General features: G+C 38.4%; 8 protein-coding genes and 1 long non-coding RNA gene across 11 annotated transcripts in view; 5 read left to right on the top strand and 4 right to left on the bottom strand.

The window, feature by feature from the left end:
- Positions 1-1,462, top strand: part of LOC126602129 (plant cysteine oxidase 1-like) — a 1,737-nt gene extending 275 nt beyond the window's left edge. The window contains exons 2-5 of one of the 2 annotated variants that reach the window (XM_050268958.1): positions 52-200; positions 311-458; positions 580-783; positions 1,020-1,462. In XM_050268958.1, the coding sequence (XP_050124915.1) occupies positions 52-200; positions 311-458; positions 580-783; positions 1,020-1,120 (602 nt within the window). In that variant the 3' untranslated portion in view covers positions 1,121-1,462. Of the gene's footprint in view, positions 1-51; positions 201-310; positions 459-579; positions 784-1,016 lie in introns of both variants that reach the window. The other variant, XM_050268956.1, reaches the window with a different exon arrangement.
- Positions 1,463-4,517: 3,055 nt separating this feature from the next.
- Positions 4,518-8,260, top strand: LOC126602126 (serine/threonine-protein kinase SAPK1-like). Of its 2 annotated transcripts, none has more exons than XM_050268953.1 (9): positions 4,518-4,947; positions 5,061-5,141; positions 6,466-6,567; positions 6,815-6,868; positions 6,994-7,086; positions 7,176-7,265; positions 7,354-7,458; positions 7,582-7,680; positions 7,793-8,260. In XM_050268953.1, exons 1-9 carry the CDS (start codon positions 4,828-4,830, stop codon positions 8,024-8,026), a joined length of 978 nt encoding a protein of 325 aa, XP_050124910.1. In that variant the 5' UTR covers positions 4,518-4,827; the 3' UTR covers positions 8,027-8,260. The 2 variants fall into 2 exon arrangements, with proteins under 2 accessions (XP_050124910.1, XP_050124911.1); XM_050268954.1 differs by having other exon boundaries at positions 4,521-4,947; positions 5,067-5,141.
- Positions 8,261-10,122: 1,862 nt separating this feature from the next.
- On the top strand, positions 10,123-13,074 carry LOC126602124 (serine/threonine-protein kinase SAPK2-like). The gene is made up of 9 exons (XM_050268951.1): positions 10,123-10,477; positions 10,592-10,666; positions 11,322-11,423; positions 11,633-11,686; positions 11,792-11,884; positions 11,970-12,059; positions 12,139-12,243; positions 12,352-12,450; positions 12,672-13,074. Exons 1-9 carry the CDS (start codon positions 10,358-10,360, stop codon positions 12,951-12,953), a joined length of 1,020 nt encoding a protein of 339 aa, XP_050124908.1. The 5' UTR covers positions 10,123-10,357; the 3' UTR covers positions 12,954-13,074.
- LOC126602130 (uncharacterized) lies at positions 13,053-13,937 on the bottom strand. Its single transcript, XR_007615989.1, has 2 exons — positions 13,574-13,937; positions 13,053-13,229 (listed from the first exon to the last, which is right to left on the bottom strand). It is a non-coding gene; the product is annotated as an uncharacterized LOC126602130 (long non-coding RNA).
- A 20,631-nt stretch (positions 13,938-34,568) lies between these two features.
- On the top strand, positions 34,569-36,031 carry LOC126604588 (annexin D5-like). Its single transcript, XM_050271879.1, has one exon. The coding sequence runs from the start codon at positions 34,787-34,789 to the stop codon at positions 35,738-35,740; it is 954 nt and encodes a 317-aa protein (XP_050127836.1). The 5' UTR covers positions 34,569-34,786; the 3' UTR covers positions 35,741-36,031.
- Positions 36,032-38,582: 2,551 nt separating this feature from the next.
- LOC126601667 (40S ribosomal protein S6-like) lies at positions 38,583-40,755 on the top strand. Its single transcript, XM_050268410.1, has 6 exons — positions 38,583-38,745; positions 38,836-38,900; positions 39,330-39,387; positions 39,475-39,583; positions 39,688-39,960; positions 40,332-40,755. The coding sequence occupies exons 1-6, from the start codon at positions 38,740-38,742 to the stop codon at positions 40,568-40,570; spliced, it is 750 nt and encodes a 249-aa protein (XP_050124367.1). The 5' UTR covers positions 38,583-38,739; the 3' UTR covers positions 40,571-40,755.
- Positions 40,756-41,335: 580 nt separating this feature from the next.
- Positions 41,336-41,789, bottom strand: LOC126601668 (uncharacterized). Its single transcript, XM_050268411.1, has 2 exons — positions 41,573-41,789; positions 41,336-41,469 (listed from the first exon to the last, which is right to left on the bottom strand). The coding sequence occupies exons 1-2, from the start codon at positions 41,787-41,789 to the stop codon at positions 41,354-41,356; spliced, it is 333 nt and encodes a 110-aa protein (XP_050124368.1). The 3' UTR covers positions 41,336-41,353.
- Positions 41,790-43,433: 1,644 nt separating this feature from the next.
- LOC126601665 (lysine-specific demethylase JMJ21-like) lies at positions 43,434-56,594 on the bottom strand. The gene is made up of 16 exons (XM_050268408.1): positions 56,111-56,594; positions 55,799-55,909; positions 55,652-55,707; positions 55,384-55,526; positions 54,043-54,240; positions 53,759-53,958; positions 53,136-53,235; positions 52,501-53,040; positions 52,017-52,139; positions 47,052-47,132; positions 46,641-46,978; positions 46,279-46,533; positions 45,031-45,115; positions 44,676-44,901; positions 44,150-44,318; positions 43,434-43,717 (listed from the first exon to the last, which is right to left on the bottom strand). The coding sequence occupies exons 1-16, from the start codon at positions 56,257-56,259 to the stop codon at positions 43,564-43,566; spliced, it is 2,928 nt and encodes a 975-aa protein (XP_050124365.1). The 5' UTR covers positions 56,260-56,594; the 3' UTR covers positions 43,434-43,563.
- Positions 56,595-60,473: 3,879 nt separating this feature from the next.
- On the bottom strand, positions 60,474-64,525 carry LOC126601666 (phospho-2-dehydro-3-deoxyheptonate aldolase 1, chloroplastic-like). The gene is made up of 5 exons (XM_050268409.1): positions 63,845-64,525; positions 63,366-63,643; positions 62,530-62,806; positions 61,916-62,161; positions 60,474-60,935 (listed from the first exon to the last, which is right to left on the bottom strand). Exons 1-5 carry the CDS (start codon positions 64,394-64,396, stop codon positions 60,669-60,671), a joined length of 1,620 nt encoding a protein of 539 aa, XP_050124366.1. The 5' UTR covers positions 64,397-64,525; the 3' UTR covers positions 60,474-60,668.
- Between the last annotated feature and the right edge of the window lie 4,903 nt (positions 64,526-69,428).

Genomic DNA, 69,428 nt, shown 5'->3' with positions numbered 1-69,428 from the left:
TCACTTTGTTTTTATATGAAAAACTAGAGCTTAAAATTGTATCAAATGCAGGCACATTTGAAGCCATAGATTTCGGAATCGATGAATTTGGTTCGGGTAGATCTCCATCTTCGAGTCCAAGGAGCGGCCAGGGATTGGTTTCTGGGCAAGGCATCTCCCAAATCACTTACATTCATGTTCATGAATGTGACCATTTCTCTGTAAGCGAATAATTTACATACTCTTGTCCGACTATTTGATATATTATGTATTTTGACAGTCTTATAACATAACATATAATTTTGACAAGTAAGAAGAACGTTATGTGCAGATTGGCGTGTTTTGCTTCCCGGCTGGGGCTACGCTTCCCCTTCATGATCACCCTGGAATGACAGTCTTTACCAAACTCCTCTACGGTTCTGTTTATTTTAAATCTTACGATTGGATCAAAGTGGAAACTTCTTCTAGCTTCAGAACATGTAAGAGCCAATAATATTCATAAATTCAATATTTTTCATTTCATTATTTTGTGTTGGGATTTTGTTGAAAAAACAAAGTGGAAATTGTGGTTAAAATTCATTAATCTGTGGATGCATGCAGTTGGATTGGCAGGCAAGGTTTTTGATGGAGTTATAAGCTCACCATGTGAGACTCGTGTATTATTTCCAAGAAGTGGCGGGAACATTCATTCTTTTACTGCAGTAACTCCCTGTGCTATCTTGGATGTATTGACCCCACCTTACTCCGACGACCACGGCAGGCCTTCTACTTACTTCTTCGACTTCCCTATTCCATCTCTTCCTGGTAATTTGTAATTACCATTTACCACCACTGATTCATTCAGTTCTAAATTTCATACAGGGATTTTTTTACACTGATCTAAAGTATCGGGTATTTTGAATATTGTAATTATTAGGTCTTTGATTAAAATCTAACGATTAAAAACCAAAGTATTATATATTCCAGAGTATCACAGAATTTTTATTTCATATAAATAGTCATGGCTAATCTGTTACTCTGTCTAATTTATGGAGCAGCAGGCTATGCGGTGCTTGAGGAAAGGGACATGCCCGAAGATCTGTTTGTTGCTGGAGCGCCATATCTTGGCCCTCCTATTCAAGCGTGTGATGACCGTTGTTGACTTCCTGACTTTTGACTTTGTATTTGGGAGTGCATCTAGTTTTTGAAATATGTATACTTGCATATACGTGAGTGAACAGTTGATCAAAGTAGTGTGTTCACTTTATAAGACTTAAATTGCTAATCTGCTTTTCTATATGTTAGTGCATCTAGTTTTTTAAATATCTATGGTTGCATACGTGACTCGTGAGTGAACAATTGAATGTAGTTTGTTCACTATATGGGACTTAAATTGCTAATCTTCTTTTCTATATGTTAGTGCATCTAGTTTTTGAAATATGTATAGTTGCATACGTGAGAGAACAGTTGATCAATGTAGTTTGTTCACTTTATGGGACTTAAATTGCTATCTTCTTTTCTATATGTTTGTGCATCTAGTTTTTGAAATATGTATAGCTGCATACGTGAGTGAATCAAAGTACTGTGTTCGCTTTACAGAACTCAAATTGCAAAATCTTCTTTTCTATATGTTAAAATAGTTTAAAATTTCGTTGTGTCCGAATAGAAGTACATGTATAAGCTAAATACTAATGAAGAATTTTCTTAATTTGCATGAACATGAACAATTAGTGAGCATCCGCATTGTCATTAACAACTAAAAATAGTCTTGAATTAAGATTGAAGTATGTGCATTAGAGGAGAAAACAGAAAAATTTAAACCCACCCTTTTTAGGCCAAGTATAAGAATTTAGAGCATCTTCGATGCACTGGAAAGTTTGGACTTACAATTTTATATCAAATATATGTGTATGTTGATGCACAAAATTGAGTGGACCTTAAGTCAACGTAAAGTGTGGTGAAGTGACTTACGCGATGGTGCTTATGTCATTATGTAGAGATAATATGTAAAGAGATAAGGGTAAATTAGACACAAATGTATGTGGTTCGCCTTAAGTGGGGTACGTCCACATGGTTAGAGGAGTTTTCATTAATAATGTAGTGTGTACATAATACAATGGTATGTATAAGCATGCATGAAGGACTAAGCTTGAATTATGGGTCCATTGATCCAAGTGAGCTTAATTGTGGGAGAGGATTCTCCATTTATAGGTGAGGAGAGTCTCTCATTTTTGTTTGTGATCGATGTGAGACTCTAGGAACGTTGTTGTATTGTTGCCACGCGTCCTTGAGCAAGTGAGCTCCAAGTTGGAGGAATGGAGAGCTCATTTGTTTGAGGTGGCTCGTGTGCTTCGGCATGGTGCCTCAACAGGGACCCTTCGAAGGGGTCACGAGGCTTCTTAGTTGATCGGTACTCAGTGATTTCAGGATCGATATTATATGGTACAAACAACATCCAAACTGCTGAGAGGTGGAGCTAATGCCAACAAAGAAAAATATTATTTATCCAAGAAAGATATTTGAGTTGTGAGTCTAATAATCTGAAATGCACATATTAAAACTGTCAAAACTCGAAAGTGTCTTTTATCTCTAATGTTTTCTCCCCATGCAAGACTCAATTTTTAAAATTAAATATAAAAATATATGTATAAGATATTGTTAACAAAAACTCAAATCCACTACATTTTTTAGACTTAAAAAACAAATGCTCGTTTAAAGATGCTTCTTAGAAAGCAATTATTCTAAGAACGCATCTATTACAAGCACTACGAAACATGATCATAAGAAATTTTTGTAATCAGAAAACACTAAATTTAAGTATAGTTCCAAATAAGCCCTTTTAGTATAGCTTTAAATTTGAGTATTTGCATATATGTAGGGCCGGTTCTGAGATTTTGAAGGTTCTGTGTGAGACTTAAACGGAATCTCTTATATGGTCTAAACTTTGGTTGTTATATTTTCTTTTATAATTTTTTCTTATGTATAAACCGATATAAATGCAAAAGAAAATAAATAAAAATGAAGCATGTGTGGTGGCTATGTACCTATCATATCACCTTACAAATATCATAATCAGAACCATTTATGCTCTTTATTATCAACTAGTTAAACAAATCATTGGTTATGACATTTGTACCATCTTATAATGAACTGTTAGTTTTCATTGCATTTTTTTTCATGCCCTAAAGTGAGGATGATTCTAACCCCCACCCGGTTGATTACCATGAGATCAGTTAAAAATTCGAAATTCGAGTCTTAAATCAATTAAACCAAATAAATCTAGCAGTAATCAATGGGGGTGAGCATCACTTGCAGACCTCCACTTGAGAGGTGTGAGAAAATTTGTACTATAATTTTCTTTTTGATGATATAAGGATGACTAAATGGTCTTCAAATGAAATGAAAATTAGATGACCATTAAACGGTGACCAAAATAATAAATGAATGATATGTATTCGATTAAATGATCATATAAGGAAAGGGTTTTTTTTTTTTTTTTTTTAAGATTATATCTTCATATTTTTAAGAATTTTAATTTATTATGATATTCCTAATTATAGATTTATTAGCAAAAGTTATCTTTTATAATGAAAGAAATTAATATATATATATATATATATATATTAAAAAAGAAAAATATAATGTAGCTCGAATAGACCCAGAATGGCTACACCTCACATGCCCAATCGGGAGTCAAACCCGTACATAATTAAATTGAAGTACCAGTACTTAACAACTTCGCTAAGACAACATTATGAATTATGTTCACAATTTTTTCTGTATGTAGTATCTTATAAAGGTTACAAAAATATAGGGCCCTTAAAAATTAGGGACCATGTGCGGTCGCACGCCCCTTACTCCTTAGGGCTGACCCACAAAAATAGATGAATAATAAACACAGACCTCGTTTAATTTCATCTGATATTTTATGTTTAATTTATTTAATTTAACAATCATAAATACAAATGAGGATGTGAAAAGTTAAGAAGTGTGAAAATAAATACACTAAAAAAATGAGTTTTGCATGGGAAATGGCACATGTCGGCATGCTGGATATCTAAAAGAGGGGCAACCAGGACATTTCGGGGCGTTTGTTGCGCTAGCCTATCTCGGATTGGACTAGCTTCAAGGACTAAGTTGGACTGGCTTAGACTAGACTAAGCTGGACTAACTTAGTGAAGCGTTTGGTGCAGTGTTGGACTAAGAAGCTGGATAATAACAAATTCTAATATTATATTATTTAATATATAAATTATTAATATTTTATTATGATTTAGGTGACCGGAGATGACGAGGAGTCTATCGAGAGTGGTTGTTGAGCATGACGAGGACGAGAGAGGATAGTCTTAGCTAGTCCCATGGTTATTGGGGGGTCTCGCTAAGACCACTTAGTGAAGGGTTTTGTCCATGCTAGTCCCCTTTAGTCTCATTAATGTTAGTCCCAGCATGGAACAAACACAGTATTGGACTAACAGCTAGTCCAGTCCAGTCTAGTCCTACTTAATGAGGGCAAACAAACGCCCTCCAAGTTAGCCACGGTTGATTAAACCAGTCCAAAATATGCAGGGAGGAAGGGCTTTGGGTTTGGGACATGTAACTGGAAGAGTTACCAGCACCTTCTCACGCATGGGGCAGAGAGAGAGAGCAGGAGACAATTGATCGAAAAGTCCAAAACATCTTTACTTAATTCCCACTCGACTGCCGCGGCATAAACTGTGTGGCCACTAATCCCTTGTCTTCTCCCTTAAAATACTTTTTTAATGATTATACTCACTCTCCCACCAACCATCTTTCCAACTTGTTTTCTCTCCCAAACCCTCTTAAAATAATTAAACAAAAAATTAATTGGCAATTTCCGTTTTGTATGACATGGAGAGGTATGAGATTTTGAAGGATATTGGGTCTGGAAATTTTGGGGTGGCCAGGCTGGTCAGAGATAGGATCACCGGAGAACTCTATGCTGTTAAGTTCATTGAGAGAGGCAACAAGGTCTATCCTTTTTCTTTTAAATCATTATTTTTTTTTCCTTCTGATTTATCGAATTTTTTTGAATTTTTCTGGGTACTGGGTTTTGAGTTTTAATCCATTTCATTGGCTTGGAGATGAAGATAGGTGAACATGTTCAGAGGGAAATTATGAACCACAGAGCACTGAAGCATCCCAATATTGTTCTCTTCAAAGAGGTCTGTCATCATAAGTTTTTGTAAATATACATAAATATCCAATTTTCTTTGTTTAATAAATAGAATAAAGTGTTTTGGTGGATGCATGGTTTTTACTCTGATTTTGTTTTGTTTTCATTTGAGAATGAATTTGCTGTGTAAACATATAGCATGTCTTTCTACTTAAATATACTAAAATCCCGCCTTTAGGGTTTGTTTATAGACGAGAGACTTCCAAATTCCAATGCATTTAGGCAAAATGAAGAAGAAATGGATCACAAAAAGTTAGTTCGAAGGAATTGGAAAATGCTCCACATGGGCATTACAGAAGCATGTGATAGGGATTTGTAAATGACTTCTTCCAAGTACTCATTTGCAAATCCTTCTGTCTTACCTTTTGTAATGCTCATGTGGTGCATTTCTAACCCCTCATATCAAACTTTATGTGACTCATCTATTCATCACTATGCCTAAATCATTTTGATTTTGGAAAGTTCCTCACCCAAACATACCCTTAGTGTTCTTCGATTGATAGGATTTGAAGGTTGTTGAAAGTTGAAGGTAAAGCCAAAACTAACCAGACAATGGTAAGTTTAACCACTGGATTGAAAGTCTCATCAAAGTCCAAACCTTCTTCTGTAAGTACCTTTTGCAACGGAGCGTGCCTTGTGCCTTGTGATGAACTCTGCCCGAAAAGCCTTGGGGTTACTCATCCCATTGCTCAGGACCGACTGTTTCACGTTCCTCCACAGAGGCAGAGTACAAAGCTTTAGCTTGGATTCGAAAGTTACGATGTGACTGGCATGATAGACCACCAATCCTTTGGTGTGATAATATGTCCGCTATTGCCTTAGCCCATAACCCTGTGTTTCAATGTGACAATAAATCCGTGGAAGAGGTTGTTCATTTCAATGGAGAGCAGAGAGAGATCTTGCAGTTTATCATTTTCTAGCTCTGATCAACTTGCACAGAACAGGGCAAAGGGCTTGCATTCTCCTCAATTTCTTTATCTTAGAAACAATATCATGCTCCAGATACCGAGCGTAAGCTTGAGGGAGGATAATGGATAGTAAGGTGCCACACCAGCTTTTGATTCGTGCGTGAGGGCTTCCGTAACATGAGAGTCCTTTAACAATCAGTTTTAGTTATTTAGTTAATGACAGCTCATTAACGGAGGTGTATATTTTGTGTCTGAAACATATTGGACGATCACAACTCATTCTGTTTTCTCAATAAGAAAGTACATTCACTTGCAATTCTCTCAATTCTTGAAGCTTCAGTAATGGTGGTGATCTTTTGAATCAGCAATGGCCTACCTAAGAGTTTTAGGGTCTTTTTCTTGCAGGTCCTGCTGACGCCATCTCATTTAGCCATAGTAATGGAGTATGCTGCCGGGGGAGAACTTTATTCGAGAATATGCAAGGCTGGAAAATTTAGTGAGGACGAGGTAAAGTAATTAACTAATTACCGAGTGGGTGACAATTTCATGCAAAATATTTGTAGTTTGGAACTTGGGATCTTCAGAATGTCCCCTGAAAATGCAAAACATCTAGATTTTCTTTTACTTAAAAGTGGGAAAACGAGGTCCGTTATCTTTTTTTTTTAAATTTCCTGAAGCATTTACTTAAACGATCAGTTATAATCGAAATAAAATTTACATCTTATTCAATTTTTTTGTTGTTGTTTTGCATCAGGCGAGGTATTTCTACCAACAATTGATATCAGGAGTTAGTTACTGTCATTCAATGGTATCTAAATCGGAATTCTTCTGTTAATATGTTATACTGCTGTTTCTTTCTCGTACGATATTTGCTAGTGTTCGTGTTCTTTGGTAGTGTTTGATTGTAGTAAGGAAATAATTCATTTCTGGCAGCAAATCTGTCATAGAGACCTTAAGCTTGAAAATACACTCTTAGATGGCAGCACAGCACCCCGAGTAAAAATATGTGATTTTGGACACTCAAAGGTATTCCACAAACCCTAGAGTACGGATCCACAAGAGGGATTCGGTTTAGTGAGACTTAGAGTAATTTATTCTTTCACCATGTTTTATAGTCAGCATTGCATTCTCGGCCAAAATCTGCTGTAGGAACCCCAGCTTATATCGCACCTGAGGTCCTTTCGACAAAACAATATGATGGAAAGGTAAGTCCATTTCAAGTGCCATTTCATTGACACTGGAGCTTGTAATTACGTTAAGTAAGTTTTTTATCTAACCTTATAGAAATTATAGATTGCAGATGTTTGGTCTTCTGGAGTTGCCTTATATGTGATGTTAGTTGGAGCATACCCCTTCGAAGATCCTAAAGACCCTATAAACATCAAAAAAATTATTGGGGTTAGTTGCACTACGACCTTTTTCACCATTGAAATGTAACTGAAATTAAACATTGCATATATCACAACTGGCTAATTCTTTTCTGAGTTGTAGTTAATATACTACATGTATGTCTTATGGCAGCGAATCCTTACTGTACGCTACTCAATTCCAGATACTGTCCGAGTTTCCAAGGAATGTAAAGATCTCTTATCTAAAATATTCGTGGCAAACCCCGAAAAGGTAATGTAGCTCTTACTTCGGTGCTGAAACTACTAGATAACGATTTGGTTATAGTTGAAATTTTAAGTTCACTTTAGCATTCTCATCGTGGTCACTACTTATCATTTTGCAGCGAATAACAGTTCCGGAAATTAAAAGCCACCCGTGGTTCTTAAAGAACTTAGCTGTGGAAATGATGGAAGAAGGAAGCTGGCAGTGCTACGATGTAAATACTCCAGCCCAGAGCATAGACGAAGTTCTAACAATAATACAAGAGGCAAAAAAATCGTTAGAGGTCCCGAATACTGCTGATAGGCCTCGTCCTCGAAGCAGTGGCAGCAGCAGGAGCAGGAGCATGAATCTTTGACGATTTGCTTGCTGGTGTTGAAGATATTGAAACTTGGAAGTGGTGTTTTTGCATTCATAAATCTTACTTGTGAATTTGGGCCCTTAATGTATGTCGCATTTTGGGTTACTGCTAGTTTGTGCCCAGAAAATGATACTTCCAACCCAAGGTTTGGGGTAGACATATTTCTGACGGATTAGATTGGAACCAGACCAACACAAATTCCAATTTATGTCTAAATTATCTTCCACTTTATTCCTAAGTTAACATAAATTCCTTTTTTTCGAAAAAGTTGGAAATTTTCCGATTGGAATCAGCTGGAGTTGGAATTTTCCATCCAACTCATGCCCATAGTTTACGTTTAGCATGACTACTTATATAGAACAGATTTTTCATCTTGTGACGTTCTGCTTTAATAACACAATTAAAGTTTTTTGTTTTAATAACACAACTAAAGTCTTTCTCCGTGTTCGCCAAAAAAAAAAAAAAAAAAAAAAGTCTTTCTCCGCATAATATTATATTTTATTAGGTTAGGACGTCACACATTCATTCTACGCAAATCGTTTTCGTCACTAGTGAGTCCTGACTGTAATTTTATCTTTTGCTTCTTCTTAAAATCCTTAACCAAGAAGCAAATAAAAAGAGTCGTATTTTCAAACTGGGCCCATAATTCAATATCCAATAAGGGAAATCATCATCTCTTTCTTTTTCTCTTAATGCACTTTATTTTTTGGGAATTGTTATTAGTATTTCAAAATTTTCATTGTACACTCTTCATAAATGTATTTTTCTTTCGAATTATAGAAAGTTTAGAGTGTCAAATGAGATTTTTGAAGTGTTAATAACAATTCCTTATTTATTTTATTTTTTTATCGTTTGATTCTTTGTTGAATTATTTAATTTAACTTTTTGGCGAACTGGATTAAATAACAACCGGGCAAAGATGCCAAAGAAACAAAGAAGCCTACCCCGAGGCAAAAGCAAGCAGCAACAACTAAGGAAAAGCAGTACAAAGAGGTAAAGACGACATCGCACCAAATGCTAAAAATGTCACTCCTCATATTGCCAGGAAGAAATTAATGGAGATAAGGGAGACCATCATTACACAGAACACGAACAAGGGAGGATGGGGGTCTGTTGACCCAAATATTATCACATACCTCCCTACTGCTGCGGATCTTCTAGCGTATTTAATTTAAATTTTAACAAAACGAAAAAAGCAAAGGTAAGGAAAATGGGACCAGGAAACTAATCCTACACTTGAAAAACCATCATTTTATATACTTTTTATCCTTCAATAAAGAAATATCCAAAATCACTTTTTTTTAGTACATTGATATTTTTATACTAAGGAGATGGAGAGTTCGACTAAGCCATACAATGAGCAACCTAATTTAGTATTGAATTCGCCGTTCACGAAATTCGGACCTAAAACCTCTCACTTCCAAGTGAAAGAGGAATATCACCATACTATAATATTGAATGATCCTCACTTTAATATTTCATAAAGATAATTGGAATTTGAGTGTAACATGTGGATACATTGCCCTTGCCTAACTCATATGCAAACTCATTTATTTTGACGTGATTGTTGTCTTGTGGATGATTGAATTAATACATAAATATTAATTAACGTAATTATCTAAATTACATATTAGTAAAACTTCTGTTATCAGCACAAAAAAAAACAATGAAATTATAATTATAACCTTTAATACATAATTAAAAAAATGTTGGAAAAGAAAAAAAATATGGTCATTAAAGTAATTCCGTACAAACAAATTATTGTTTATTTTTTCTTTTCTAAACCTCACAACCATGTCATCTTATTATTACCCTTTATACTCACTCTCTCTCATTCTCTCCTTAACTACCAACCCCTTTTTTTTTCCGGATGCTTGCCAATCCCGTTAAAAACAAATAACTCCTCCCTTAAAAATATTAACAACAATATTTAAGAAACATAAAAATAAAAATTATGTTCCTCACACATAGAACGTGTGGCCTTTACTAATTTTTTTTTTTTATATGTATAACGCATCTCTTGATTTATAAATACGATCTAAAATATTATCTAGCATTACTCTTTGCAAAGCATACAGTCAAACAGTGTGTGGTGGCCTCTCAATCCCATGGCTTGTCAAGACATATGAATGATAAGTGTCACACCAACCCATTTTTCCAGTTGTCCCCCAAAACCCTCTAAAATCTTTGTCAGTGCCCGACCCCCCCTCCAACCTCTTTTCAATTTAGTCCAAGTTGATGTCTCATGATCTGGTTTGTCAAGTCTGTCAAATTACAACAAGAAGAAGAGTGCAAATTTAGGGTTTAGGAATTCATTGGTGTAATAGTATGGAGAGGTATGAGATTGTTAAAGATATTGGGTCTGGGAATTTTGGGGTGGCAAGGCTGGTCAGAGACAAGCTCACCAGAGAACTCTATGCTGTCAAGTTCATTGAGAGAGGACACAAGGTTCTCTTCTTCAACTCCTATATTTTCCCTTTTTCTGCCTTCTCTTTTTTTTCTTCTCATCCTTTTAATTTTATATTGCCTTTATTAAACTATTTAATTTCTTTGGTGATGCAGATAGATGAACACGTTCAAAGGGAAATCTTGAACCACAGATCACTCAAGCATCCGAATATCGTTCGATTCAAAGAGGTCAGTGGTCAAAAACTACATTCATTTTTAATTTTAAGAGAGTGAATTTGGCAAGTTCTGTTTCAATTTTGTATAAGTATCTGCTGGGGTTGGGTGGCTGAACACTGGACATGCTAAATTTGGTCTTTAATGTGCTTAACCTTGTATGGATGATCAGATGTGATGTTTTTATTTATTAAAACGTGGTATTTATACTCTCAAATGCACCAAGGGGATGGGGGATTGTTAGAACTTCGAACCAGGGATGCAGTGGGACTAAGAGAAATGCCTACCCACCGGGACAATCCACCACTTGCAGAATTAAAATACCTCTGCTAAAAATGAGCATTACTTTCTGCATTTTATTTTTACTGGGAAGTGGAAATAGGGCTCGTTTGGATGTGTTTTTAAAAGGACTAAAAGCGTTTTTTGTGAAAATATTTTTGGAAACAATCCTTAGTAAAAATGTTAGGGAAAAGCGCTTAAAGTGCTTTATGGAAGAAGCACATAACTGGTGCTTTTTGTAGAAAGCACTTAAAGTGCTTTTGGAGCCTAAAAACATTTTCTCTAAAAGCGTTTCCGGTCATTTTAAAAGCACATCCAAACGAGCCCATAGTCTTTACAATGGCTTACTTGAGATAATTGACTTGGGAGTAGTGCGGTCTCTTTCTTGCAGGTCCTTCTGACACCAACTCATCTAGCCATAGTTATGGAGTACGCGGCTGGGGGAGAACTCTTCGGGAGAATATGCAATGCTGGCAGATTTAGTGAGGATGAGGTAAAGTAGTATTGAAGGCTGAGAATATTTCACTGGAAATGTATTTAACGTAGATTCTGAAATATGGGATCTCTGAGTGTCCCCTGAAATGGATGGATTTTTGTTGAGTTTCAGATAGGGAAAGTTAGGTCTGGAACATTTTTACATAAACAGTTCATAATATAACTAAACTTACAAAAAATTTCGATTTACTTATTGATTTGTATCAGGCAAGGTTTTTCTTCCAGCAGTTGATATCAGGAGTTAGTTACTGTCATTCAATGGTATGTAATGCGGCACTTGTCTGTTAACGTTCGTATACTGTTATTTCTTTCTCTTTTGATATTGGAAGTGTTGGTTGTAGTAAGGAAATAATTCGTTTGTCGCAGCAAATCTGTCATAGAGACCTTAAGCTTGAAAACACACTCTTAGACGGCAGTACAGCACCCCGTGTAAAAATATGTGATTTCGGATACTCAAAGGTAATCCACAAACCTTAGTATACAGATCTACATTAGGGATTTAAGTTAATTAGACTTTGATTAATTTGTTCACTTTGTTTTGTAGTCATTATTGCATTCTCAGCCTAAATCTACTGTAGGAACACCGGCTTATATAGCACCTGAAGTCCTATCTAAAAAACAATATGATGGAAAGGTAAGTCCACTTCTTGCGCCCTTGTGATCGACATTATAACTTGTTATAGCATCTTTCGATCTAATCTTAGAGATTACAGATTGCAGATGTTTGGTCTTGTGGAGTCACCTTATATGTGATGATAGTTGGAGCATATCCCTTTGAAGATCCCAAAGACCCTAGAAACTTTACAAAAACAATTGGGGTAAGTGTTTTTCGCCGATAAAATGGAACAGAAGTTAAACATCGTATATATCAAAACTTGCTAATTCGTTCTTGAGTTGTCATTAACACAATATGTGTCGTTTGGCAGCGGATTCTTAGTGTGCAGTACTCAGTTCCAGATAATGTCCTTGTTTCAATTGAATGTAGACATCTCTTATCTCATATCTTTGTAGCAAACCCTGAAGAGGTAACGTAGTTTTTATTTTGGTGCTGAAAGTACTACATGACTGTATTGATACTCTTGTAATCTATTTTGGTATACTGTTAGCGAGCATGAAGAGTTTCCTTGAATTTTGTTTTTCCTTCATATTATTGCAAATATCTGGTTCTTGTTGCACATTTCTGTTTGAAATTGATCTGTTCGGCTCAGCCTTCTCACTGAGGTCTCTGCTTAATATCTCTCTGCAGAGAATAACTATCCCAGAAATCAAAAGCCACCCTTGGTTTCTAAAGAACTTACCTATGGAAATGATGGAAGGAGGAAGTTGGCAGTGCAACGATGTAAATACTCCGTGGCAAAGCGTTGAAGAAGTTCTGTCCATAATACAAGAGGCAAGGAAGCCATTAAACGTCCCGAATGCCAGTAGGCATCTCATCGGAAGCAGCAGCATGGATGTTGATGATTTTGAAGCCTATGTTGAAGATTTTGAAACAAGTGGTGATTTTGTGTTGCCAAATATGAGTAATTAGAGTGTACATGCATTATCATACTTGTGAATTTGTGAGTATTGGGATCTTGTTAGACTTTTTGGGACCTTCTTGTGATATGGTCTGATACATGGCCCTTGATTTATGTATCATTTTGGGTTTACTGTTGTTGGCAGGTTCTCTCTCTCTTTTTTTTTTCTTTTTCTTTTAAAAAGCATCGTAACTTTTCATGCATGACATGTTCACTTATATGTAGCCATAATTGGGAAGGAGTCAAAATCCGAATTTTTATTGCAGTTGTTTACTAACTATCTAGAACTGGAGTAAGGGCTGGTTTGGTATTACTTTGCTTTGAAAAAAAATTGTTTCTTCTGTGCTGTGAGAATAAGTGGTTATGAAATAAAGCTATAGAGTGTTTGGTAAACTTTTTTGTAAAAATGTTTTTGAAAAAAAAAAGCAGTTTTATAATGTTTGTTAAATTTTATGTAAAACAGATGTGAAAAAAACCGGTTTTTCAAAGCTGGGTTTTGCAGCTTCTTGTTTTTGGTTTTTTTTTCACCTAAAACTATAAAAAAAAGCTGAAGCTGAATGTTTACCAAATACAAAAACGCTCCCAGCTTTTTTTCATACCAGCTTTTTTTTTAATCACCTCAATCCCAAACTGCACCTAAGAATGGTATTGATTCCAAATAAGTTGTTTACTAGTTTAATTATTTTATATGCTAATTGGTTAATGTTTGTTGAATTATAGCTAATGGACAAACTTGAAATTTCAGATATGATGTGAGGACACAACAGTTGAAAGTAATACAAGTTTGCAATTTTTCTTTCAAAGTATTTTTCTTTCAAAGTACAAACCACGAGTAATTGTGAAAATTAGCAGTTAGGTCTTGCATATAGGGATCAAATGGATCTTTCCACAGTTATATGTTCCATAAAACTTGTATTACTAAGTGAGATGTAATCATTGTAGCCGAACTCGAAACTTTGATGAGTTTTTATTCTCCCAAAATCAGAATACTACTAGAACTAGTTTTATGTGAGGATTTTTTTGTAGGAGTTTTCTCATAGTGTATAATCCTTGAAGATTAAAAGAAACTAATATCTCCTAGTTCTAATTACAATAAAGTATGCTACTTAGTAGTACGGTATAATGATATTCCTCTTCATTTGTAAGTGAGAAGTCTTATGTTCGATTATCACAAAAGGAGAATTTGAATTATATTATTGCTAGTTCATTGTGAGACTTAGTCCATGCCTCTATTCCAACAAAAAAGAGTAGATAATATCATTTGTTCAAAAAAAAAAAGAATAAAAAAAAAACAAGTACAATAAAGTCTAAATGGGAATGTATCTTATGAAGAGGAAAGCTTGGCTCCTTAAAATTGAAGAGGAGTTCCTCCTCAAAATACTTTGTGACCAATTCACAAACTTCGTGCTCATGATCGTAACCATTCATATTATAAATTACTCTGCAAAGATCATCTCTACAAAAAATCAATTTAAAAGCAAGGTCATTTAGTCAAGCAATTATAGAAAATAGATAGATGATTCATAACTATTTTTATTGTATTTGACCATCTGTTTTTATACTATTTGATAATTAAACGATATTTTATTTTATTATTTTTTGTAGAAATAAATTTTACAAAGTGATTTATAATAAGAACAATTTCGATTATAAGTACGAAATTTTGTAAATTGGGAATAAATCATCTTGAAGACAAGGAACTCCACCTCATCATTGAGAGGTGCCAAGTTAATTCAAGAAAAAGGAACGTATCTTACTAATTACAATAATTTACAATTAATCCTTGCTCCAAAATCGAAAGATGAAGTTCCTCATTTAGTCCAAACAAACACATAAATTAGGAGTGAGCACGGGCCAGGCCAGGCTAGGTAATGAAATTTTTTATTATGGAACCGAGCCTAATCCGGCCCGTTTGAAACGGGCCGGGTCCACTTACTTTTTTTTTTCTTTAAGAACTGATTGCTGGGTCTATTTTCATTTTTTTATTAGAACAAAGTACATAATATACTGCATCATACTTTTTTTTTTTCCATCTTCGAAATTCCTAGATCTAAAATTCCAAATAACACAAAAAATCCAAATTTCCAAGATCCAAAATTAGAATCGAGTACAGAGCCTACTGATTCTAAGATCCAAAATTTCGAAAGTTCAAGGTCCGAACATCAAAATAACATATAAGCTCCATAATAACATCCAAAACAACAAAAAATAGCATCTGAGACATCCAAAGATCAAACTAACATCCAAAATAACATAAAATGAAATCCATAATAACATCCAAATTAACATCCAAAATGACTTCCAATATTCTAGTGATTTATGGTAGAAGGACGACACCCTTCCTTGTGACCTCTCTCTAACTACAATGGAGGAAGAAACATATGAGATCATTAGAAATGAGAGATTAGAAGCATATTACATAATCAGTAATTGCATGAAATATATTACATGATAAGTATAACAAATTTCATAAACATAAAGAAAGCCAACAAACTTTTCATTATTGGCTTTGATCAATAATCTAGTCAATTCAAATTCGGGGTTGAAAATCGAAACCAATAATGGATATCAAATAATCTTCACTATTGCTTTGACTTACAAGCATCAAGATTGCAGCTTCAATTACCAATTTTAGTCAAAAATCAATATCTTCAAAAAATTGTAACAAATTTAAATACCTAACAACTTAAAATCTACAATCTATAAGCAGATCCATAAAATTCAAAACCAATCGAAAAGTTTCAGCAAGTTATCAAATCACAGCAGACCATATAATGAATCAAAAAGCTTATGCAATCACAACCCCAAAAAACCTAAATTCCCAAATAAGAAACCCACATAATTCATAAATAAATTGAAAAGCTTATGCAAAAACCCTAACACTCTGTTTGGATATAGTAAAATAAAACAGAATTTCACTTAAACTAGGGAATTTGGAATGGGAAAGTAGTTTTCCCTCGTTTGGGAGCCTTGCAGCGCGAGAAACGCCAATTTCTACCGGAAAAAAGGGGAAATTGGGGATGAAGAATACCGGGTTTAATTTCTGTCTAAATAGGTGGAATTTCACAATTCCAATAACGGAGAGAATCCTAAATCCATTGGATGGAAATCTTGCAGGCGCCAAATTTCATGATTAGGGCGCCAAACTAGGATGATTAGCGCCAAAATTCACAATAAAAAGGGCTTCACTCTGTCACCAATCTTCGAAGGGAATCTCGCCCGTGCTTCATCTTCTTCCTTCGTTCTAGGTCAGCCTCTTCTCTCTTCTTTCTTGAATTATTTTAAGCTATTTGGGTGTACTTTTTATAGCAATTGTGAATTTTGCTGATAGTCATATGCTTGGTGTGCTTATTAATTTTTTTATCCGATTGAATTGTGTATTGGTCTGTAACCTTATCTGGCAAACAACTCAAATCAAGAATCAGAGTGCAATCATCTTGTCAAACAATACACAAACTAATCATATATAATTTCGATATGCTAGAATTAACTAACTGCAATTTTAAGGTCTACAGTAGACATACTGATCTCAAAGAAATCTTCAAACTCATTGGTGATGCCTTCTTTAGCGCTTGAATAGTTGAAGTTAGCCAATCATCCACCCTATTGTAGCCTCCTCATCCTCCTTTAATAGCAAATCATAAGTATGGTTAAGTAAAGTATACATGTTCAATCTACAAGTATAACACGAGCCAAAGAGTTGTGAACGCTAATTCTATGAAATTTATCCGATTGAATTGTGATATCAAATTGCAATTTCCTTGATTTTGATGATTTTGGTGTTAATTTAGAAAGTTCCTTGATTTACGAAGCAGTAATTGAAAGATTGAAAATGATGATTTTGATGGCCTTTGGTGTTAATTTAGAAAATTCCTTGATTGGAATGTGACTTGTATGGCTACTCTTTTTTTTTCTTGGTTCACTTTTGCCTCATTTGTTTTAAAACAGAAAGTTGCATATCCCATAACTGTTGTTGCATGTCACAATATATCTTTGTTCATATATTCAAACAGGTATGGAAAATACTGATGTTGTAGACATGCTAACGAGGTTAAAGCGAAAGCGTGCTATAAATGAAGAGAAAAATAGGAAAAAAAGGAAAATTATTGTTAGTACAATTATATATATTATTATCATGGTCATGCATTGGTGTAGTACAAGTGTTATACTCAAAGAACCTTCAAAAGATTGGGATCAAGAAAGACAATCTTTCCTCGACCGATTGTTTGATGGAAAAGATTCAACTTGCATTGAACAATTATGAGTTAGCAAGAGTGATTTAAGCAGTTATATGAAATTTTACAAGGGATTGGTGGATTAGTTTGCACGAGAAATGTGTTCATTGAAGAATCTGTTGCAATTTTTTTTAATATACTTGCCCACAACTTGAAGTTTAGAGTCATCGGTTTTCATTATTATCGTTCCAAGGAAACAATTAGTTGGCAATTTCACAATATGTTGCATGCAATGATGAAAATAAGTCAAGAATATGTGAAATATCAGCCATGTGTTAGGAGTTTGTGGTCTAGATTTAAGATTTTTTTATGTGTTACCTGGATGGGAAGGCTCTGCATCTGATGCTCGTGTTTTGCGTGATGCTTTACATAGGAGTAACCGGTTTCATGTTCCAAATGGTAATGTATGATACCAATTAGCTCTATATTAGAAAGAAAAAACTTTAAAATATATCTAAATTTGTTCTCTAAATTTTTTATTGTAGATAAGTATTATCCTGTGGACGCTGGCTATACTAATGGACTGGGGTTTTTAGCACCTTACCGTGGAACTAGATATCATTTGAAAGAATGGGTTGGAAACTGTCGACCTGAAAACTACAAAGAACTATATAATTTTCGTCATTCAAGGGCAAGGAATGTGATTGAGAGGGCATTTGGATTGTTAAAAAAGAGATGGAGCATATTAAGCACACCATCCTTTTTCGACATTAAAACACATGTTAGGATTATAAATGCGGATTGTGTCTTACATAATTTTATTAGAATCGAGCAAGCTACTGATCCAGTTTTAGAAGCTCAAGATTTACAATTTTTAGCATCTGTCGACTCAGAGTTGTTAAATCGTTCAACAAGAGAGGAAAATGAAATTAACTCTGATGGGATTACATCTGTTCAAGCTACAATCGAATGGACAGCGTTTCATGATACATTGGCATTGCAGATGTTCCACGATTATCAAGCTCAGAGAGTTGCCAATAATTCCTAATGGAAAATTGGTTGCTTTTAGTTTGTATTGTCATAGTGAATTTGGATTTCATATGAATACTATGGCTTTATGTGTTTCTTAAACATGTTCTGTTTGATTTATAATGCTATATTGAATTACTTTTTAAAATCTACAGTTTCTGTATGATCAAGAAAACTGATAATAAAAAGCTACAAAATTAGTCAAACTAAAATTAATTTGTTCGTTCTTATTGCTTGTGGGATTGTCTATAATATCTATTTCTATAAGGTAACAAAAATGTATTGAGTTGTGCATTCTCTCTCATTTGTGTATACAAATTCCCAAATTGGATTTTGGGATTCCTCCTGAGTCTCAGCGTGGATCTCTGTCAATGGTATTGTTTTACTTCCCCCTCTTCTCTAGTAGAGTTTATAAATTGTTGCTTAATGGATTAGCTCCATTCACCTGGATTCCTTTTTCTTTTTTGGTAATTTTGTGGTCGGTAGTGATATCTTAATTTTTTACTTGTATGACTTGTGAAGTGATAATGATACCAGTGCAGATTGTACGTTGTAGCATTTTGAGTTTAATAGATTTCTTTAACTTTTCTGTTTTCTTTAGTCAAGGCAATCATTTTCTTTTATCCCCTTTTGGGACTTGCGGACCGTTTCTGTAATAGCTGGAAACAGCTTTGTTGAGAACCTGTAAGAGATTCTAAATTTTGAAAAGATAAAAATGTTCGAATTTGAGAAATAGGTGTATCTAGTGATGTATATTGTATGGCTTTATGTGTTTCTTGAACATGTTCTAGTGAAAAAGGTTCGAATTCTTCTATTTGTTCTTCTGCTTGATGGCTTTTTTCAGAATCTGTGTTTTTAACTCATGTTCTTCAAGAAAAAAAACGAAATTTTTATGTTTCTGTCGTGCTAAGTTGCGTGTGGAGTCTGCCAAATTGCCAATTCTATTTATTTGTGAAATCATGAACTACAGGTTATTAGAAAGAGTCGATTTTCGGGTGTAGATTTAGCTTGCTCTATGTGAATTATAAGAATGCAGGATAATTCTCTGTTATTCGAAAAATACTGAGATATGTTTATGCATTTTACATGTAAATCTTAGTTCTTAGTACCCTATCAATAACACATAATTTTCTGTTTCTGCATTTTACATGTAAATCTTAGATTTAGCTTGTTCTATGTGAATTATATGAATGTATAAATATGAGTTGATACTCGGATTGTTACTATGAATGTGTCTATGAGTGACTTAACGTCTGAATAATATATATTTTTATGTTAGGAGCAATGGAAGGATCTGATAGAAAACCAGTATGCAAACAAAAACCAAGAAGAAAGAAAGAGGGCCAAGAAATTGAAAATGAAGGAGAGGAAAATAATTATTTTAGATGGAATGTAGATATGGAACATGCTTTGGCTGACATTCTTCGCGAAGAACGAAGATTGGGAAACAAAGGAGATGGTGGTTGGAAGACAACTGCTTATAATTCTGCTTCACCCATATTATCTGCTCAATATGATATTCTTATAACTGCTGATAACATTTGAAATCTTATGAAGTCTTGGAAAAAGTTTTATGCAATAGTGAGTGATATACTAAGTCAAAGTGGATTTAATTGGGATACAACCAAAAAGATGATAAGTGTAGATGAAGACCCTGCCTGGCAAAAGTACGTGAAGATAACAAATTCATTATTTTTCTTTTGTGTGTGTGAAATTCTTTTAATTGTTCTTATACTTATGTTTTGCTTTTTGATCTTTTATGTTTTGATTGGTAGTCTCATGCTGGTGCTAAAAGCTTTCGTTGGAAGGTCATTCCAAACTGGGATGATATAGTGGATTTATGTGGCAAAGATAAAGCCACAGGTGAGGGTGCTGAAACAGGTGTAGAAGCCGTTGAGATTATGACTCCTTCACATAATGAACCTGATCATATAGATTTGCTTGGTGATGCACAAGGTTTAGAAGATATTGAAATTATTAATGAGATTTCACCTACTTCAACCAATGGTCAAAAGACTCAAAGCAAGAGAAAGGCAGCAAGTTTTGTTGATGTGCCTCATACAAAAAGAAAATCAACCACCCTTAAATATGTGATTGCAGATTCACTTGCCAAGATGGTTTCATCCTTTCAAGACTATATTTCTGTAGACACAAAGAAATTTGATCCAAAAGAGGTATATGATGAAGTAAATGCAACTCCAGATCTCAGCGAAGAAGAACAAATCAAAGCATGTGCTTGGTTGATCAAAAAATGACAAGCAATTTCTCATGTTGAAGACTCTCCTAATTGAGAAGAAAAAGAATATGGTATTATTTCTTACTTCACGTGGCGCATAAGATTGTTTTCATTATGTTTCTCATTTTAATGTTTTTCAGTAAGACATTAGTTAGAATAAAAATCTTGCATGTCACAAATGTTGGTTGACATTTGCAAGTGGACATTGATGACTTTGTTACCTTTTAGTGCGGGTTTGGCAGCCCCAATCTTGGGGGTTTGATGACCTTTATTATTGATGACTTTGTTACCAGTCAAACATTTTTATTTTATTTTTTCAAATTTGTATTCTTCTATGGAATACAAATTCTAGGGAATATCCAAATAATGAAATTTGTAATTCCCTTCATTTTGCAATTTCCATGTATCCAACATCCAAACAATGAAATTTCAATTAACAGGATTTCAATTACTGGGAATTGTAATTCCCGTCATTTAAAAATCTATGAAAATTTAGAAATTCTCCATCCAAACATAGTGTAAAGGTTTTTTATTTAGGAACTTAAATTCATAAATTACCTAGGGATTTGCAGGATGATGATGGTGTTCTCAACAACGAGGATGGTGTGGTGGTGGCCAAAACTCGCGATTAGAAGGACCGGAGGAGAGTCAGGAGATGATGCCACAATGGTGATGGTGGCTAGCTGTTGTGATGTCGACACAGCCGAGGTCGACTCAGTCACTATGAATCTTAGTGAGTTGAGTCGAGTAGGAGTGTGAAGGAGAACGAGAAAGTGGGGAGAGTCGATGGATGGAGTTGAGCGCCTTATCGAGGTCTGAGATGAAAGATGTGAGGAGATTCAAGAAGCAGGAAAGTATGAGTGCTATTGAGGTTTGAGAAACAGACTCTGCTATATGTTTTATTGCAGAGATTTGATCAATAGACTAGGTTAAATCTCATATTTTTGAACGGTGGAAACGGTCTGGGTGTCGGGGACCTGTTTCCTTATCAGTTAGGACTCGCCCCTCCCCGTAATTAATGTGGACCCGCCCTGTTTCAGATTTAAAAAAAAAAAAATCAAACCCGACTGGTACCCACCCCAAACCGCTTGGACCCATCCCTACCTGCGAGTTCATGCCATGTTTGCCCACCCCTAACATAAATAGTTCATAATCGGAAATTTTCTCAATTCGTATTTTTAAGATGATTTCTTGTCAAATTTAAAACAATCTGAAAACACGAGGAAATATTAATGTGTGTGACGGTTACAAATTAACCCAAATAATAATCGTGTTGGATTCAAAACTCAGCGGTGCTCATCCCCCCTTTCGCACTCAGAAAGTTTTCCAGCACCCAAATTTCGTGCCCCTCCCTCCCTATTTAAAATACACTCTCAAATACTCTGTCTAAGAGTAATCACCGTTTCCTTCAGCGGGTACGAAAGCTTAGTTTGGTAGACGAAGAGTTCGTGATTTGCGCTTGCACTTGTAGATGCTCGTAACAAGAAGTAATCTTCAATCTTTTCGTGATTTTACTAGGTATATTCTAAACTCGATTGTGTAGATGCAAATTTCGGCCGTCTTCTTTGACGAAAATGAACCTGCAAAATAATAACACCTAAGATTAAGGCCAAAAGCCTCATGCGCCCACGATGAATGGAGGGGGCTTTGGTCGAAGAATCTCCGATGCCAAAGTTAGAATTATGAAAAGAATGTATTTTAGAGTTTGTGGGTAGCACAAATGGCTTAGCTTTTTAGTGGAAGAATATGGCTATTTATAGCGGTGTGGCCGGCCCTATTTGGAAATAGAGGCCAGCCATATATGGTGAATTTGTGTGAATAATTGTACGATATTATGTGAAATAATATCTTGCAATTAACATGGCAATTAATCCTAATTTAAATAGGAAAATTGGGAGTTACCTTTTGAATAAGGATTGATGAGGAGTGATGAGAGAGATTTGAATAAATACCATTTTGATCACCTTTGACTCTTCCTTGATTGAGCTGTTATTGTCCGTTGCATGCACGTAGGAATCCTAATGTGCCTCGAGGGTAATTTTGTCATTTTTACCCAAAAGTCTACGTGCCACCTCCATAATTTTCTTGATTATTTTTGGCTCCACAAATGCCCCACACATGTTGGGCTGCTCGTAGGAAAGGGCAACATATGTAGAGATCTTCCCTTACTTTAGGAAACATAAAATTGTTTCCTATTTTGATGTAAATTCCCACATTAATTGGAAATTATATCCTTCTAGGAAAAAGAAATAAATTACTTCCAAAGTCTATTTAAGTCTACCTTAAGTAGACGATTAAATCAACTTTGGAAAGCAATTTATTACACCCTACAATAGAGAGAAAGCTAGAGGATATTTGTTCTCCCTCCCCTAGAAATCTTCTATACTTGCCCGTGCAAATGACCATTTTTCGTTGCTTTCTTCGTCTTCACGCAACACCAAGGTAAGAAAAAATTAATTTTTCCTTGTCTTTGTAATTTTTTGGAGCCTTGGGGCTTGAAATTTGGCTTAACAATGGTCGATGATGTGTTAAAAGGTGGCTTGGAGGGGCCACGACATTGTTGCTGTGGGTAGCTTGGTGCAGCAGCGGCTCAGTGTGGGCCGAGGTCTAGGTGCAACGGTATGGGCCCAAAGGTGAGCTAGGGCTCGGCTCAAGTCAGGAACTTCTCAGCTTCGGCCTGTGCAGGAAATATGAGAGAGATGAAGGCGCGAGGGCGCGAGCCCCTTCCTTTTGGATTGGGCTGCAAGTCTTTTGGGCCGAGAGAATGGCAGTGCCTAGCGAGCTAGGCTGCTTGGCGTGCTAGGTCTCCTGGTACGTTGGGCTGCCTAACGTGTTGGGCTGAGAGAGAGATGAGAGTTAGCGCGGGCTAGGCTCCCTTGACTGCTATCTTTGGGTCGTGGGGTCTGATGCATATTTTTTTTTTGCAGTCGTCTAATGATTCTTCCTTGTATCTTTGTAGAATTTCTTCGAGTATGTCTTCTTCAAGCCATAAGAGTGACGATAGTGTGTCGTCGTTGTATCACCAAGATGAGTCTTTGAGTAAAGTGGGTTACTTCAAGGCTGCTCATTTCAAAATTAGCTCCGATGACCTTAAAACATATAGGCATGTCATTCCGTCTAGGGTGCGTGTGAAGCGTGTTAAGAAAGGTAGTAGCTGTGAGCCATCTAGTGGGGCTCGAAAAGCCATCAAGTTTCAGCCCTACTATTTCATGTTGGGATTTACTTTTCCTATGCCACATTTCTTCTAAGAAGTGCTTTGCTCCATGAAGTGTGTTATCTAAATGCAGTCTGTGTGATGGTGGAATTCTTCAATCTAAGCCAATTCTTTGACTTGGATCTAACCATCAACGAATTATGGTACTTCTTTGACATATGCCATATTGATGAAGTTGGGCAGCTGCGATCCCGCCATAGGCTATTCGATCATTCGAGCAAGGGAGATCATGACTGGGCTAATGAGACTTTGAAGTTAAGTAGAGAGTGAGAGTCTAATTCTTCCCTTGAGCTGCGTGTTCCGACGATTTTAATCATTGGTAAGTAGACTGCTTAGTGTCCAAGTTGCTTCGTGCTTTTGCTGAGATGCTCTTTGATTTGTTGATTGTCCTTCTCTGCTTTTGTAGATTCGAAATTTGGCTCAACTTCCAAGACTTTTATAGATATGAAGAAGGTGCATGTTGCTTTAGGTATCCCCGCTGAGAACCTTGAATGGCGTTAGTTGCTTAGTCTTTTTCACTGGGAGAAAAGTGAACTGCCCTCGAGAAATAAGATAAAATGGATCAAGGTAGAGGCATTAGCTCATTCGATCGCTATTGTTGAGCTTGCTATGAATAAAGGTGGAAAGAAGAGATCTTCCCTGCCTGCTCAAGAGATGCCCATTGAGAAAAAACTGAAGACTTCCTCTGCTGCTCATGAAGGACTGCCTGCTACCGATAGGCTTGTTATTAACTTGATTTCTTCAAAGGGGAGGAAAAATGAGGTCACTAGGTCTGAGCCAATGACACATGCCATGCCGAAGGTAGTTAGTACGAGTGCTAATATGATTGCTCAGCGTAGAGGTTTCGTCGTGCCCTGAGTGCCGAAATTTGTGCTAAGACATCCGTTGGAAGCTAAGTCTGGTTCACCTTCAAAGAGGCTTATATTATGAAGAGCGATAAGGTGGACTTCGCTGCTAAAGTGGTGCCAAGGCATGTTCCTCTTACTATTGAGACTAGTTCGCATGCTGAGAAAGAGGTGGCTGCTCGTGTGGGCAGTTATGAGAAATCCACCTAGCTTGTTTCTGGAAAGCCTGTTAAGATCTATGTGCTTTTGAAGCCAAATCTGCTTAAAGACATGGACGTGTGTGCCAAGCTTGTTGATGGCATTGAAGGGGTTATTTGCCCAAGTTTTTTTATGAAGCATACAACCCAATATATAATGACTGCTTTGCTTACTATGATGCAGAAAATGATGATTCTGGCAGCCGAGTCTATGCTTATTGACCAAGAGGATACCAAAGCTGCCAATGAGATGGCAAAGATTATGGCAGCTGAAGCTTATCCTTTTGTCGATAAGATCAAGAGGTTGGAGTCTAAGCTAGTCACTTTGAAGGGGTCTAATATCTCTGCTCCCACTTATCTGCAGCTTGAGACCGCTCGCCAGGAGATCGTTGACTTGAAGACTAGGTTTGACGTGATCTAAGTTAAGTATGAAAGTGTAGAAAAAGAAATTGGATGTTACATACCTCAGATTCAAGATCTTAAGCATGTAGTTTCTGAGCTTCATTTTACTGCTTACTCAAAGGATGAAACGTTGATTGTTGCTTATAATCAAGTGATCCACTTTAAGAATGTCGTCGATAGGCTTGAACCCCAAGTTTTGAAACTCCAAGGTGCACTGAAGATCAACTAAAATTTGAAGAAGGAAACGGATGAGCTGTAACGCGTCCGTGTTGGTCTGCTCGAGGAAAACGAGCAGCTGAAGGATAAGAAGGTTGGGCTCGAGGGTTCGCTTGTTCAGAGTCAGGCTGATTTTTACAAGTTGTGTTATGTAGATTATCTTTTTGGTAGGTTATCTGATTTTGAGTTTGCTGGGAAAGACTTCGAGACATTCTCTATTTCTCCAGAAAACTTGTTTGCCTTTACTTTTGAGGCTTCCATTGGTGAAGTAGTCGAAGAAGTTGGTGTCCAGGTTGGGGCAGCTAGGGGTGAAGTGTTGATGATATCGTTGATGAGAGCGTCGCGGCTGCTGAAGGTGAGGCAATTGAGTAGTCATAAGACGTCCAAGATGCTGAAGAGTAGTCTTCTAGGTAGCCTTTACGATTTTCTTTGTTTTCCTTGTTACTTTTTGCTTTGCTTGAACTCTTTCGGCCTTTGCTATTTATTTATCAAATTTTGGTAGAAAATTTAATAAACTTGCTTGCTTTGTTTTTCTTCATTTCCGCTTCTTTTGTTTACGCCCAACCTTTGACATTTAGACCAGCATGTATGCTGTTTTTCTATAAGCAGGCATGCCTACATAGGCTATGCAACAGTAGATGTTGGTGTAAAACTTTTGCAAAGTTTGTAGCTATAGGTTCAGTAGCCAGACGCCTTATTTACAGAAGCAGACGAGTCCACGTGACCACTTAGCTATTAACCTTGGATTTCTTCAATCATTTGAGTTGTGTAGCCTGCATCACAACATACTAAAGATTTTTGGGTCATGAAATTCGTTAACCTTTCGTTTCAAAAGTACGCTGTTGTATGGAATTTCGTAAGCAAAGGTTCGAGAGAACTCATTGCCCCTTATGTAGCTAATTTTATGGGTTGCGTAGCAAGTATCACAACACTTTAGAAATTAGTGTAGATCTAAACGATCGTTCTATGCTTTGGCAAAGTTGAAGCTTATCAACTGCCTAGCATGTCGACAGTGGATAAAGTTTTGTACTTCCACACTAACTGTTTAACCTTTCACAAAAATGTGCGGTTGTACAAGTTTAATGCGGTTTACTACTCGAAGGGCAAGCCGTAAACAGTCTTCTGGAAACCGTAGGCTACCTTAGTGCACTCGGTAACAGCTTTAGGGTTCCAGGGCAGCCGTCTATAGGGCGTACTGCATAATGTGCCTCGTCCATCTCTGAGTCTTGGTTCCCCACAGATTAGGCCAAAAAACTAAAAATCTTTCAATTAGCTAAGCCTTGAAAAAGACCATTGTGGCTACTTCTAGGAATCCAGGTGTAAGCCTCGTGCACCTAGTTATACTAGGGTAACCCGACTCATCCACTTCTAGATATTCAGAGTGTATAGTTTATCATCCCGCATCGGAGAACAAACCCATGTGGGTGTCGGGAAATTGGTTTACCCTCTTGCACTGGAAAAGATGGTTAGTCCCTAGGGGGTGCAATTCTTATGATAAGTCTCTAAGAAGGGTGTGATCTTATTTTGAAGTGCAAGAGTGATCAATTGTTATAATCATGCAATCGAACCAAGTTGTAAATTACTTTTGAATTCCTCATTGAAAAACGACTGAAACAAACGAAAACTTGGCTACTTCTAGGAATCCGGGCGTAAGCCTCGTGCACCTAGTTATACCAGGGCAACCCGACTCATCCACTTCTGGATATTCGGAGTGTATAGCTTATCATCCCGCATCGGAGAACAAACTCATGTGGGTGTCGGGGAATTGGTTTACCCTCTCGCGCTGGAAAAAATGGTTAGTCCCCAAGGGGGTGCAATTCCTATGATAAGTCCCTAAGAAGGGCATGATCTTCTTTTGAAGTGCAAGAGTGATCAATTGTTGTAAGCATGCAATCGAACCAAGTTGTAAATTACTTTTGAATTCCTCATTGAAAAACGAGTGAAACAAACGAAAAATTAGCTGTAAGGGGGAACTGCATAATAACTGGATAGTTATCGGCTTCCGAGGTGGTGCTCGTCGAGCTGCTTGAGTCTTTAGGCTTTGATGTAGTGGAAGGTCACGCATGGTACTTCCTCAAATTGTAGGCGTTCCACTGCTTTTCGATCTCTTTGTCGTTTATGATAGCGAGGGTGTGATTACCCTTGCCCCCTACTCTGCTGATCTTGTATGGACCTTCCCAGATGAGATCTATCTTTTTAGAGCCTTTTCTATTGGTAGGGATGAAAGCTTTTCTTAGGACTAGATCTCTAGGTTGAAATTGCCGGATCTTGGCCCTTTTGTTGTAGCTGGAGAGGAACTGCTGCTGGTAAGCTACGATGCGCATGATAACCTTATCGTGTTTCTCCTCTGCCAGATCTAAGTTTATGGCCATCTCTTTTATGTTCTGCTCGATGTTTGGCAGTAGAGTGCTGATACTTGCACGATGATATTGGGATGAATGATTGCTTTTGAACCAAATGCCAAAGAGAAATGAGTCTCACCGGTTGCTCGTCGTTTGGTTATGCGATACGCCCATAGACATCCGAGAAGTTTGTATAGCCATTTTCCCTTCTTTTCGGAGAAGGGTTTCTTAAGGCAGTTAAGAATCATCTTGTTAGATACTTTTTCCTGCCCATTGCCTTGGGGATACCTCGGCGTGGACATGTGCTGCTTGATGTTGTATTTTTGGAAAAAGATCGCCAAATCTTTGCCTATGAATTGCGGGCCATTGTTTGTGACGATGGATTGAGGGATGCCAAATCGGCAAATGATGTTCCTCTATATAAAGCGCTTTATGTCCGTCTGAGTTGTTGTTGTCATGGGCTTCACTTTTACTCACTTAATGAATTAGTCAGTTGCCACGATCATCATGCCTCTGCCCCCAGTAGTAGGCAGCATTGGCCCTACCAAGTCTATTGCCCACCGGATGAACGACAAATGACTAGTCTGCAGGTGTAGTTTGTTGGCATGAATGCTAATATAGGCTTGTAGCGTTGGCAGCATCGTATTTTTGTACTAACTCCTTAGCGTCTTGATGCATAATAGACCAATAATAGTGTCTGCATTAAAAGCCTTATGTGCTAAGGATCGGCTTCCGGAGTGATTTCCATAAACGCCTTTGTGGATTGAACATAGAATCTTTAGGTCGTCGAGAGATGCTAGGCAGTGGAGATATGGTCTGGTGTAAGATCTTCGGACGAGAATGTCGTTCCACATGTAGTAACATGTTGCCTTTGTTTGGAGCTTTATAGACTCTAACCTTTCCATGGGGAGTGTGTCGTTGATCAGGTAGTCTATAATGAAATCTTGCTAGTTTGGAGTTATACTAACTTGCGACACCTCTGCTTCTGGCCCTGCCTTTATGATTGGCTTGTTTAGATATTTCATATGAATAAAGCATTTGAGATGATGGTCGAGGGCGGAGCCTAGGCCGGCTAACATGTATGTGTAGGCATTGTCTGCCCACGGAACTTGAGTGAAGGTGTAAGTCTGAAACGCCTCAAGTTGCTTTCGTACCTTCTCTAGGTATTGCGCAATCTTTGGATGTTTTTCCTTGTATGCCTCAGTAGTCTGGCTGGTGATTAGCTGGGCATCATAATGAATTGCAAGCTTTTCCACCGCTAAGTCTTTTGCAATTCGGAGGCTTGCTAGTAGGGCTTCGTACTCTGCTTTGTTGTTGGATGCTTTGAAGCCTATAGTGATTTCATGCTCGAGCATCGAATCGTGTGGGATAATAAGGACCATGTTTGCTCTCGAGCCCTTGTAGTTGAATACACCGTCGATGTGCAAACGCCAGAAGTCTCCATCGGGTGAAGCAGGCATGGCTAGGTGTGCTCAGTTGCCTCCGGGACGTCGTTGTGTCACTCTGTTGCGTCACCTAGGCTAGGTGTGAATTTTACTATAAAGTCCGCCAAGACTTAGGTCTTTATTACCATGTAGGGTCGGAAAATTAAGCCGTATTGGCCAAGTTCCAACATCCATTTCATTACTCGTTGAGAAGCATTTATACCATGTAGGATTGATCGTAGAGGAGACTGAGTCATGACGATGACTTTATGAGCATAGTATACGATTTCAAGCCGCAAAAACTAGCACTAAAATTAATTTCTTGATCTTCGAATATCTGGTTTTCACATTGAGAAAAGCTTCAAAAGTGTAGAATACGGGGTAGTTGGGCCCCCAACTCTTCTCATATGAGGGCAGAGCTCACAGCTACTTCTAAGACTAGCAAGTAGATATTCGGGCTTAGACGTGAGCTAATTCTAGCAGTCTTCTCTGGCTGCTAGGGATTAAGAATGATGTGATCGGCGTCATTTTTGGGTTTCCATCCCATCTCATCTGCTAGTGCATTGATTTGTACACCATCTTCTTGATCCGGTTGCTGTAGTTGCTATTTAGTAGCATCGTCGTCCCTTTGGACCTTGGTAGCCTCTACGGGGGTAAAGGTCTTCTTTTTTACTCTTTCAGTACTTGCACAATGCATCGTCGAAATGTGGCCTGGTCAGACTTAATTTCTCCAATTCTTTCTCCCAGGATACAGAATCAGATTTTTTGATACTTGATTGAGGTTATGGCGTCCAACTTTATCAGCCAAGGTCACCCTAGAATCCCACTATAGGGAGACGGGTCGCTTACTATTGTGAACATCTGCTTTGAGACAATTGACGGTGTTCTCATGTCAAGTGTAATGTTGTCGATAACAGTCAATGTGTGTTTGTTGAATTTGGTGAGTATCTTCGCTCGGCGTATGATTGTGTTTTCCAAGCCTATATTTTGAATTATTGAGAGTTGAAGTAGGTTGACCGCATTTCCATTGTCAATCATCATTTTGTTGGCTATAACGTGGGCTAGTTAGATAGATACCACTAGTGCGTTGTCGTGTGGTCAATTGACGTCTTCTGAATCCTGCTGGTGAAGCCAACGATGGGTCCAGGTTAGGCATTGATTGCCTAGACCTGTTAGATTAGTATAGCATGTTGGATGTTCCTCTTTTTGGGGTTATTGGTGGTCCCCAAGTGCTCAGATTCAGCAGCTTGAACCATGGTTCTCTCTTGATGTCGCAGAGGATTTGGTGGATCGGGATTGAGAACTTAGAATAGTTCTTTGGCGTCGAGCCTCCTTTAGTTGGGGATCGATCCCTGCGCTTGGTCTCCTGCTTGTTTTTGTTATTGTACTGCTTCCTGTCCTTTTTTTTTTTAGCTACTGCTGATTCTTTTCGAGGTTGCTCAGGTGCTTTGTCTGCTCGCCGAGTCTTGTCCCAAAGTGCACGCTTCTCTTCTAGAGTGAAAGAGTATACTAAAGTTAGATATTTTTTCATGATCAATTCTCCGAACAATGGATGGTCTGCTGGGAGTCATTTTTGAAAGACTGCACTAGCTATCGAGTCATTGCATTTGACTATCTTTGCCTTCTTTGCTTTGAACCTCTTCACATAGTCGTAGTACGACTCTTTTGGGTTTTTCTTGATGTTGAACAAGTGCTCAGACTTCTTCTTGATCGAGCGATATAATGAATATTCTTTGGTGAAAATCAAAGAAAGTTCGTCAAAACTCCAGATGGATTGTGGCAATAGGGTGTGGAACCAATCTTGTGCCTTGCCTTGTAGAGTGGTGGTGAATATCTTGCACATGAGAGCGTTGTTATTTCGATAGAGGATCATTGCACTTCGATAGTGCTTTAGATGTCTCTCCGGGTCTCCATCCCATTTGAATGATGTGAAATACGGCATGCTGAACTTGCGTGGAGGCTATACCTACTTGATCTCGTCCGTGAAGGGTGACCTGCTTATGTTAGTTCTGTCCCGGCGTAGTGCCTCGTCAATGACCTCGTTGCGTTGGAAATCGCATAATCGATCAATCAGGAGCCTCTCTATTTCCTCCTGAATTTACCTTTGTTGGGGTAGCGGAGCTATCGACTACCCCCGGTCGTGACCTACTGGTCTAGGCTACTCTTCCATGTGTTTGGCTCATCTATGTCGCAGCTGCGCTGCATGTGGTATATTCCTAGCTGGTGAGCGAGTTTCTTGCAGGCTACCGGTTGAACTTAAGTCAGATTGAGTGACTGCTTATCTCCATCCATCGTGCTACCAACTTCGATGTGAGGTGGATGATGCTCTTTGCGAGCTTAGTCGCGCATGAACACTTCACTTGGAAGGTTGCTCATGTTGATTATCGGAGTGTGGCCCCAATCGTGAATGTATGCTTATTCATGGGCCTAATTGAGAGTGCAAGCTCCTCAGCGCGTTAAGACCAGAGTATACGCTATCTCAGGGGCCCAGTCGAGAATGTACACTACTAGAATGCTCAGTTCGTAATTGGTCGAGTGGCTACTTATCGGGATGCTGCTGGAGAGGTTCATCATCTGCCTTTGTCCTACTTCAGGACATTTCGTTTGGGCACGTTGCATCTCGGTACGTTACAATAGCTAATTCACCAAGGTCGACTGTTGCGTGAGGGTGCTTGTCAACTCTATGACTTGTCAAATATGCAGAGAAATAGGGTGAAAATACCCCCCGGTTTAATCATCGATCCAAAAATCTGAAGCCGGGACAATTGAACCGGTCTTGGACCGGTTTAGGCTGCTAGAAGGCCACATGAGTGGGTTGGATTTCGGGTTGGACCGCATAAGCGGGTTAGGTTGCAAGCACGGGTAGGACCTTGGGGGCGGGTTAGGCTGCTGGAGCGCGTGGGCGTTGGGCTCCCCTCGGTGCGACTTGGGCTTACACGGCGTCTTGGACCTGTGGGTCTTGGGCCGTTGCTTTGGCAGCTGCGGCTACAACTTAGGCCTGCTTGCGCTCGGCCGTGCTAGGCTCCTTTATGGTGCGGGCCTGGGCTCGTTGCTACAAGGTAACATGGGTCTGGGCTTGCGACTGCAAGGTGATGCTTTCTTGGGTCTCGACTGAGCTGCCACAGTGGCTGTCGTTGGCATAGCCACTGTGGTGCCCCATAGGGGTGGTGCCGCTCCATTCATCGTCGTGGTGGGGCTATGCCTTGATCTCCATCATTTGGTCCAAATCCTTAAACATAAGAAGTTTCGTTCGTTGTGGTTTCTGTAATTCTAGTCATTGTAATTTTCTTTTACGTTTATTGAAATAACTTTATAAAAAATTCTAGGAATAAGAACGTACAAAAAATCTACAAATGAACGAGAAACGAGAAACGAGAAACTTTGAATGTGAGAGTTTTCTTTGAGCGTGTGAACCAAACTCTCAATGAAAGCACCAATTTGTAGATGCAAATTTTTGCCATATTCTCCTTTGACGAAAATGCACTTGCAAAATAATAACACATAAGATTAAGGCCAAAAGCCTCACGTGCCCATGATGAATGTAGGGCTTTGACCGAAGAATCTCCGATGCCAAAGTTAAAATTCTGAAAAGAATGTGTTTTGGAGTTTGTGGGTATAAAAAATGGCTTAGCTTTTTAGTGGGAGAATATGGTTATTTATAGGGGTGTGACTGACCTTATTTGGAGAATAGAGGTCGGCCATATATGGTGAATTTGTGTGAATAATTGCAAGATGTTATGTGAAATAATATCTTGCAATTAATATGGCAATTATTCCTAATTTAAAAAGGAAAATTGGGAGCGGCATTTTGAATAAGGATTTGATGAGGAGTGATGAGAGAGATTTGAATAAATATTATTTTGATCACCTTTGACTCTTCCTTAATTGAGTCGTTATTGTCCGTTGCATGCGCGTGAGAATCCCGATATGCCTCGAAGATAATTTTGTTATTTTTACTCAAAAGTTCACGTATCACCTCCATAATTTTCTTGATTATTTTTTACTCCACAAATTGCATGACGTTTATTTATATATATTAGTAATGTAGTGTTTCTATCTATTTGTTTTGTTCAAAGATTCGAACTAACTTTTGACATTTGAGGAGAAATGTTTACTATCACCGATGTCATAAGCATATATATGCTGGTTTGGTATTGTTGTGCTTTGAAAAAAAAACTGCTGTGAGAATAAGCGGCTGTGAAATAAATCAGCAGAGTGTTTGGTAAACTTTTTTGTAAAAGTGCTTTTGGAAAAAAAAAAACAGTTTGATAGTGGGTCTTTTCATTAAAGGAGCATTGTAGCTCCGTGTGCTTTGAAAAAAAGCCAATTTTCCAAAGCTGCAAATAGTAGCTTCAGCTTTTTCCTTTGATTTCAGCTTATTTTCACAGCAGCTTCCAAAATAAGCCATTTTTTTCAGTTTACCAAACACCTAAAACTCTCACAGCTTTTTTTCATGGGTGCTTTTTTTTTAAGCACCTCACTCCCAAACCACCCCTTAGAGACTTGACTTGACTGTCGTATATGTATTTACTCAATACATTTATTATTTAAAAATAATATTTGCAAAAATATAAAAGAGTATATAATTTCTGATCGTATTTGATATTAAATGATAAATATATTAACGTGGTGTATTTATCGTAATATATCTCCAAAATTCTGCATGACAGCAAATTGAGGGTAACCAAAAGGTGTCATGGGTCCTTCAAAATAAAAAAATAAAAAAATAAATATATATATATATAGGGTAAATGAATTAGGAGATTTCTCGTGCGTCTTCAATTATTAAGAGAGCCCCCACTACTCAGCATTGTCAACAAGTTGAAGCTTTCTTGACCCAAAAAAAGAAGGTTGAAACTGACAAGGTCTTTTTATACAACTAATCCAATTATTGATGTGGCCCTTCCTCCACAAACGCCAATTGCATGCCTATAAAAAAGTAACAACCTTTTATATGGAACAATCTTAATGAATAGGAACAAATATGAACCAGCAACAAAATTCAATTCATACGAAGCGGTGAGAAAACTGGTTTTATCTGCTTTTATTTTTTAATTCAATTCAATTTGAATTTGAATTTGAATTTCTTGTCTTTTTAGAAAAATTTGAACTATTTGTTTACCTTGCTCTTTAAGACATATATGACATATTTTAGTCAAAAACCTTCTCCCGACGAGAATATATAGATAAGGGATGTGATATCCACACATCTTATTTTACTTCTTACACACTTTTTTAATTTTCTACTGTCAGATTGGATGAATTGAAGAAAATCAACGAATAAAAATTAACAAGAATTTGTGAGAAGTAATTTGAGATGTGTGAATAGCACATCCCTATAGATTACCGCTGTCCCAATAGATTTTCAAAAATGTGTATATGGTTCAAGTTAATCGATTGTACGCGCATGCGTGTAACGAATTGCAACCATGATTAGACTGAAGGCTAAACTACTACAACGCGTGTTTTCCAAAAAAAAAAAAAAAACTAGTACACCGCGTACGATGAATTTTATATGTAATTTGCATTGAATGCTACCTAAAAGTTGGTTACGTGCACTCATGACCATGTTTCCATGACTGCATGACCTGTGTATTAAAGTTGATACATGTTGACCTCGCCTTCCCTTTCCTTCTCAGATTAAATTTGTTCCTTTATTCGGTGGATCACCTCTTTATATTATCTCAATATTTTCCAATTTAATCCCACAATTCATAAACTTGGTCTCAAAATTTCATCGATTCTAGTTGCAGAAACAAAACCAATGGCCTCTGTGACCGTACCGCCGGTGCTAACCACCCCCAGGGACGACGCAATCAGCCTCCACCGCGCCTTCAAAGGGTTGGGCTGTGACACATCCGCCGTCATCAACATCCTCGCCCACCGCGACGCCACCCAGCGAGCCTACCTCAAACAGGAGTACAAAACCATGTACCACGAGGACCTCGCCAAGCGCCTCTCCTCCGAGCTCAGCGGCAACACCAAGAAGTCTGTCCTCCTCTGGATGCACGACCCCCCAACCCGCGACGCCACCATCATCCGCCAGGCTATGGCCGGAGGCGCCATCGTGGACCTCAGAGCCGCCACCGAAGTTATCTGCTCCAGAACCCCATCTCAGATCCTCCACTTCAAGAACATCTACTTCTCCGCCTTCGGGGTTTACCTCGAGCAAGACATCGAGCTTCACACCTCCGGGGACCACAAAAAGCTCCTCCTCGCTTACGTGGCGACGCCGCGGTACGAGGGTTTGGAGGTCGACAGGGCGGCGGCGGAGCATGACTCTAAGGCTCTCTTCCGCGCCGGGGAGAGGAGGCTGGGAACTGATGAGAAGGTGTTTGTGCAGATATTCAGCGGGCGGAGCAGCGCCCACTTGGCCACCGTGAGCGCCGCCTACCACAACATGTACGGTAGCTCGCTGAAGAAGGCGGTGAAGAAGGAGACATCTGGGTACTTTGAGCACGCACTTCTGACTATCTTGCAGTGCGCGGAGCATCCCGGGAGGTACTTTGCGAAGGTTTTGCACCGGGCGATGAAGGGTCTGGGGACAGACGACAGTACTCTCCTGAGGGTGATCGTTTCGAGGGCCGAAATCGATATGCAGTTTATAAAGGCGGAGTATTTGAAGAAGTACGGGAAGACGTTGAATGATGCGGTTCATTCGGAGACTTCTGGGCATTACAGGGCGTTTCTGCTGGCGCTTTTAGGCCCCAATCATTAGGCAAAATAATAAGATTTGGTGTGTAGGTTTTTTTATTTTTTATTTTCTGGGTGGGATGTTAAGGTTTGACGAACTCTGTGGTTGTTAATTGCTTATCTTTTAGGTATTTTTCAGAAGCTATAATTTGGTTAGCATGATCTAGAAGTTCTATTGCATAAGCACTTAAGAAAAAAGCTATTCCTTTGTTTGAAATGCTTACTGCTTCTTGGCTGAAGATTGTATGTTGCTTTTGTATAGGTTTGATTTGTGAATTGATATGTACAAAAGTATTATGTGCAAAATTGACACCAATCCCCCGTCTGTTACTCTGTTTCTTACCTAGCAGCAGTAGCTACCTATGAGTTTTTGAAGGCAAACCCAGCTGTATGATACGTTTCATCAGATATATTGTACTTGTTGCAGATGACTTGCTGTTATATTTTGTCACGATTTCTTTGAACATGATTCGACTGGAAAACGAGTTTGATTGTTATCGGGTCATCTGACACGATTAATTAAACAAGTTTGATGAGAACAGAACTTGCTAACACAAATTACTACCCTAAAGTGGAAAATTATTGTATAGTCTATTTGAACTAGATGAGTTTAACGAGAATCCTTGAGAAACCTAGCGACTGAATGCCCCTTCGGTTCGAGGGCTCCCCCATATGAACCCCTTGGATGAGCAAGGAAGCTCGATTGATCTTCGAGCGACTCTGGTTTCAGTTCACATCTCCTCGTCCTTCTTGGTCGGTTCTAGTGAGGTGGAACATATTTTTTGCTCATTGTTTTGTGCAATGTGCTCGTTGGAACATATTTTTTGCTCATTGCTCTGTGCAATGTGTTCGTTGGAACATTTTCTTTCTGTTCTTGCAGAGCCTTAACCCTCACATGGTCAAATGTGTAATGAAATAGTTGTTTTTTGAAGGAGAAAAATATATGAATGTGCAAAAATATCATGAGCAAATATTGAGACCAACCAGTTCATGGTAGCGGCACATCGTTTTCTCCTCGTGCATATCATATTTTATTTATATATTTTGATTCTCGTTTAATTTATTTAATTCAACACCGTAAAATACATATATAATTTGGAGTAGACAAAAATGTAGAGAAATTGGCTTTTAGTAACTATCTTACAAAGACACCGACAAAAAATAGCGGTGATCCCAAAAACTAATGTGCACTAGAAGTGTGTCACTTAGTATTATAGTGTAGTAGTATTTCTTTTTATTTTACATGTAAGAGAAAGATTTTTGGTTCGATGCTCAAAGGTGAAGTGAAATTGAACTGTATTATGATCAGTTCATTGTGAGGCCAAACTTAATCCTTAATAATATGGAGTTGAAAATAAATCAATACAATATATAGACGATAAGTTGAGGATAACCATCAAAAGAGGGGTTGTGATGGTGATGTGGTTTTTGGGGCTTATCAGATGGGTCAATCCCAACGCCACATGATTAATAAAGAGGGTTTGTGATGGTTACGTTGTTTGATATAATTACGCCGACTTATCATTTTTTTTTTATATAGAAAGAGCAATAAAATTAAAGAAAATGTCCAAGAGTACAACCCGATTCTATGCAATAAAAAAGAAAGAGCTCTATGAGTAAACTTCAGTATCATAATGCAAATGTGCAAGACATACACATTCTTTTAATAAAAAAATGTCTGGTTGTAGAGCAAAATTAGAGAGAAAAAACAAGCAGTTTTATTTATGTACCTCTTTCTACCTTCTACACGACTTTTTAAATTTTTAATCATCGGGTTTAATGAATTAAAAAGTATTAAAAATGGATGTGAGAAATAAATGGATGTGTGGCTAACACCAAAAAAAAAAAATAAAAAACGTGAGAAAGAGAAAAGGGATAATAGAACTTCTTGCGTGTTCTTTTCTTTCGCGTAATGCCTTATGTTTATATTTTCAGTTGGTGAATTTATAAAAATGCATAAGCCTAACTTCTTATGTGCTCCATCTAAAAGTTTACGAGTCCTTCACTAATTACAATAAGTGCATAAGGCATAAGCCTAATCTAGAACGGAGCTAAAACAAATTTCTAGTGGGGACGACCCGCAAAACAACTAAGAAAATCTTATTATAGTATGATTTATACCCAATATGATAATATGGATGATTTCAAATGATGATGTATCACAATTCTAATGTTACAAAAATTTCAGTTGGTAGCGGAAAATGTCAAAGTGATGAGAAAAATATTAATACATGATAGGCGGATGATGAGTTTTTTGGTTTTAATGACAGAACAATAGCACTTTTGCTTATATAATATTTGATATGAAGTATGCTCTTGTTCTAAGTTGTATAGATGTATGTTGGATATTAGATACATATATTTTTTTCAAAGATAACTCATGTATATTATATAATTGGAGTTTGCAACCTAACAAAGGAATTACTTGAATATTTAAACACTAATCCAACATAGCGTACTAAATTTCTATCTCTAGTTTACACATGACTATTTAAACACTAATAATGTTTTTTTGGTTGACAACGAGAGATAAACCCGAAATGAGAGGAAAGCCTATACAAGAATATCACAAGTCCACGAGACCAAGCGATATCTACAACTATCACTCGATAACACAAAAGAGGAATTTGCTCAAAAGACACTGGTAATTTTTTTTGCTTATAATGAAATGAACTTGTCCAAAAAAAAAAAAAAAACAGTTCTAGTATTATCGTTGTCTGGGTTTTTTTTTTTTTTTTTTGGGAAAAAATAAAAACCCTAAAATTTTAGAATATCGCTTATTGGGCTTGTAATGCAAATGAGCTGAGTCCAATTTCCATTAGCCGCTACAAAAGTTTGGGCCTTCATCCCAAATATTGCGACAGCGTCGCATTAAACCCCACAAACCACACAAAACTCCAGAGTATAAAATGCCCATCACTCGCCACTCAAAACCCTAGAGCAAGCGAGAGAGCGCAATATAGTTTCCGCCGATCTTCCTTCTCTCTCGGTTGCGCGGCCGCCTCTGCAATCTGAGACCCAAACATGAAGGTTTCTCTCCCCACCTAATTCCCATCTTTTCCTCTCTCTCCTTCTTCCTTCTCCGTTTTCGCTGACTCCTAATCCCTGTTTACTGTGCAGTTCAACATCGCCAACCCCACCACTGGGTGCCAGAAGAAGCTCGAAATCGACGATGACCACAAACTGTAACGCCTTTTTTCTTCTGGGTTTTCTTGAAATGATGTGATTTTTTATGCAATTTTATCCATGATTTTAATTTTTTGTACCGCTGTTTTCAACGATTTGAGTATGTTTTGTTTCTAGCTTGAACGCCTTGAATATTTGCTTTGCACTTCTGATATTTGTTGCATTTGTTGAATTTGATTATTGGGTTGCTTTTTGTTTAGATTTGGTCTTGAATGTTTGCCTTGTATTTCGGATTTGTTGTGAATTTTTTTTTTTTTGTGAACGCTAGGGTTTGAAATTTTTAACTTTGATTTGAATGTTGCATTTTATTTCCGATTCTTCCCAGAAACAGTTTGCTTAGATTTTGGCTTGTATATTTTAAATTAGCAGTTGTTTAGTTATTTCACTGGGCAAAGTTTGTTATTTTATTTGCTTCTGCTATTGTGTAGGCGTGCCTTTTTTGACAAGAGAATCTCCCAGGAGGTCAGCGGAGATGCTCTTGGAGAGGTATACAACTTGCACTTTTTTTCTGTCTTTTTCGTGTTTCTTCATTTGGGTTTCAAGTTTTTTGAATGGCTATTATTTGTGAAACAGGAATTTAGGGGCTATGTTTTCAAGATCATGGGAGGCTGTGACAAGCAAGGTTTCCCCATGAAGCAGGGAGTGTTGACCCCTGGACGTGTTCGCCTCTTGCTCCACAGAGGTTGTTAGAAACTCATGCTTAAAATCAGTATTTGTTCCATTCATGAATAAATTTCCCAGAAGCTTGTCTTCATTTTTCCTAACCTGGTAAATTTATTTGGTCAGGAACTCCTTGCTTCCGTGGTTATGGAAGGAGAAATGGTGAGAGGAGGAGGAAGTCTGTGCGTGGATGCATTGTCAGCCCCGACCTCTCTGTTTTGAACTTGGTCATTGTGAAGAAGGGTGACAATGACCTTCCTGGTTTGACCGACACTGAGAAGCCTAGGATGAGAGGTCCCAAGAGGGCATCTAAGATCCGCAAGCTCTTTAACCTCTCAAAAGAAGATGATGTTCGCAAGTATGTCAACACATACCGTAGAACATTCACAAACAAAAAAGGTAAGCTTTCTTAGTTGTTGCCATTCTGTTTGCTCATGTTTGGGCGATTTGGCTTCTTAAACTGTACACTTTGATGCATCGTCATACTGTATCTCATGTGTTTGACAAACTGCCAGTATTCTTATCTTAGGAAACTATTCTCTAAAGAATGCCTTTGAATCCTTAACTAGAAAATTATTGTTTGTTGACTTACATATTATAAGAATCTACAAATGGTATAGATGTAGTTAATGTCTTTTCCTGTCCTCTGGTGGTACTTAAATTTTGTACCTTTAAGACTGTTGGATTCATAAGCAATCTTGGTATTGTAATTTGTTACATTTTAAGTTGTTTGGTTTGATTCAATTTGGTTATCCCATCTGGTTCCGCAGGTAAGGAGGTCAGCAAGGCCCCCAAGATCCAGAGACTGGTCACTCCATTGACCCTGCAAAGGAAGAGAGCTAGAATTGCAGACAAGAAGAAGAGGGTTGCAAAGGCCAAGTCTGAGGCTGCTGAGTACCAGAAGCTCCTTGCATCAAGATTGAAGGAGCAGAGGGATCGCCGAAGTGAGAGCCTGGCCAAGAAGAGGTCCAGGCTCTCTGCTGCTTCAAAGCCATCTATTGCGGCATAGATTTGTGCTCGAGTCATCTAAGTTTTGTTAAAGTTGAAAGATGGATGTTAGTGTGTTGTTTTCCAGTTTTTGTGCTACTTGATGACTGCTTAAAGTTTTTGCTCTATTGCTGTTGAGGTAATTGGAATTTTCACTAGAACTTCCGTTTTATTAATATATTGGAGCTTTTTATAAGTCATTAATAATTGTGGCTGCATTTTCCCTTTATCTTATTTTTCTGTTCAAGGTAAAATCTAATGCTTATACCCCGATTGGGATCTTACACACTTTTGTTAATTTCTGTCATTTGATATTTTTTAATTCATTTGATCTGACAGTCGTATGAGAAGTAAAAAGAGGTGTGCCCCAAACATTTATTGAGTTAGGTAGATGTACTCTTTTCTGCCGGTGTAATCCATACTCAACTAGATTTCTATCGTGCACAGATTATCCTTGTCGCTTCACTTTATATAAATTAGGGACAATTTTGGGATGATAATTGTTAAAGTTAGTTTTTAGGTGGAGTGAAGTATGCTCGTGATTGTAGATCAACTTTACATGTTGAAACATTACAGTATTTGGTTTAAATTTTTTGTCCAAAAGGGAAAAAAATCTCAGAAGATGCGCATAAGACCTTAAGGGGGCGTTTGTTTCACCTCCTTAGGAGGGACTGGACTGGATTGGACTACAGTCCCATGTTTGATAGGTGATGGGACTAAGTTAAGTGGGACTAAAGGGGACTCGTGTGGACTAGAGGCCATCTTAAAGGTTCTTAGCGAGGCACTCCCCAAACCATGGGACTTGCTAAGACCGGCTTCTTCCTCCTCCCTGAGAACCCTTCTGTGAGTTCTGGGCTTCTTCCTCCTTCCTGCGAGGGTTCTTCCACCACCAAAAAATGGCCAAATTTGTTCTATCACAAACTACAGCAAGCACATAACAAACGCAAAAATTCAATCTTTTCTCAGTTTTCCTACCAACCAAACAAAATTAAACCCAAAACCACATGAAAAGAAAGAAATTAACCTCCAGAACTCCTCGACGGTAATGAAGGTGTAGATCGGGCCGATGGAGCTGCCCCAATCCTCCTGCTTGGACTTGGCGAACTTTGCGGCAGGGCTATTGAACCAGAAGGTCCAGGAGTGCTCCAGGGCGTGAGACTGCGGCGCAATTCCCTTCGAAGGCTTCGACGACTCCGAGTCTTGGATGCCGACGATCTCTCCTTCTTCGGGCTCGTCGTCATCCTCCCTCGGCTTAGCGTTCACCTCGGTCTTTAGAGGAATCACAATAGCAAAGAAAAGGAAAGGGAAAAAAAAAAAGAGAACAAAAGGGGGTGATGAATGACGCTGTTTTGAGGGAGAGAGTGGAAAGGAAAAGAAAAAGACGAAGAGAGGGAGAGGGTCGGTGCAAAATTAGGAAGAAATGGAGATGGGTGGTTTCAGAATGAAAAAGCAAATAGACAGTGGAAGTAATAAAATATTACTAAATATGTATTAAATAATATAAAATATTAATAAAATATAAATAAAAAAAATATAATATTAGAATTTGTTGTTATCCTGTTGTTTAGTCCAACACTGCATCAAACGCTTCACTAAGACAGTCCAACTTAGTCTAGTCTAACCCAGTCCAACTTAGTCCCTAAAGCTAGTCCAATCCGAGATAGTCCGGTGCAACAAACGCACCCTAATTTATTAGTTGATTGGACCGGCCCTACCCGCTCCAGGCAACCCGCACCTGTAACCCCTGCCCGTGCGCCCTTCCGCGCTCTAGCAAGCAGCACATCCCCAATCGGGTCCAGTTTCCTTCCCAAGTTGGGTAAAGCCAACAGCAGCTCCGGGCTCGAGAGGTAGACCAGAGGGCAGCCCCCTGCTGAGCCGTAATGCATTATGTAATCGAGGAAGGAAGAAGAAAGGGGGGAAAATTTCTTACTGAGATTTTCTCTGAATTCTTCTCCTCACAAAGCCTGAATTTTTAAAGTACGGAATTTTGTGAGAATTCAAGTAAGGTAAGGTTTATCTCCTCAATACTAAATCCTTGTGGGAAAATTAAAAAGAACACATTTTACTACCAAGACATGAAAACTTAGTTTGTATTGGAAGAAAATTCCTATGCAAGTAGAACCTACATCTCCCTTTGTTTCCTACTTAAATGCAAGCATATGTGAGGGCATTTATGGATACACATATTAACCACATCCAATAAGAGGACACATGGATTATATGCTCGCTATGATGGTTTTACCCTTGACATCATGAACAGACCACGAATCACTCCAGGGAACGTGGCATCTGTTTGCCCTTTATGAGGGACTGTGGCACCTGTATGTCTTGTGAGAATTAATCCTTTGGGCCTTCAACGTTCAAAGGTGCTTCGGGCCCATGATATGTCCTGCCATCGGGCCATATCCAGCCCAATGGTGGCAGGAAGCCGACTCTTTAAAGTCTCCCTTAAGGTGTCCGGCACGCTTGCGCTCTTACCAACAGGGATCTTTAGGACTACTAGTTAGTAAGATTGTGGAGATCGGTCTGCACCGTCACTAGCAGAACGTTACGATCTGCCTAGTATGGCCTGCAACCTCCCCTGCCAGCTGCTTACTAGGGTTTATGTCTATAAATAGCCAAGTCAAATAGGAAACTAACTATTCAAAGCTCTCTCTAGTTCTATTTTTTCTCAAATGACTTTTCTGACTTAAGCATCGAAGATTCTTTGGCAAATGCTTTCCTGTTTTTCTGTGTTCGTCAATTATGCTAATAGTATTTGTTTTTTTGTAGTCTAAATTTCATCAATTCAATTACGTACGAAATTTGCATCCACGTATAGGCCTATAACTAAGATTCCTTGAGCATTTAAATATAACACCAACTAACCTTCGGTTTAGCGGGAGTTAAACATGAAACTTGGTTGATCACATATAAAAATGGGGGTACATTGGCCTCTGCTTACATGGTATCATGATTGTACGCATTATTTGGACCTTATGAAGTGATAAAACAATAAACTAGCAACAGTCAATGCTAAGTGGAAGATAAACCAGGGAAACCTTTGTAATTATTCAACTCTCCCCACACCGCTTGCTCAACTTCTTCCCATGTCTTTGCCGTCTTGAGTTCGCTCCAGATGCTAAAAATAGCTCCCAACACATTCTCTTCATGCATAATACAGTAGCACCTACACAAATGAAACCATCCAAAATAAATTCAACCACCGTCATTGTTTGGGCAACATTTTGCACCAAAGTGGATAAAACATAGACATCAATGCAAGCTTGACAGAACAATGACCAATTGACGATACTGATACGAAACATGAACAGAGATTGGATGTAAGAACTTAAAATATAACATTGGATTGGCAAATTTGACTGCTAATGTTCAGAATGTAATTTTGCTTTTTAAAAGGGTATATCTGTTCAGAATGTAATTTTCCTTAGCTTTACATCCAAGGCACTGCATACCTTTTGCGTAACTTTCCTCACAGTTTGAATAGCACATGGATGATGTATACAGTATACCACAGAAAATGCCTAAAACATTATATGATATATTTCCAACTAAATTGATAAAACAGCATAAGCAAGCATATACGAGGGTTATTACTTACATCGCATGGTAGGATAGCCGTCCAAACTTGTCTCCACCCTTAACAGACTTATTCTGTGATTCTCCACTCACTAAAGGAACTTTATAGCTTTCTAAAAGCCGCTTAAGGAGATGCGTATCACCTCTAAATATATCCAAGTATATGGGTATTATATCAAAAATGGGGTCACCTGCAAGGGGAAATAAAAGAATCAATTTGAAAACAGTTACATACAAGCCGAAACATCATATCAGCAAAGCCAATTGAAGATGTGTACTAAGTGTATGATACTTTACAAATATATATAATTTGAAGATTATAAACAAGGATAACTACGTGCATAGTAAAAATAACCGGCATCTCCGCATAGTAAATAATAAAGCGGAAAACTAAAATAAACACATACAAATTCCAAAACTGCAACTCATAAAAAGAGATTAACCATGGAAAAGTTAATAAAAGAAATCAACATATAATTTAAGTACTAATGCAATGACACAAGCATAAAGCAACACATGGAAAATTAATTCAATAAATAAATACCAACCTATAGAAAGATCACTGAAATCAAGAATGTGGCTAGGACGCCATGACTCAGTCCCTGCACTGTTGCCATTTCCATTCACTGAACCATTGGTTACCAGACCATTGTCTTTGGTGTTCTCAATCAAGCAAGAATTAGCACCACACGGTTCCATGTGAATGTTGTCATCCATGATATCTGAGTGTATCCAGGAACAAAGTTTACCCACTTTGTTTAAGCCATTTTCATCCTGAAACCGTAAATGGTCAAATCAGACCAAGCATATGTATGGTCTTGAAAGATTGTGATCTACGTTAAATTATTATAAAATTGAAATTGATCTTGACATGTTTATTAAATGGTGGGACAGGGTAGAAACCTCAAATATGTGAAGCAACTTGGCAAAATCATCTGGTAAGTATTCATCGACTTTCTCTATTAGTGTGGCAGGAATTGGATCTCCCCTGCATATTGAAACTCAGATACTTAACAGCTGTCCCTGTAAGATAATCTCATACCATGTTTAAAACATACTGGAGCTCAGATTACACTAAATAAATACATTTGACCACCACTACATGTACTGAAGAACAATAAAAAAAAAGGTTGTACCCAGTGCACAAGGCTCCCGCTTTACGCAGGGTCTGGGAGAGGTGAATGTCGGCTAGCCTTACCCCCATTTATGGAGAGGCTGCTCCCAAGTCTCAAACCCGAGACCTACCGCTCATGGGCGAAGGCACTTGCCATCACACCAAGTGCGACCTCTTACTGAAGAACAATAGATTCGAAAAAAAATCTCTCAGTAAGTAAAACCCAGTTCTGCAACATTTCAAGACATCAAACATATACACAGGAGCACTAATGCCCAAAAATACACACAATGAAACAAAGCACAAACATGAAACAAGAACACGTGTGGCATGTGTAAGAAATATAACTCTGGATGTACGATGCATAAAAATGCAATGTGCTTTAGCACATTACTCTCAACTGCAAGTGAAAGACTTTATTGAAACACCACACACTTACTCTGGCTATTGATAATCACACCAAGAGTCAATACCTTCACCTTGAATATCTAATAAAAATCCCAATCTTTTGAGAGAATCCAGCCACTCAACCTTTTCTGGACTATCTATCAATGTAAACCAACTATATCTACTACAATGACGTATGGTATGACAGTCACAACCTATCACAACTGATTAACTAAAGCTATGAAATGAGAATACTAAGGCTATGAAATGAGAATCTTCTAGTTAAAGTATGACATAATTGACAAGACCTAGCATCTACAACAATCTGACCTGTTAGGACACCTCTACAAAAAATAAATTTTTCTCTCTCTGTTTTTCGGGGTAAACAAGAATGGTCTAGTTCTCTGAGACGCATTTTGAGTTCACCACATGATACCTTCCATGGAAGGTCAAAAGTTAATATTCGTTTTTTCGTTTACTATGATGTATTATGTTGCAAGAGATCTTTGGTTTTATATATTAGTATAGATGCTACTGTCGGAAACAAACTCTATCATAAACACAGCATTCATGTATGGAGCAGTATATCAAAACAGGTACGTAAATAAGGTACAGAGTTGTATATTATCAAGAGGTACTAGATAATATACCATTTAACCAAGCGGCTTGAGACATCCTTCTTCCTCATTAGAGTCCTGATGAAAATATTCCATTCAGCTGGAATTTTTGATTTATCAGGAACAGCCTCCATACAACCATTAGATAAGGGCATATCTATTTCTGGTTCAATATCTGAGAAAGTTGAGACACTAAGAGGTGGCCGGGGCAAGAGATGGAGGTTACGGAGCTGCTCTCCCAGAAAGGATGCTAAGTTCAGTGCGTCTTCCAATGATATGGTATCTCTTCTGCAAAGTTAGAAATAAAACAAGGCCAATTAAAGAGCTGTGCTGTGTATCCTCTAAATAGAAGAAGTTGAACTACAAGAAGGAACTTATACACTAAATTCACTTACAACTCTGCATATATTTTTCCTTTGCATCGTTTTGTTATAAGATATGGCCATATTCTTGAGCATTCAGGTGAGCTGACAGTTTCATGTATTGGCATCCCAGCCCTTCTGTAATTAAATTGTTTTTTACTCCATACACCAAAAGGACAAGGACAACCATCTACATCGAACTTCTCAGGAATAAGATTGCATCTGGCAATCACATCAGGAACCGTGTTGCCATCCCATGGTACAATTCTGTAAACTCCATTCTCAAGATAAATGATCCCACTTTCCAAAACATCAGGCATGTGATTTTTCAGAGGGGAATTGACTTTGCATAGGAGATTGTAAAACTCTAGCTGCAATGGGGCACTAAAATGTTAGATGTATGTCAAAAATGCTGCAAGAAAATAATTAAAAGAAAAATAGTACCTCTGTGCCCAGACCATAGAGTGACGTTTCCAGCCCTTCTTCAACAAAAATTTTGACTACACAGTCGCTCAAGAGATAAACCTGTTGGAAACAATTAAGAGAAATAAGGAGAGAATCTTTATGGAATACCGCTCGCAGGCTGGACACAATCATCTATTTAGCAAATCTCATCACATACTTTTTTTTTTCATACCCTAGAAGGCTAGAACTATATGAACTCAAAAACTAACTGTGACTAATGAATCGAGAAAATTTAACATAGAAAGTTTGGTCCTCCCTTAATATGATTTCTCATCTATCATAATCTCTGATCCCTTCAGCTGCCCACCCAGGCTGGACAGAATCATCTATTTCCCTAATACTGATCACATACATTGTCATGTAATACCCTAGAACTATATGAACTCAAAATCTAACTACAACTCTAATGAAACGAGAAAATTAATAATAGTAAGTTTGGTCCTTCCTCAATACGATTTCTCATCTATCATAATCTATGATCTCCTCAGCTGGCCACCCTAGTGGTAACTTTCGTGAAATTATTCGTATTAATGCTTACAGGAAATAGATCTCCAGTAATGTGGTTGGCTTCCCATGGCTACTCTAATATGCTCTGAGGCCTACTGCTAACTGCTTTCTTCTGTCAGGACATGACTAGCCATTGGTTGTATTATCTCATATGACAGGTACAAAATTACTGACTGCTTGAAGGGGTTAAGTGTCTTCAAACTTGAGAATGCTCAAAATAGAACTCAATTGGTCAGAGCTTGGTTTAGATCTAGTGATCCAATCCTGAACCTTCCTTTAAATTATATGCTACCTCCTCCCACAGCTTAGTTGACTAGCAGATCCAATAGTATTCATGACCTTATCATTATTCTTCATTAGTGTGAATTTTTTTTAGCTATTGGAACACTCAGCTTTGCGGAAATTATGGGCATTTTGTCGAAGACTTCTGGGGAAGTAGAAAACACATGAATCTTACTGTTCAATCACCCACTTCCCACACGCAACAATAGCTCATGGGTACCACAGAAAACTTTGCCAAAGTTCTCTGCCAAAGTTGAGCACGTGAAGCTTGCAGCTCCCATTACATCGCTCTGACCAAGAAGGGTAAAAGAATAGTAAAGAAACAGCATTAACAAAGTTTAGACCCATAAATTTTGAAGGTCTAGCTACCATATTATTACCCACAAGGGTAAAGGAACAGTACCACTGCTGGATAATTGGAAAGTCCCTGTGTGTCAACCTCTGTGCTTCGTGGCAAGGTAGACTAGCAAACATGCCCAACCTTTACTCACATTCGAGAAAACACTCCCAATAAGATTGCTTGCTCCAAAATCGAAGAGGCACCGTCCTTCGAATCTCGAGAGCCAGACTCCCAACATGACTACTTTCTTAAAAATCGAAGAGAGGGTAAAGGAACAGTACCATTGCTGGATAATTGGAAAGTCCCTGTGTGTCAACCTCTGTGCTTCGTGGCAAGGTAGACTAGCAAACATGCCCAACCTTTACTCACACTCGAGAAAACACTCCCAACAAGATTGCTTGCTCCAAAATCGAAGAGGCACCGCCCTCCGAATCTCGAGAGCCAAACTCCCAATATGATTACTTTCTCAAAAATCGAAGAGACACTGCTCCCCGAATCTTCGAGAGCCAGACCCCCAGCATGATTGCTTTCTCAAAAATCGATGAGGCATCGTTCTCCGAATCAATCGAAGAGGCGCTCGCTTTCTCAAAAGTTGGGCTGCTCAGAGACCACGAGGGCCGATCTCAGAAATCGAAGAGGCACCTACTTTTCTAGCCTTGTCAGCACCTGTCACACACACACTCAGCTTTGCAAAAATTATGGGCATTCTGTCGAAGAATTCTGGTGAAGTAGAAAGCACATGAATCTTACTGTTCAATCACCCACTTCCCACACGCAACAATAGCTCATGGGTACCACAGATAACTTTGCCAAAGTTCTCTGCCAAAGTTGAGCACGTGAAGCTTGCAGCTCCCACTACATCGCTCTGACCAAGAAAGGTAAAAGAATAGCAAAGAAACAGCACTAACAAAGTTTAGACACATAAATTTTGAAGGTATTGCTACCATATTATTACCCACAAGGGTAAAGGAACAGTACCACTGCTGGATAATTGAAAAGTCCCTGTGTGTCAACCTCTGTGCTTCGTGGCAAGGTAGACTAGCAAACATGCCCAACCTTTACTCACATTCGAGAAAACACTCCCAACAAGATTACTTGCTCCAAAATCGAAGAGGCACCGTCCTCCGAATCTCGAGAGCCAGACTCCCAACATGACTACTTTCTCAAAATCGAAGAGAGGGTAAAGGAACAGTACCATTGCTGGATAATTGGAAAGTCCCTGTGTGTCAACCTTTGTGCTTCGTGGCAAGGTAGACTAGCAAACATGCCCAACCTTTACTCACATTCGAGACAACACTCCCAACAAGATTGCTTGCTCCAAAATCGAAGAGGCACCGCCCTCCGAATCTCGAGAGCCAGACTCCCAACATGATTACTTCCTCAAAATCGAAGAGACACTGCTCTCCGAATCTCGAGAGCCAGACCCCCAGCATGATTGCTTTCTCAAAAATCGAAGAGGCATCGTTCTCCGAATCTCGAGAGCCAGATACCACAGACCACTTTTTCAAAGTGCTCTGACAGAGTTAAAACATGTGAAACTGGCAGCTCCCACTACCGTGCTATGACCAAGCAGGGTAAAGGAATAGCATTACTACTTGTTAGGGAGACTCCTATATATGTCGACCTCCATCCCCAACGGACAGGCAGACCTGCAAAAATGCTCAACCCTTCATCATATCTGAGAGGGCACTCCCAACGAAGCCTTTCGAAATATTCAGCTTTCTTTCCCCCCGATAATACCTCTGCAAACAAGCTATACTAGAGCAAGAATATCTCATATCATCAGGGTTAAAAGCAAGAGTATCCCATATCATGCTTTTTCCCTGTCTTTTCCTTTGGCCTTGTTTTTACCTGCAAGACAAGGAGAAAGAGAGCAATCAGTCAGCACTTGGAATCAAGCTTCCAGCCAGGAACTGACTGCCTGGAACCCCTTACCTGATTACTTACCTGGCATTGCTCTCGAGTACTCATCTTCAACATCTTATGTTTCCAGGGAAGATTCCGCATTTGCTTGAGGAACAGATAGGGCAAGTGCGAAGGATACAAGGAAGCATGTGGAGACAAGCGTAACAGCACACGTGCCGATACATCCATTACTCTGTCAAAAGCAAAAGTATCCCATATCAGCAGGGTGGAACGTACTCTAGATTTGATGGACTTGTTTTGACCCTCAAATTCTTCAGTCGGCCTTATACTCTGGAGGAAACCAGAAAACCCTCCAGCTCAGTTCAAGAATAAGCCTGTGGAAAGTTACTTCTTCAAAAGCAAAAGTATCTCATATCATCTCTTCTCATTTTTCTTCTCTTTATCCTTCATGCTGCTGCAAGATGGGGAGAAGGTGAACAATCAGTCGGAGCTCTGATTGCTTACCTTGTCTGTCACCTTTTTCAGCAGACCCCCTAGCTCGGCGACTTGGGGGACTCCTACTACATGGTTTGTATCGCGCTTGACCAAGCCTGAAACTACAAGTAAGTTTCAAGTGAAATTGATACATTACCTTGTGCATCTCCACCAGTTAAAGATACCACCCCTGGATGGAGGAAGAGTACTTCCAGAGAAGATGCCACATCTACCTATGAGACAGATAAGGCAAGTCAAGACGACTCTACACTCCGATACTTAGAAGTTTCGTGATTACGAGATCATTCTCCCACAATATTTTCTAATGTCATTTGTACTAAATCATTCACTTGTACTCACTAAAGGAGAGCTTGAACCTATGTACTTGTGTAAACCCTTCACAATTAATGAGAACTCTTCTATTCCGTGGACGTAGCCAATATGGGTGAACCACGTACATCTTGTGTTTGCTTTCCTATCTCTATCCATTTATATACTTATCCACACTAATGACCGGAGCAATCTAGCGAAGATCACAAAAAGCGACCGTTTTCGCTACCTAGAATCTATCTTGCAAGAGAACGGAGAATTAGATGGAGATCTCAACCATAGAATACGAAGCATCCGGCATGTTGTGTGACCGTCGTAGGCCACTGAAGCTCAAGGGAAAATTTTATAGGACGGCAATAAGGCCAGCGATGTTGTATGGCACAGAATGTTGGGCGGTGAAGCATCAACACGTACACAAAATGGGTGTAGCGGAGATGAGGATGCTTCGTGGGATGTGTGGGCACACGAGAAAGGATAAGATTGGGAATGAGGATATCCGAGGTAAAGTAGGAGTAGCCGAAATTGTAGGAAAGATGAGAGAAAATCGGCTCCGGTGATTTGGACATGTGCAAAGAAGGCCGAATGACGCTCCGGTTCGAAGATGTGACTACGGGACAGAGGTTCAGGGCCGAAGGGGTAGAGGAAGACCTAGGAAAACTTTGGAAGAGACTCTAAGAAAAGACTTAGAGTACTTGGATCTAACGGAGGACATGACACAAAACCGAGCGTAATGGCGTTCTAGGATTCATATAGCCGACCCCACTTAGTGGGAAAAGGCTTTGTTGTTGTTGTTGTTGTTGTTATTGGAAAATGAAGTTTAAATTTAGTGGTACAGATTGTGTTTGCTTAAGTCTTTTTGTCAGATCGTATGTTATTCTAGCTCCATGTAATTCAATTATGGATTCCTCATCCACGCATTGGACAAAGATTTCACACTTTTAACATTGTTTCTCTTTAAAAAAAAAATATATATATATATATATATATATATATATATAGAGAGAGAGAGAGAGAGAGAGAGAGAGTTAAATTATGAGTCCAAGATACTATCAACAATATTGGAACAATATATTCACTCCATAAATGAAGACATTAGCAGACATATATATATGCAAAAATTTGCCACTTTGATAAATTTAACTTACAGGATTGCTACCAGTGCCAACAGGAAGCCTCTCATCTTCTGCTGGAGAAGGCAAATTATGGAATGCACAAATTTCTGCCAGGCATTCGGACCATCTCCCTGCATTTAATGCAAGACAAGCTCCCTGAAATTCACAGCAAGAAATAATCACAATTCTAATAAAAAGTAAAAGAAAAGAAATTGGAGTGCACCTTTCAAGAAATTAACTGAAACAAGAAGCTCACAAGAGACAAAATAGTGAACAGCTTTTTTTAAGCACAAAGTGGTTTACTACAGTTGAAAAAGTGCAAGTAAGATAGTTACGGACTGTGGAGGGGAATAGATGTCACTGGCAAAGGATCCACCACTTAAGAAATTAAAACCCATGTAGAAAATCCTGTTATCTGTCTTCTAGACTTTAAATATAGATTACCAGCAACCACTTCACTAATTTACATAAAATTCAATTAGGAAAGCATGAAGAATAGGCTAATAAGTAGAAGTACCTTCCAGATTAAGTCTCTCATTCCTGGTTTTCCACACCAAAGCTTAAATAACCATTCTCTCATTTCTCTTTGTCCTATGCAATTGCCCGAGCTCCAAGGAGAGTTGTAGTGATCTCTCTCTTTGTCCAGATACATGGCTAAGAAATTGATGTCATAAGAAAAACCCTGGTAACTTCCTTGTGGTACATTACGGTCATTAGAGGCAGCATCAGCATTCTTTTCTCCAGGTTCGAGAGTTCTCACTCTCTTCTTTTTCCTAATCGGATCAGAGATAATAGAATCATTCTCCGAAATTCCTTCTTCATGTGCAAGTAATCCAGCACGGCAAACTCCCTTATGACGATAACCAGGTGCCATATCTAAACACACAAATTCAAAGTTTTTGGGATTTACAAAGTTCTGGGTAACAGCAATACTTGGTTCCAGATTTAAGACACAATGCCACCATCCACTTGGAACAAAAATAGTTTCCCCCGGAACTTGGGTACACTCTATTGGCTTGTCTTCATCAGCAAGAAGTGGATAAAAATCTAGCCACCACTGGAACACATAAAAAGGAACCAATAACAGCAACTTAAAAACCACAACAGAAAATATGAAAAATCATAGAGGATTAGAATAGCTGAATAAAATACCTGCAGTGAAGATGGAGTTTCAATATTGACATCACCATCTTCTTCGTTTACATGTACCGTAACACCTAGCGGTACTCTTCCTGGAGGATACAGGGCCCACCTTCACAAAATACAATCTTGACCTCAATAATTTAATTCCAAACAGGCAAAAAAAAAAAAAAAAAAAAAGAAGAGAAAAAAATACATTATTCAGATGATTTGGGAATGATGTATGGTGGAATAATCATGATGACAGAAAGTACGTAGTTTATGGATGCATTAGCAAAATACGTTGACGATATTCTCAACTTTTTCCAGGTTAGCATTAGCCTCATGTTTTAGGTATACGATAATGACCTATCCTATCCATTAACTGTAAGAGTGAGGAGAACTTGGGAGGAGTGGGGAGAATTAAATCAAATTCAACCTGGACAACAGGCAAGCAAAAAGGAGACTAGGTAATTGATATAAATTTAGAAACAGCATTGAACTAGTGGAGGAGCTCGAATGACGAAGAAGTAGAACAAATCAGTAATTACACAAAATGCAAAAGTTATACTAAATCCATGTCCCCAACTAACACAAGCATAAGTAACGATATATTCTTAAATACATGAGCTTTTGAGAAAAAAGTTGAATTTTACCTCTTACGGCCTACTAACAGTGTGTTCCAAGCACTGGTCAGAGCTGGATCAACATGCCAAGAGGCACCAGACCTCTGTGGCCCAATAATGAGCCACCTAAAAGGAGGTCGTTTATCTCCATCTAAAACATCAAAAAAGTCCTCTTGAAATAGACAAGGTAAACTGTAATCTTTCAACAAAGCAGGTGCAACCTCTCCAAACTGCTTAACAAAGAAGTTACATTAGATAAAAAAACAAAATAATCCAAAAGTATACTCAAACATAAACACAGAACCATTGAGCACCTTGTGATCAAAAATATATAGGGGATCCTCATCATGTTGAATTTTCAAGTATGAAACATAATCCTTGAATTTCATTGAGACTTTGCGAGCACTCTTTTGAGAAATTATGAAAGCTGTATCTCCATATTTCTGCAATAACTGGTCAAATGTCCATGTATGCCTTGCAGGCCAAGCATCAGCTAATCCCGTGAGCAAAACCTGGTAATATTTGGCACTGACCTATGTGAATAACTTAAAACCAGTCTATATGTACAGAATAAACAGCATGCTAATCTTGACTACCAATTTGCAACTTAAAATTCTCTATAGTACAAGACCATCAAGCATAGGAAAAAGGTCAAATTTGGACAACCCCAGGTTTTCATCTCCGGTTTCCCTTTTATTCTCCCAGAATAAAATCAATACCATAGAGAACACAAACAAAATAATGACCACACTCAAAATATGAAACTTTTGGCACCATGTGTACAAACTTGTGAATCAAATGAGCGTGGTGGGAAACTTTAGGTTGTTGGGGGAGAGTGGATATTTTTAAGCTGTGAAAACAGAAGCATGGAAAAATCAGGCATAGAGGTGCTGGTGATTAAAGGTTGTAAAGAGGTTTATTGGTTCCTTTTCCACTTGATGTGGCAGGTTGATAGTGAAATCAACTGTAGTGGTTGTATTATGGTAATGACAATGGTGGCATGGTAAGTTATAGAAAGGTGTTAGTATTGTACAATATGCTGGTGATGCTGAGGGAATGGTAATGGAAGGGTGTGGATATGGTAGAATGAGCAGTAGGGGGAGTATGGTGTGGCAAAGTGTTAATGGTCGGTGGTGGCAATACGAATAGGATATTATTATTTTTAAGTAGAAAATAAAATATTTCTCCATTTATTCATTTATTTGATATAGAGGTCGCCTCTCCATAAATGGGGGTAAGGCTAGCCGACATTCACCTCTCCCAGACCCTGCGTAAAGCAGGAGCCTTGTGCACTGGGTACGACCTTTTTTTAGAGGTCGCACTTGGTGCGATGGCAAGTGCCTTCGCCCATAAGCGGTAGGTCTCGGGTTCGAGACTTGGGAGCAGCCTCTCCATAAATGGGGGTAAGGCTAGCAGACATTCACCTCTTCCAGACCCTGCGTAAAGCAGGAGCCTTGTGCACTGGGTACGACCTTTATTCATTTATTTGATATGGCATCCTTCTTTCTCAAATCTAAAACTATGATTTAAGTTTTAACAGAAGAATATGTCCACATATAATCAATGGGAAGAAAATATAACTATTTCTTCCAGCGTGTTATAATTCAATCTAAATTATGAATTAAACAATGAATCAACATCATTCATCACTGTACCGGTTTCTTCCCATCATAGTCACGACAGAAGTCTTCTATAGCGAGGTTCTTCGTCCTTGCCACATTCCCATCTTCAAAAGAAAAACCATCCAATGTGGTATGGCACCTGTATAATCTTCTGTACAAGAACAAGGAGTTGAATCCTGCAGAAAGTAAATAGGAAATGACTAAAACCATCAGCGGGAAATTATAAAAGACATCATCTTGAGAAGATTTTCAATAGAAGAGAATAAAAGAGGACTTGTATTCGAAAGACAACATCCATTACCATCAAAATAAAGTGGTTTTCTGCCAGCCTCGTCGCATTCATATGGTACATTCTCTCTGCATCCAAAAACACAACAACTCAGACTCAAATTCTGAAAAAACTAATATACAGTTAATCGAAAAGCACAGCATAAACTCCGATTCATACAAATGCAGTGCCGTCTTTTTCCACGAGCCCTTATACTGAAGCGGACCATTTACTTTACCGAGGCATAAACTCATCCAAAGAGGCTCTTCATTGCACAGTATGTACATCACACTGCATATACCAAATTTCCCAGAAGATATAATCAATTCCATAAAGTAATCAATACAAACCACCAACATACAAAAATCCAATAAAATTCGACTAAACAAAAATCAAATACCAAAACGATAACTTCAATTCATAACAGAAACATTTCATATCCAAATGCAAATCAAAGTCTCAAAATTCAAAATTCAAAATTCAAACGGGAACCTGCTGACGCAAGCGAGGCGAGCGACGTCGCGAGGAGAGAGGTATTCCAGGATATCGCAGATGAGGTCGTCAGGGAGGACTCGGAAGTTTCCGAGAGCGGCCGGCCGGCGATCAGTGAGCCCCAACGCGTGGGCCTCAGAATTCTCCATTGGAGATTGGAGATTGCGGAGATCAACAAAACAAAAGAAAGCAGGTGAATTGGAATTCGGAGGAAGAGAAGCTGTGGATTTGGTGAAATTGCAAGTAGGCGAGCATGCAAATGAAACAGGAGAGAGGAGGAGGAGCAGGGCTTTGGGGTTTTGCTGGGAGATTTGCAGTCGGATTTTGCCGCGTCGACGTTAGCGTGTGTTTTTTCTTGTGTAGGCGGAATTTTGACGCCATTTCGAATTTTCCTATCTTCCCTTCGTTTTTGCCATTTTGGGTGGAGTCGGTGGACCGAAGATTCGCGCTGTATTGTGCGCGCGGGGGGAGGGCGCGAATATATGCCACTTTATTTTCTTTCCGACTAATTTCAGGGATATTACTTTTTCGAATCATATTTGTATATCATTTAGTAAAATTATTGTTTTGTACATTATTTACTTCATCAATATTCGATGGTACGATATGTCATTCAAATATTTAGTCTTCGATAGTATGTTACGTCATTCAAATATTTAGTCTTCCTAGCATTTTTTTCTATTTGCTTGTATTGTACTTTACCCAGATTTTTGCTCACTACTCCTGACTCCTGTAAAGTTTACGATTTTTTTCTTTCTCGTACTCTCATTTGTCCTTTTAAGCATCTAAAACTTAGAAAAGGGAAGAAAAAAAAAACACTTGGAAAATAAGAAACGTATGAAATTTCGAGAATTTGTCACAATGTTTATATGTATCTAATATAATCATCAACTCAACAATCAAATGATGGTTGCATTAACGAAATATATTTACATATCTGACGGTCAAATGATGATTGTATTAAATATAAGAGGGATTTCGGATCTGAACCGAAAATGGATTCCTGAAATCCAATCCCAAAATAGTCAGATATATTTTTTTGGCCCGACTTCGAACAAAAAATTTTGGGATCCCAAAAATCAAGAATACCGAAACATATTTCAGTTTTGAGTCGGTTCGGTAAAGTGTGGTGGTTGAAATTCAGTGGTGGCAATGGCTGAAACGGAGTGGTGGTGGCTGATTTGTGGCGATGGTGGTGAGAAGGGGGATAGAGGAGGAACTTTGGCGATGGTGATAGTCGTCATGGTGGAGAGAGGGAGAAGAGAGAGAGAGTGTGTTGTGAGATTGTGAAGTCGTCGATCTACAACTGAAGTGAAGTCGTCACTTTAACACCATTAAGTTTTCATCCAAAATAAGTCATGTGTCTTACACATGACTTGTCTACATGATTAGTTCGGACTTTTGACCTCCTTTCTACAAGTTGTTTACTGTAGTTTAGTACAAATCCTTTAATTTTGACAAATTAAAAAACATGTCGTGTTCATTTGAAAAGCTCATTGCAAATTTTGAGGATTCAACATGGCCAATCACGTCCATAAACAAAATGTGATTAATAATGACCATATCTTTCATTTCGTTGCTACCATGTCAAAAGTATTAGTCCATTGCCTAATCATGTTAAAAATCAAAGGCACCAAATAATGAGAAAATCTTGCTTAATGTTCGCAACATTTTCAACTGATTTCCTTCAAAGTCTAAGGTTTATAGGGAGAATTAACAAAGTTAGAGTGAGGACAAATTAATCACGAACTTAACGGAGTAATGAGGTGTTGAAATGCCCAAAATAACCCCAAACATAAGTCATGAATTATTTTGAATTGAAAACTTAATGTAGTTAGGATGAGATAACAAATTAATGATTTCAAAAAGTTAATATGACAAATCGCTTAAAATCTCGGTTCATACAACAAATAAAAAAAAATGTATAAATTCATATGACATTTCAAAACAACTTCATAAATATATAAATATCGGTTTGGTTCGGAATGAACCGAAAGATTGACTTTCTATACTGAATTTGCAACCGAATCGGTCAGTTTGGGATAAAAATCGAAAAGTCGGGTCGTTTTGAATTGGGTTGGGTTGGTTTTGAAATTTTTGGGTAAAAGTTTAAGCCCTAATTATTGTAGGCAAATCTGAAATGTGAGTCTTATACAATTGTAAGTTGATATTAGGATTAAGAACCTCCGCCTCGTAACCAATTGACAATGGTTACCTTTGTTATTTGAGAATTGCAAGTAATCAACCTACGGGCTCTGCTCCCATGCACAATAAAGGACCCAGAAAAATTATTGAGATTTAACTAAATCTTCACTTGTGAATAAAAATGTTCATGAGGGAATTTTTGATCAACCCTCTACTTAGGGCTACAACCAGAGACGACGTTGAGGGGGAGCGAAATGTGCAATTACACAAGGCCCCTAAAAAATTTTGGTATCTTATATTTATATGTAATTAGGCTCTTTATGCAAAGAGATCCTCATTTTTTGAAAAAAAAAAAAAAGGATTAGGTGTGGGGTCCACTCCACATCGAATTTTAACGACTCAAACGTCGATTTTGTTAGTCTTGATTCATATATCATTCTTGCAAAAATTCAATTAGATCCGAAACCACTTGCCTATTTAATTATCAAGATCAAATTTCATTGTTTCTTATGTAACAAAACATTTGTTTCATTTCTTTGAACCTAATTAGAAGTCTTAAATATTTCCGATTTGGCTAATATTTTGCAAGGATGATCTATGAGGTACAACTTGAAAAATAGATGGTTTACATCGTTAAAGTTAGTTGTGGTGTGGACCCCACAACTAATCCCTATTTTTATAAAAAAATGGGGATCCCTTCTCTAAAAGGCTTCTTATATGTAATAATGTTATATATATTAAAAAAAATACTTTTATTAGCACTTTAAAATCTTATAGTGCACTGCCACTCAGTACTACGGTCTAGTGGTATTCCTCTTTACTTATAAGTGAGAGGTCTTAGGGTCGATTCTCGTCAAAGGCGAATTTGAACCACATTATTGTTAACCCATTGCAATACTAAGCCCACCCCTCCTCCTTAACGTAGATAATATCGTTTGTTCAAAAAAAAAAAATCTTATAGTTCACTTGCTACTTAGTACTACGGTCTAGTGGTATTCTTTTTCACTAGTAAGTGAGAGGTCTTAGGTTCGATTCTCGCCAAAGACGAATTTAAACCACATTATTGCTAGCCCATTGTGAGACTTAGCTAGCTCTCCCACACCCTTAGTGTAGATAATATCGTTTGTTAAAAAAAAAAAACAAATTCTTATAGTGCACTTTTACAAGTGTGAATTTTAAATATAAAAATTTGGAGTATATAATGAGATATTAGGAATGCCAATAATAACACTTTAAAAAACGATTTTCTTTTCAATTTTATTATATAATAATGCTATATATTCAAGTGAAACTTTAAAGTTAGTTTTTGAAGTTTTTTTTAATTTTTTTATTTGGTTTCTTAAGTTGAACTGTTTTTTTATTATTTAATGAAGGTTATGTTTGTAATTCTTTTTACTTATTTAATGACACTTGTAAACTTGCAATCAGTGAGTCCTAAAAATTGTTTTGATTTAAGTTATAATTTTCTAGTACCAATATATTGTCCTTAAAAAAAAAAACTATCTTAAAAAGGGATCCTTTCATAAATTTTATACAGAACTTCCGAAATCTCAGAGACGGCTCTGGCTACAACATACTAAACGTAACACCAGCCCATTCTCCTGTGAAGTTCTTCAAAAGAGGACTAAAACAAATTTGAGCTGGCAAACTGCTCCATGATATCTGACAAGAAAAATACACTGCTCCATGATGATTTAAAGAAAATCAAAACACACAATAACGGAGAAAGACCAATAACAACCTACAAGAAAATAACATGAGTTTTTCAGCATGTCATTAATATTTGTTTACTATATCGTTGATATGTTCGCAGTTAACGATATGCCAATAAACACAATTGATACGACATTAATTATATGTCAGTCTCATTTACATGGAAAACCATATGGAAATGGTTTACAATAAACACCGGTGTCATCTGAATGGATTCATTGATTTAACGTTAAATCCAACATTGCATTGTTATGTGTATGCTTTAAAAACACGACATTGTACTGTATTGTTGGACACTTGGACTAAGACGCTACTCCAACGGTAAACCATATCCGTATAAATAGTTCACTTGAAGACGACCCTTCTTTGAGAGTAGCGTCGTATCACTTATATGTTAATTTAACAGAACATATGCCGAGCAAATGACTTTGCAACTAAAGCGTAAGCTGGTGAGTTACGTTGCAATATTTTAAAGATAATGCATGCGTTTGTAATTGCATCCAAATTTGAGTAGGCAAAATGTAATTTACCGTAATTTATTTTTCCTTCCCTTCAAAGTCTCAAAGCATCACTTACAGTATACACATACAACACACAACATGAATTAACTCTAAACAGCAGTGATGTGGTAACACGGTACAGTTTTAGTGAAAAAGACAAAAAGAATCAACTTCCGCGGTTCTTCACCCTTGAAACCATTCTACAGACCTAAAGCCGCAACTGAATGCTGTGACTTGATCCTTCTTTTCCTGAGGCGCTCGGCGATGATGAAGGCCAGCTCAAGAGATTGCGAGGCATTGAGCCTTGGGTCGCAGTGAGTGTGGTAGCGCGAGCCAAGGTCGTCAAATGTCACAGTGCGTGAACCTCCGATGCATTCTGTCACATTCTGGCCTGTCATCTCAAGATGAACACCACCTGGATGGCTTCCTTCTTGCTCGTGCACATCAAAGAACGCTCTCACCTCAGCCTGAACAAAGAGCAAATAATAAAGTTCAGGTACAGGTAAACCATTCTTGTTATCAGAGATCTAATTCACAAAATTAAATACACATACTCGTATACGATGTCTCACCAGCCAACAAAAAAATGATTTACGTAAAGCAATATCCAATCTCTCAAAGCGAAAAAAAGAATAAAAAGGGATCGTGGAAAGCATTGTACAAAAAGGAAGACTTCTTTTGTTTCTTGCTAAGAAAATGAGTTCTTTGTGACGCAAAACGGGCTCCAAGTCGCTTTTGAAAACAATCGCTTACCTACCTAAACGGTCATTTTAAAATTTTCGCCGATATTTTCGCCCATTTTCTCTTCTTCCCCAATCCCGTAAACAAAAATAAAAAGAATAAAAACCTGAAGCTCGAATATGCTTTTCTAGTGCTTCCATTTTGACTGTTACACCTAACTACTACACCTACACATTGCGCCATCAGACGAGTCAATTGCTAGGACATGATTATTAAGATGTCTATCTTTAAAGCTACAGAATTGCCACCAAGTGAGACACTTAAGCTGGCTGCCCCCACCCCAACAAACTCATAGAAATTTTCAACAATATGGACCATAGGACAATGAATTGAGTGCAAGTGTTGGTGGATGACAATCATCCACCAAGTAAAGAAGCCAATAGCAAATTGTGACATTATCGTCACTCAGCAGGTTGTCATGATTCATGAAAGCCTAGTTGAAAAGCCTGTTTAAAATATGTAAGTACCATGACTATAAGCACCCAATTAGACAAAACCAACAAATACGTGTGAACAATGTGCAAGCTCAATCAAATTTATTTTCGTTTCCATGGCTGCTAAGCTTTCCACAAAAACATTTATTTATTTATTTACTAATTAGGTGCACTGAACCAATGTGTTTATCAATTACCACGACTAATCTACAACATGTGATCCATAAACCTAATAGTTGAATATAGCAAAAAGGAAACAACAAGAATCATACCCTTATGGCATCGAAAGGACGTGTTTTGAGACCACAAGGTGCCTTAATGGTGTTTCCATGCATTGGGTCACTAACCCATGTGACAATCTGCCCTGCCCTGCGGACTGCCCTAATAAGATGAGGAAGTTTCACCCTCATGTTCTCAGCTCCCATTCTTGTGATGATTGTTATCCTCCCAGCTTTATTCTGAGGATTCAAAATTTCAATGAGCTTAACAAGCTCATTTGGATCCATCTTATCACTGACCTGCATCACAAGAAGTGATCCTATATTAGTCTCCTCTGCAGTAATTAAAATCCATTAGAATATACAGTAACGTGCAAAATGTGTCAAAACCATATAGTAGTCAAAGTGAATTTCGACTAATCATATGATCCATTTCAACTTAGCGTATTCTCACAAAGTTTAATCCAAATAAGACCCATTGTTCCATTTAAACATAGCAATATCTTTTTTCCTTAATCTGAGCAAGAAAGAGAAAGATCTCAAGAAAAAATTCCAATAATCTGCATATGGCATCAGGTTTTAAAAAAATATGATGTTGCATTCATTTATCCACTTAATAGGTAATTTGATTGAAATGGGACATATGCATCGTACGGGATATGAGTTACCTTGATTCCAAGGGGATTGGCAACACCTCTAAGGAACTCAACATGAGCACCATCCAGTTGCCTGGTACGCTCGCCAGCCCAAAGCATATGGGCAGAGCAATCATAGTAAAGGCCGGAAGTTGAATCCAACCTAGTAAGAGACTGCTCGTAAGGCAAGTGCAAGCACTCATGAGACGTCCAGAACTCAGTGGTTGTCATGATAGGGTGCTCAACTGTGAGCCCGGCAGCAGTCATGAATCCAAGGGCCTCATCCACCCGGGCAGCTAGCTCCCGATATCTGCCATGCCAAACATGTTATCAGGTGAAATTACTATAAATGGTAACCGAAATAAAATATAAAGTTTGGTACACTTGAATTCATATCAATATGACATTTCACTATACTATTATTGGATTATTTGGAGGAACATATCAAACACCACCAGATCACGTGATATTAAGCATCGTTCACTGTCCACTCACGCACTAAATATTACTCATGTGGTCCCAAAATTGATTGGCGAAAAGAGCATTAGATTCTGCATTTGCATGTGATAGCTTTGAGGAACAGATGATAGCACAAAAGATACAAAAGGTTGAAAAGTCTTCTAACACATCTAAACGACGAATATACTGGAGTATATGAAAGAAACAAACAAATAGGCAAGGCAATGATAATGATTGAGGGCGTATATGGCATAAACTTAATAACTCGTGAACACCGACACAAAAACATCAAAATCTAACTAAATTAATTTACGTTAAGTAATTAAGTCTTTTGCTTGTTCATGCCGCATGATTCTAGTTAAATTTATCACTAATCTAAATTCTAAAATGGTAAAAGTGAGGAAATATACCTATCACCCTGCTCGCTGTGCTCTGTGAAATCCAAGTTCCACTGTGTGACCCTCTGCATAGCTGCGTAACCTCCTGTGGCGAACGCCCTCAGAAGGTTTAGAGTAGCAGCAGATTGGCAATAGGCTCTGATCAGTCTCTGAGGGTCTGGAGTCCTCGACTGTAAATCAAAGGCGTCTCCATTCACATTGTCTCCTCTGTAACTAGGCAGCTTCACACCATTCTTCTCCTCGAAAGAATCCGATCTGGGTTTCGCAAATTGACCCGCCATTCTTCCCACCTAAACAAACAACCACAACCCAGTTTCACAATCCATTCAACTCCCAAAATTACACACAAATTACTAAAATTTCAAGCAACAACAACGAACCCAGATTGAAAATTCACTTCAATTCGAAACATGCTCACAAATAACTGAACTTTCATTGAAACAACAAGAAACCAGAGAAATTTCGTATAATTTAGAGGGAAAAACTGTTACCTTGACGACGGGCATTTGGCCTCCGAACATCAAAACGACACCCATTTGGAGGAGAATTCTGAAGGTGTCACGAATGTTATTGGCATTGAACTCCTTGAAACTCTCAGCGCAGTCCCCACCTTGAAGAAGAAACGCGTTTCCCATAGCAGCCTCTCCGATACGCTCCTCCAGGCTCCTCGCCTCACCGGCGAACACAATAGGCGGGAACGAATCGAGGGTCCGGAGCACCGACTGGAGATCTTCCTGATTCGGGTACTCCGGCAATTGCAACGCCTTCTTAGATTTCCATGTCTCCACGCTCCATTTCGCCGGAACCGCATTGTGGCTCGTCGCCGAAGAAGAAGGAGCCGCCGTCTGAGCAGCCTGCTGCTTCGGCGGCTTATCGGAGACAACTGGGTTCTTGGCTGGCTCTGCGGCATGGACAGCGACGATTGGCCGAACGGACTTGATGGGCAGAGAGGGTTGGTGAGTTCTGGAAGAGGGTAAGAGAGACTGGCCTTGAAGGAAGGCAGATTTGGTGGGAATCAGAGAGCTGCTGCTTGTGAGCGCCATTTTTGTTAAGACTTTCCCAAGATCTTTTTCTTTTTTGTTGGTATGAAGGCACAATGAGATTGCAGGGAGAAATCTCAGAGGGTACCTGAGCAAGGGAAGGAGAGAGAATGGGAGGGTTTTATAAGAAAACAGGGTGTCTTTGCAGAGAGAGTGCGGGTTGTTGCGGCGTTTTGAGGGTTGTTGAAGGGTATTTTTGGAATTATATGTTTCAACAATTTTGTGAAGAAGTCAATTGCTTGATATTTTTGCCCAACTATTTTTATTAATTTAATGGGGTGCGTAGGTGGTCCTTTTTTTCATACATTTTAAAATTTTATGGTCCGGCGACAACCACCATGCATGCTTTGGCTTGTGGAAGCCGAGCCGAATTAGATTTGTATACACTCATTTATGTGCATTATTATTTGTTTATGTGGAAAATGTGCACCAACAAGAACCACATGGTGGCTTCAATGAGATTCTTAATGGAGCCTCTACAATCGTATAATCTCAAATATAGAAATAAAAGGCTTTCAATGTGTCGGAATTGAATTCCTCAAAATATCTCAATATATATGAACTCGCCAAATACTTAAAATAAATTCTCAAATATGACTGTATATAGGGACTCAAAGAGTGTTCTATGTTGATTTTGAATGAGAAAGAAACCCACTACCAATGTGGGAAAGAATGCTGCACATCAGCTCCTCTTTTTGTTTGTTTTTTTTCTGGTTTTTTGAACTCAACCACGTGGAGGTTCTCAAATGAGTTCGTTGGTGGTGGGAGTCCTTAAATATTGACTCACATTAGAGATGCTTTTAATAATTACAAAAGTTAGCATGAAACAAAGCTCTCTTAATCAATATGTTCTTAGGTTTGAATGTATGGGTGGAATAGTTACTCACCTCAACCTGTAACCGCACAAAATTTGAGGAGTAATAGGCAAATCGTGGTGGATTTAGAAATTTTGTGTGTGTATGTGTTCAAAGAAAAGGATGCTTATATATGGTGCTGTTTACACTAAGGAGCGGTAGGAAAATAAAATTGTATTGAACACGCTATTCACAATATTCGAATTCTAGGCCTCTCACTTATAATGAAGATGAATATCACTAGCCAATTTTCCTTTTTAGCATTGTAGTTGCTGATGAGGATGTTTCTATCCGTATTTGAGCATTAATAAATCAGCTTATTATTTAGAAAAAATAAATATAAAAAGTTACTGCTTCAATCTATCTGAGGCATGTCATCGAACACTTTATCTCTATTTGAACTTTGAAGACGAAACTGATAATTAATTAGAACCATGATTTATGGCTAATTAAGATATTGTTCAATGGCTAATTAGGGAGTGCAAATTGTATGATTTACTTCGTATTACGTTATTAAGAAATGTGTTTGATATGTATATTTTACAAACCAAGGGTGTTCCTTAATCCTTATGGTCGATCTTGAGTATAAATAATATTTTATACCTTAGGGAGAGCTTATTAAAAGAATAAGCCGAGCCAAGCCATGGAAAAGCCAATATATGGCTTTGCAGAAGTTTATATTTATTTAGGAAAATATTTAAAAATAAAATAAAAGATTATTTCTTTTGTTTTGGGGTTGGAACGAAATAAAGGTGTTTGAAAAATAGAATGAGTAAATGTCCAAGTCACCCACCTACCCTCCTTCACTTCCATGCTACCATCCTCAGTCTCGGTTCAACCCCTCCTACCCCCATTACACACCACCGAGATTAAATTTTCTACGCTCAAAATGAATGGGACTACTCAGTATTACGGTTTATTAGTATTTATTTTTATTTATAAGTAAGAAGTGTGAGATTCAAATATTGTAAATAACAAATTTGATACCAAAATTAGGTTATTCATTATGTGCCTTTAGCCGGACTTATTCATTCCCTTAAGTATTAAATATGTTATTGTACTAAAAAAATTTAATAACTGACACGTATTTATAAACTTAATTTCTCCCAACTCTACGGTCATAAATTTAATATGTATCAAATAACAATTGAGGTCACAAGATGCCATTGGTGCAAAAGATTTGATCTGGGACACACCTCCCTCTACATTTAACACGTGCCCATAACATGGCTATGACTTGGCATATTCCGATGGCTTGCACAAATGTGCATGAATTCTTGAGATTTGGGTTTGGCAGATAGCTTGATGGCAGAGCGCCATGGGCGGTAGTTGGTGATCGCACGAGGTCCATCTTACTTGGCTTGCGTCTCTAATTGGCCTACATTTTGTACTGAACTGGCACTTGGCATCTACCCAAATCATTAGAAAGAGAATGTGACATTTATACCCTTTAAACAGATTATTCAAGCAGCTAATTACACCATGTTATACATGCAAAATGTGTATGGGAACGATGGATAAAAGTCATAATATGATAGGGAGGGGTAGAATAATTTTTCTATTATTAGTGTGCATATTTGAAATGCTGTATGAACTTACACATTTTTAATTTGTTATATGAATTTTTAAGTGATTAGTTATATCAATTTTTTGACATTATTAGTTTGTTATTTCACTCTAACTCGGTTCAGTTTTCTATCCAAAATAAGATTGTGCTCAGGGTTATTTCAGACTTTTGACTTTCTTTCACATTTTTTAATTTTTATTTTTATACAAAAATATATGTACAGTAGGAGTGGGAAAACAAATTGGTTTTGAGCTTGACCTTCTTTTTACTAGTTCTCTACTTCTATTTGGTACAAACCAAGAAATTTTGGCTAGTAAAAAGAACTTGTCACATTTGTTTCAAAAACTTATAGTAAACTACTGTTTGTACCATACTTGACCAATCCCGAAACTACCGAGCACCGGCCAACGCTATACTGTCAAAGACCCAGAAGAGTTCCCCTCCGACCAGGAGGCCAATCACTACTCGACACGTGTCAAGATTAAAAGCCAATCAGAGCGCAGCACGTGTCGACATCAAGAACCAATCATAACATGACACATGTCAATGTGACAAAGCTACAAGTTTTTCTATAAATAGGGGTCATTCCCCCACAATATTGGCTAATGCCATTTGTGTTAAATCATTCACAAGAACTCACTAAATTGAGAGCTTGATCCTTTGTACTTGTGTAAGCCCTTCACTACTAATAAGAACTCCTCTACTCCGTGGACGTAGCCAATCTGGGTGAACCACGTACATCCTGTGTTTGCTTCTCTGTCTCTATTCATTTACGTACTTATCCTCACTAGTGACCGAAGCAAACAAGCGAAGGTCACAAAACCTGACACTTTCTGTTGTACCAAAGTCTTCGCTGATTTTGTGCATCAACATTTGGCGCCGTCTGTGGGAAACGACACTTATTCCTACTCTCTTCAGCTGTGTCAAGCTGGTTTCTATCATTCGTACACTTTCTTTTGATCAGGCATCCCTCTCCAACATGGGAAGCGAAGGAAGCCACAGCACACAGAATGACACCCCCCTTGCACATAGTGCGAAACAACGAAAGAAGGAAGGAAAACGAGTTCTTCTTCAAGCTAAAGTCGATGAGTTGGAAGCTCAGAACAACAAGATAGCAATGAGGAATGAGGTCCTCCAGGAGCAATATGAGAAGCTCTTCGAGACACTCCACGAAGCTAGGCAAGCTCAGACACGCGAGCTTGTTGCCCCCGTGGAAGTCAACCATCAACTAGGTGCCCTCCAACATGGAGGGTCACATGCATTCGACATAGATATCCCTGATAGGGAACAGATTACCCCTCGACTTGATAATCAACATGAGGCTTCTCTTAACCCAGTTGCTTCGACCCGAACCATGAGAAGTGGAGGGAGACACCTCTTTGCTGAAGGGGCAGAAGGATCGAAAGTCGTCTTTCGCGATTGTCGGGATTTCCTGAAGCAACGTCGAGAGAATTCCATCCATATAAGCTCAAAGATTAATGACCCAAGGATTTCTGAGAGACTCGGTCCCCTGCCACGGCCCAAGCCGGCCACCAATTTGGGGAAGGGGCAACAAGTCCTAGAGAGACATGAGGGTACAGGGGACTCAGAGGTGTTCCGACAGACATACCCTGGAAGCCAGTACAACGAGTCCAGGGAAAAATCACATGCCCTTGATCAAACCTTCCTAATTCCAATAGGAGATGGAGATTTACGAAAGAAAGCTCCAGTGACACATAACTCCGCTCAGGACCCCCTTGTCCTACAACTTCTTGAGGAAGTAAACAAGTTGAAGGCTGAACGTCAAGCTGAAATACCTGACTGGAACCAACCCAGGCCTGGCCCTCTTACAAGGAGGATCCTCAACACCCCCTTTCAAGCAAAGACAAAGCAAAAGCTTGGCTTGCAACTTTATACTGGAAAAGAGGACCCGATTGAGCACCTTAACCTCTTTGAGTCCACCATGGCATACCGGATGCACACCGACGAAGAGCGATGTCTTCTCTTCCCGTCCACCCTCTCTGGCGGAGCTCTAAATTGGTATTGTCGTCTTACACCTGAGACGGTAGACTCATTTGAGGAATTGAGGAAACTATTTGTTTCCCAACACATTTTCCAAACCGATCGCTTGCACTCTGCAGATGACCTGTACACTATCCGCCAGAAGCCAGACGAGTCATTACGTATGTATGCTGGCCGCTTCAGCCATGAATACTCCCGGTGTGCCGAGGCAGACGACAAGACTGCCCTCAAAGCCTTCACGGCAGGCCTACGTGATTGTTTCTTTAAATACATGATCAATGCCAATACTTGGAAGACTTACTCTGAGGTGATGGCGCAGGCTTATAACCATGCCTCCGCCGAGGCAAAGACATATCAGGAGAAACCCCCTACAACCATCCTTTATCAACAAGTGGGAGGTGGAAGCCAGACTCACCTAAATGAGAAGACCTCGACTTTCCAAACAGCAGTGGCACCTCCCCATGCCTTGCATAATGCTTCGCCGAATCAACAGACATATCAATTTCAAGGCAAGAGGAAGGATTTCCATCCTCACCACTCTCTTTTCAGTAAAAAGAGTAAGGGACACTATCCCGATAACCAAGGGTATCGCCACAATAACGCTCGCCCCCAG

This window comes from Malus sylvestris, chromosome 15 (assembly GCF_916048215.2).
Source record: "Malus sylvestris chromosome 15, drMalSylv7.2, whole genome shotgun sequence".
Lineage (NCBI taxonomy): Eukaryota > Viridiplantae > Streptophyta > Magnoliopsida > Rosales > Rosaceae > Malus > Malus sylvestris.
This window is presented reverse-complemented; position numbering and strand designations above follow the sequence as displayed.

Excerpts from the sequence above, each read along its gene's own strand:
- LOC126602126 (XM_050268953.1), top strand. The coding sequence starts at position 4,828 with ATGGAGAGGTATGAGATTTTGAAGGATATTGGGTCTGGAAATTTTGGG. Across the intron at positions 7,266-7,353 it reads CAAAACAATATGATGGAAAG|ATTGCAGATGTTTGGTCTTC; the intron begins GTAAGTCCATTT and ends TAGAAATTATAG. Across the intron at positions 7,459-7,581 it reads ACATCAAAAAAATTATTGGG|CGAATCCTTACTGTACGCTA; the intron begins GTTAGTTGCACT and ends GTCTTATGGCAG.
- LOC126602124 (XM_050268951.1), top strand. The coding sequence starts at position 10,358 with ATGGAGAGGTATGAGATTGTTAAAGATATTGGGTCTGGGAATTTTGGG. Across the intron at positions 11,885-11,969 it reads GTGATTTCGGATACTCAAAG|TCATTATTGCATTCTCAGCC; the intron begins GTAATCCACAAA and ends TTTGTTTTGTAG. Across the intron at positions 12,244-12,351 it reads ACTTTACAAAAACAATTGGG|CGGATTCTTAGTGTGCAGTA; the intron begins GTAAGTGTTTTT and ends GTCGTTTGGCAG.
- LOC126604588 (XM_050271879.1), top strand. The coding sequence starts at position 34,787 with ATGGCCTCTGTGACCGTACCGCCGGTGCTAACCACCCCCAGGGACGAC.
- LOC126601667 (XM_050268410.1), top strand. Across the intron at positions 39,584-39,687 it reads TCGCCTCTTGCTCCACAGAG|GAACTCCTTGCTTCCGTGGT; the intron begins GTTGTTAGAAAC and ends TTATTTGGTCAG. Across the intron at positions 39,961-40,331 it reads AACATTCACAAACAAAAAAG|GTAAGGAGGTCAGCAAGGCC; the intron begins GTAAGCTTTCTT and ends CTGGTTCCGCAG.
- LOC126601668 (XM_050268411.1), bottom strand. The coding sequence starts at position 41,789 with ATGACGACGAGCCCGAAGAAGGAGAGATCGTCGGCATCCAAGACTCGG. Across the intron at positions 41,470-41,572 it reads ACCGTCGAGGAGTTCTGGAG|TTTGTGATAGAACAAATTTG; the intron begins GTTAATTTCTTT and ends TGCTTGCTGTAG.
- LOC126601665 (XM_050268408.1), bottom strand. The coding sequence starts at position 56,259 with ATGGAGAATTCTGAGGCCCACGCGTTGGGGCTCACTGATCGCCGGCCG. Across the intron at positions 45,116-46,278 it reads TCAAGCCGCTTGGTTAAATG|GGGAGATCCAATTCCTGCCA; the intron begins GTATATTATCTA and ends TTCAATATGCAG. Across the intron at positions 44,319-44,675 it reads TTTCAGTGATCTTTCTATAG|GTGACCCCATTTTTGATATA; the intron begins GTTGGTATTTAT and ends TTCCCCTTGCAG.
- LOC126601666 (XM_050268409.1), bottom strand. The coding sequence starts at position 64,396 with ATGGCGCTCACAAGCAGCAGCTCTCTGATTCCCACCAAATCTGCCTTC. Across the intron at positions 63,644-63,844 it reads GCCAAATGCCCGTCGTCAAG|GTGGGAAGAATGGCGGGTCA; the intron begins GTAACAGTTTTT and ends TTGTTTGTTTAG. Across the intron at positions 60,936-61,915 it reads GTCCTTTCGATGCCATAAGG|GCTGAGGTGAGAGCGTTCTT; the intron begins GTATGATTCTTG and ends CTCTTTGTTCAG.